Below are 72,089 nucleotides of genomic sequence, written 5' to 3'. Positions count from 1 at the left end.
CTCTCTCTGTTCGATGTTTTCATCAGAGTGGACAATCTGAGCCTTGTCTGTGCCCATTATCCAAACAATATTTGCAATCTTTATTGATTCTAAACTTATGTTGTCCCCATGCTATTTGCAGATTCTAATTTTCTCTTTAATTCCAATTGCCTTGCTGATTCTAGTTGTTTCTCTACTGAATCTGGGCCACGTGTTGTGTTGTTGCACTAGATCAATTGCTACTTATTTGGCTCCTGTTGTTGGTGGGTGAGGTACTTGTTGTGCTGGATTCATTTGAGCATTTGGGTTATACCAGCAAACCTCTGTTTGGTGATTCTTCACAAAAATCCCACACTTTAACTAAGATGCTGACTTAGTTGCTCCTAAATTCTTTAGTTTTTCTTCCAACAAGTTCTCTATCTCATTGGTTTTCTTCTTTGCTCTCTTCTTTTCCTTTTTGGATTTCTTTGACTCCTTTTTGCTTGATTTCTTCTTCTTATTCTTCCTCTTCTTCTTTGGCTTACTATCCTCATCTTCTGAATCACTTTCAAATTCATCACTCTCTAATTCCATGTCATCATCCATGTCACTGCTAGATCCATTTCTGTCTTAATCACTCACTGTCTGATCCATCATCCTTGAATCAGCTTTTAAATTATCCGAACCATCATTTTGCTCTTTCGGTGGCATCCACCAATTCATTTAGTCCATTTGGGCCTCGGATCTCCAAACCACTCATTGCACTATGGATTTCTTTCCATAATCCCTTGCAAAATACTCTGCCAACATCCAAGTTGTGAGTCTTTTGGCCACATCTAATCGGACGTTGAGGTTTCAAAATTTATGTGCATTCTTCTACCATCAGTTTTTTAAATAGAGCTCTCACAACTTCCTATGGATGTCATTCGGTGGTTTTTGCTTACAAAACCTATGTAGGAAAGTTATCTTCAATTTCTCATAGTCTGCAAACTGTGCTAGGCCATATGGGCTAAACCAACTCATGGCCCTACCACTCAAGGTCCTTGAAAACTACTATAACTTTTCCAGATCGTCAAACATGGTGTCAAAGCCACTCGCCTACCCATCGATTTCAAACTACACCACATGGCCATCCAAATCATCCTTCTTTGACCCCTAAACTCCACAAACTTGCACTTTAGGCTTGTTGCATTTGGATTCATTAGGTGGGCTAGTGGAATCAGTGGCACAGGTGGTGCTATGGAACTAGTGGCACAAGTGGTGTTGCTAGAACTAGTGGCACAAGTGGTGTTGTTGGCACTTGTGGCACTTCTAGCACTACTGGCAATATTGGCTCTTGTGGCACTGTTGACACTACTGGCACTGCTGGTTTTACTCCCTTTGAAGTTGATTGCATTACCAAATTTGGCTAAATTCTTGAATTAATTTGTGTGTTTAAATTCAATCGGCTTACCTTATTCCACAGAGCAACCAGATTTCATTGACTTACCAGGATTCTTGGCTCTATCAGATTTAAGAATGTTATTGGATTGAATTGGCTTACTGGATCTTTTTGCTTGTCCAAATTGAATGAAATTGAAATGTTTGATTGTCCAAAGCTAAACTCTCAAAGTGAGTTTAGTCCTATGCTTGGTCCTACTAAATCCTCAGGTACTGAGGACTTTTGAAATTGTGCCACCCTCTTGTTACATATCTGTTTGGCCCGGTCCAACACTTCAAAATGTGTAATGGTTCTGGCTCCTCCTTAATGCGTTACTAGATTTAGGTACCATGGGCTACTATGGGTACTACTAAAATGTTGGTTCTCATCAAATTCTCTTGCTGCTTCTTTGGCTATGGGTTCCAATCCTTCTACTACTAGAATATGATTTTCTCTATCTTCAAGTTCTATGGCTAGATTCTTTTGTCCAATCCCTCTAACTTGAAGCAGGTTGTGTCATAAATGAAGGTTGGTTAGCCACTGAGCCAATGCCATAGTTCCGATTATGGAGAACAGATCACCCTGCACCATTCTCACAACAAAGCCATACCAGTGTCATCTTGAGACACCATTGGGACATTTCCATCCACCCCTAAGGGTTCTTCTACATTTACTACTAGTTCGATGACACACAGATCTGTATCCCACTCCTAGAGGTGCTACTCTCACAATCACATGTGTCACATGCGAAGTGATGGGTCCTTAATGATCCATAAATTTTGACATGCAGACCATTGTTTGTTGCTTTCCATTCCACCCCTACTATCAAATACACTTTGTGGGTGCTTCTCTTGTCACAATCAACGTCAACTTTTCATCAATCCCATAAGTATAATGATCTTATCTTAGAAATGTGCATGTTATCACTCATCTTCTACCCAAAACATCAATCTCCTTTGGTCTCAGAGTTGGTAGGATTACACCAAGATCCCAATGTTTTGGGGTTTGTCTAGAATGTGTTTTGGGGTTTGTCTAGAACCCACAAAAGTGTTCCATAAACAACTTCTACAACTCGCATCACTCATAAAATAGAGAAACTACTGACAGACAACTCATGAGCATCTTGTAATACTACATTCAATCTATAATGATGTGATAGCACTATGGATTACGTAAAACATCACCATTGAAACATAATCCAAAAACTTGAAGAGCTATTAAATTGCAAAAGAATAGATAAATGAACACAGGATCAATAGTAATAGATATCTTCATAATTCAGGAGAATATCCTTGCTTACAACAATAGCCAAATAACTACTATTGCAACAACAACCCCACACATCATCATTTTGTTTTGATACATATCCATGAGTGGACCTGAAGGGATACAATTGACAAGTTCATATTTGTAAGCAATAAATTATACCAAAATATAATAAATACTTATCCATATATTATCTGCCTATCAAGCATGTGTGTATAGAAATTTCTTTAGACCCTCCCTCTAAACAGGCACTTGACCCACACCTAAAAGCTAAGATCCTAAGAGAAGCTAGAAAGGATCGTGTTTCCCACATTTGGTCCCTAAAATAGTGCCGACCTACTTTGTAGAGAACTTTTGACTCTTGCTCTACAACTTATCTAGAATGAAGTATCAATAGTTAACTACAACTACAATAGTTTGGACTATAATCAACTACTCTACTATAAGCGGCATTTTATTTGTAGGCTTGTTTCTTTCTCAACCATAGCTTTAAAAGCTTTGAAAAGAGAAAATTAGACAAACAGGGTAAAATAGGAAAAATTAGGAGGGAATTTAGAGAAAAATTAGGGAAGGGGGGGGACAACCAGGGAGATGTTATAAAAAAATAGAGGAAAAAAGGGGAGAGTTTAGGGGAGGAGGATATAGCGAGAAATAAGAAAATTTAGGAAATTTTTGGAAAATTATGGAAACTTAAGAAAATTCAGTAAGAATTTAGAAAATTAGGAAAAATATGAAGAAATAGGAAAAATAGGGAGACCCGATGGAGTTTCTATCCTTGAATCTATGGATTTCAATGAAGAAGATGAGCCCAAAAGAGTTAGTTTAGTTCCAACAAAAACAAAATTTTCGACTGGATTCAGAGCTACTATATGGTCCAAGTCATCTAGGAAAGGAGGAAAGCATGGGTGAACCGGAATACCAAATTCAATCATTTCAAGGTGGGTGATTTGGTATTAGTGTATAACTCTAGATTGGGAAGATTTCTAAGCAAGTTCAATTTTTGTAAGGTGGGTGATTTGGTGTTAGTGTATAACTCTAGATTGGGAAGATTTTTAGGCAAGCTAAAGTTGAGATATCAGGGTCCCTACCAGATTGTGGAGGAGGACTTGAAACAGGGAACATTTTGGGTTGTAGATTTACATGGTAACGTATTCCCAACAATAGTCAATGGATTTTTCATGAAGCTATTTGCAGGTGTACATGAACCGACAGCCCAACCAGAGAATTTGGAGTCGAAAGTACTAGTTAGGATAGTATCTGGATATAATATGGAGGTGGCAACCCATATTCAATGGACTGAGAGTCTGCACGTGTGGGTCACGTCGAAGAGATGGTTTTAACTTTACACGTTTGAGTCCTATATACATTTCAGCAGTATCTTAGTCCTCAATGTCAATTGTAGAGTGTGTAAAGTCAATTTCATTGATTCAAAACCCAGTATTCAAGACCTTTTATAAACAAGCCGACCATTGATAGTAGCAGACACTACAAGTGCTACCTCGTAAGCTCAAGCAAATTTAGACTTGCCAAGCACAATCAAACAATATGGGAAAATGAAAGGTTTTGTTTGAACCATCCAAGACCCTATATTCAAAAGTGGAGAAGTTGGAGGAGCTTGAGGAGAAGGTGGTTGAATTCAAACTCAAATGGGCAAAGAGAGTGAGTCAATGTGATGTAGCAGAGTCCTTGCCATTTGTTGACTATAAATTCTACTTAGATGATGATGAATCATAAAACTTAGCTTGTCTCCAAAGGATCAAGTTGGAGGGGTACGACAAATGCCACTGGTTGAAGTGGTAGATTAACTTGCATGTAGACAAATAGTTTGCGAGATTATAGGAATCAAGTGGGTACTTAGCAACAGGAATACAGTTGACAAAAGAAGTAGTCTCAAAAGTTTTTCAATTGCCATTGCACCCTGATGCACCCACTTAGGCAGAGGTGAAATGCACAACACTATAGATGGTGGTAGAATTTGGGATGCCACAAATGACACACCTGTATTATATGATCAAGAATTGTAGGAGCTTAGTGAGGCAGAAGCAATTCTTGTGGTTTTTGGAGAGAGTTCTATTCCTCACCATGTATAGTTGACTATATGTCTGAAGCTAATTAATCTTTGATTTTGTCTATTGAAAATGGTTGCAAATATAATTGGGTTGAAATAACTCATTCTAGAATTATGGGTGAAGCTCTAGGAAAAGAAAAAAGGAGTGTAACACAATTTAAATTAAGACAGATGCTTGCAGTTTTATTTGAGTATGCTAGTATAGTTACACAACTAGGAAGGCTCATGAGAGCAGAGGGGGGTTTAGAAAGCCCATGAAAAATACCATTTATAGAAGAAAAAATATTGGAGATGAAAATCAGGTACACATCCAAGACATTGAGCAATCATAAAAAAGAGTCAAAGTGGTTGAAGATATCCTCCCATCTCTACCCTGTCCTATGACTTCAAGTAGAAAATTATGATGCTAAGATTCAAGCAAGGGGAGCCAAGTCGAAAGCAACAAGGGAAAATGACATGAACATCAAGGATTCACTTATTAAGGAGGAGGAAGAACCTGTTGTTGCACAACAAAAACATACAGAAGAGAAATAGGAAGATGAGGAGAAGAATGCCAAGCCAAGGGAAGAAATGCCTGATAGAATAGTTGAGGAGAAGCAAGAAGACAAACCTCAGGAACTCATCATCATACCATCACTTGACAGGACAGATGAGCAGCAAAGCACCCACTTAACACATGAAAGAGTTTTGTATGTAGTTTCAAATTTTGCTATTATGTAGAATAAAACTAGGGTCAAGAAATTCTTTTTGCAGCCCATGTAAGTAGCTATATCTGGAACTAGTTTGAACCTTGGTACTGCACCAAGCTCTTCACTCTATTTTCTAGCATAGTCTTGGATTGAGGAGAGGTCTCCTCATGAAGAGAGCTTACTTGGAGCCCATAAGGAGTTTTTGAGTTAAATATTTTGGTGGGTTTAGGTCCAAATTTTTTTTCCAAATTCCTATCCACCAAGTGTGCCAGTGATCGACGGATAATATTCGAATAAGCATTTAATTATCCGAATTGCTTACAGATATAAAGGGTCACCACTTGCCAGGTGTATCATTTCAGATCCAAGCATAGATATGTATCAGACTCGAAATGAGGATGTCTGGGGTTGTTATTACAATGGTAGTTTTTTTGGATATTGATGTAAGCAAGGATATTCTCCTAAATTATGAAGAGGTCTAATACTGTTGATCCCATGTTCATTGATCTGTTCTTTTGCAATTCTATAGTTCTTCAAGTTTCTAGATTATGTTTCAATGGTGATTTTTAACACAATCCACAATGTTATCATAGCATTATAGATCGTGTGTAGTATTACAAGATGCTCATAAGTTATTTGTCAGTAGTTTTTTTTTTTGGCATGATGAGTGGTAGAAGTTGTATATGAAACACTTTTGCAGGTTCCAGAGGAACTCCAAAACAATGCTGCAATGACTTTTGGTCTAGAAAATGGTGCACCTAATCTATAAAATGGATTTAGCAAGATTTTCCCTCTCTCCTTAACTAATTTTACAAGGGTTATTTTGGATGATTTTGGTGTATTTGACAGAAAGACATATCATATTGAGCATTTGAAGCTCTATTTCAACAAATGTTGAATGGCAACATTAAGTCTAAATCCTAACAAGTGTGCCATTGAAGTCAAAAGACGTGTCCTATTGAGACATATAATTTCATAAAAAGTTATGACAATTGATCCTTAAAAAGTTGAGGCAGTTCAAAAAGCCCCACACCTATAAATCTAAAGCAGTTGGAGGGATTTATTATGCAAATTAAATGGCATAGTAGATTTCGAAGGTATTTGTTTTGTATCTATTAACCTTTGACAATTTTGGCTAGAAAGGATGCTACTTATATATGGACTAAGAAACAATAGAAGGCTTTTACTTCATTAAAGAAAATATTAATAGTAGCTCCAATACTACAATCTCTAAATTGGGAACTACCTTTTCAAATTTTGTGAATGCCTCACAATAGGTGGCTATTGGAACAGTTTTGATGCAAAATAAAATAGAGAATTGGTACAGATCACTTTACTACGCGAGTAGAATGATGAAAAATCTAAATGAAAATATTGAATACGTGAAAGAGAAGCCCTGAGAATTGTTTACTCATCGAAAAAGCTCAAAAATTATTTACTAGGAAATAAAATCATCTTTTATTGTTGACGGTCTTTTTCCCTCACCCCTTGGTTGACTAGTGTACTTGATGCTTGGTGTGTGCAAGGTGCTTGGGCGAGTGATAGACTGCTTGGCATGGAAGATGACCTCTATTGCACTCCGGGGGTATGCTTGGCATACAACAAACTACTCGATGCTTGGATGCAGAGAATAGACCATCATCTAGCATGGGGTTGTGCTATCATGGATGGAATCATGTAAAGATGGGAGATTGAGTGAGCATGAGCTATAAAAAGTTATTGCAAGGAAGCCAACTAAGAGGGAATCCCTCTCCACTTCTTTTCTACATACCATTTTGAAGTCAGTATAGTATTATGGTATGCCTTTTCTAATTTGATGTGTGTGTGTGTGCGCACGCGCGTTTGTGTGTACCCATCATCTGTCCCTCATAACATGATATTTCAATTATTTTAATTGTGTTGACTTACTTCGTAATTGAACCACAATAGGTGTCATTATTGGCTACCTAGTTTGTGGTGGTTAGCTTGATGAGCACCTATTTGCTTACCTAGTATTGATTTTGTTTTCTGTGGATTACATCTTGCCTTGGTATATTTTTTCAATAGTGATTTTTTCACTATTTTTATTAGCCGTGGTACTTGGAAACCATTTGTATGCAATTATTTTATTCATTTACATATTTGTTTTGTTGCATCTCTTTCACCATTGCATATGTATACCAATGGTTGAATTTGTGATATTATGACCTTATATGAATATGAGCTAGGTCTATTCGATTGTTTCCAAATAAATTTTGTTATTTTGAACAGAATACTGTTTCTTTTGTCATTTTTTGTGATGTAATATGTTTTGAAGCAAACTGACATGACAAATAATTCAGTATTTAAGAAAGTTGTTTGAGTTTCAAATATTTTCTTGTGCTCATTTTGGGCAAAGTTTTCTATTTGTAGTTTAATATCCACGAAGTTTGTTGGATATATCTAGAAAGGGTTATCATTGGATAAATTTGCTGACTTGTTTAGGAATGTAAGGCATTTGTTACGTTGATCATACATATATAATCAATGAATCTAAATGAATGTTGTAAAAGATTTATCAGATCCCATCTTCCAAGCCTCATCAATATTTTAAAGAATGATAATTCAAAGTAGAAGAGGTAGACCTTACACCAAATTGGTGAGCATGAGAATCGCATAGGTATTCCTCTTACTTGCTTCCACACTTTATCCTCTAGTCAAATATACATGTTTTCAGTGAGCCAGTTTGTTATATTTATAATGTCATGTTTTTCAAACTTCAAATCCACTCTATCACTTTTGTCTATCCATATCCCATTCGTTGGTTTATCTATGTCATTTGATAAGAGAATGTATTTTTTTCTTTTTTGTTTTGAATGCTAATGTGATTACTTTCTCCATTACTTCTTGCAACCAATTCTTTCCTGTCAATGGAATCGCCTCATAGCATTTTGTTATGTTCCACTGATATGACATTATAATATGCTTGGGTAGATTCAATGTAAAATTATAAGTATTTGTCATCCAATAAATGCAATATCTTGATGCATTGCGTAGAAGATTTCTACTCGTAAATCTTTGCAAGCTTCTTGAAGTGGCATTAGGCATGTTTTTAGAAGTGACACTATTGTAAGTGTTGTTTGAGAGAAGCAATAGCTATTGGCATTCGTTATCCATCTAAAGGATATTTTGTGTGCTTTATATGAAGCAATTATGTATGTAAGAGATTTTAATACCACTTTGTTTTGTGGATATTTTGATTCTTGTACACATATGCTACATTATTTTGAGCCTTATCCATGAAGCATAGATATAAGTCTATTGTCAATTCCTCTATTTGTCCTTTCTTTCTAGTCCGTATGTCTTGAGAGTCAATATGATTTTTGCAAGTAATCAGATTATTGTATAACTAATCTAGTTCATCAATGAGGATTTTAATAAGATCCTCATCCCCTAGCTAGGCTTGGACATACAACTTTTATGAATTGATTCCATGTGGATATCAATTCCTCTTTCACTTCTTGAAAGTTTTTTGGTTTTAATGGGATATGATTCAATCCTTTTTTAATCATGTCTCACAGACTTACACCTTGGATTAGTTCTGAGTCACATGTTGCTACATGACCAAATTCATTCTCTTTGAATGGCCTTAGCCATTCTGATTCGCATCCACATTCTTTTTTCTCATTGATACAAAATTCACAAAATGTTTCGTTTGATTTATGTATCTTTTTTTGTACATTTCATGTAAATTTCCATTTGAAGCCAATATTATCCCATATGTTCATGTCAAATTTCACATTGGATTTTTGTACCACTTTTTCAAACAACTTCCTTATAGAGATGGATTCTAACATTCCATTAACAAATAGTATGTGAAGATATAGTAATTGAGATTTTTCATGATTTTCAACCAATACGACGATGTGGTAAATGAATAATTGAGATTTTATTTGCTCAATCGCAGGATACTGAGGAGATGTCTATTGATCCTACCCAGGGTTACCTGCTGCTCCTACTGGAAATATTTTTTAGGTTACAGTGCTGCTCCCGCTAACCCTGCTATTACAGTTCATACCACTGACTCCAATGAGGAATTCACTGGCTTCTCTTTCCATGTTTGTGAAGCATCTCTTAGTATTTATTGAGGAATCTACTTGTTTTGGTTATTATCACTCTTTTGGTAAAGAGAGTAAGCTCATGTGAGAATAGCTCACCAATTTTGGATGAACTCTGATGATGTACAAAGTTTTCTCAAATTAATATAAATCACTGTTTTTAACTAAAAAAAATAATACCTCTTTCTTTGTCCACATGATTTATCTGAGTTTGCAGTCAATTCTACAAGCATCGCACTGGTAAGTCATCATAAGCTAAATCATACTTCTTTGATGTAACGGAGTGAGATACTACTGCCTTTCCATGCCCCCTCCCCATACCAAAACTAGAGGACTGAAATGGAGAACCTATATTTGTGACATAAGGTCTAGCTAATGATGGTGGTGTGGTTTTCTTAGGCTTGTATTCTCCTCCAATGGCTCCTTGTGCTCTCCCATATCCCATACCATAGTATGTCGGATTTGGACAAAAAGGTGTTTTTTCTTTTCTCATCTGGTCATCCTCATAAAAAGTGATGTGTCTAGCAGGCTTAAGGACCCTTTGTATAAATTGGTTGTCTTTGCCGATTATGCAATGGCGTCCATGTTTTGAGGCATCTCAGGTTCTATTTTCAATAGCGGTCATTACCATGGGACTATGATTTCTTGAGCATACCTTATGCAGATCACTCTGGTTGCAGTTTGAGCAGTGTGCGCTCATTCGTGGTGTGCATTGGGTTGCAGTGGATGATTTATAGGCCATTTGGATGCATTGTGGTCCTTATTGGATGCGTTGATAGGCCCAAATTGCCTTGTGGGATGCTATTTTTTATGGACGCTTTGCACATGGATGCTATTTTATGTTGAGGAACAACTTTGACACATTGCACGTAACCTGTCTCCAAAGTGGGGACAGACTCACAAGAACCTATTGCTGTTTCTACAACACTAACATTTGAGGCACATGACAATGCTCTTACCGAGACAACTAGAAACCAATGGATCCCTCAAGTCTATGCTGAACTCCAAGTGGTGCTCGAGTCAATGGAAGTTAGTACCAGTGAAAGTGCAACACCACTTCTACAAGCTTCACGCACTCTTCACAACGCAATGAGCAAATACGCCACCTAGAGAGATGCTAGGTACCTCCAGACTTAATGCTTCAAGCCCACTGTCTATGCACCAGGTCTAGGTGAAAATGGCAAGTCTAAGTCTTAGGTGAAAATAGAGTAGGGTCAAGTCAATCTTCGTCATGCACAGTTCAATCCACCACCCTGTATTAGTTTAGTCCATCCCAGTTAGGTAACTAGGCTTCATGTGTCCAGTCGCACTTCAATCATTAAGGCAATCACACATCAACACACGGCCAAGGTTATACTCTTCACTTTTCTTTTGCCACATTGTACTTGCATGCACTGAGGTGAAGTCCAATCGGGTTGGTCCAACAGTGAAATCATCACCAGGGTCTTCAAAAGTTGAGTCGCTGCTATAACCTTAACGCTCCATGATTGATAATGCAATGAATGTCTCAGTCATTTTGCTATAGGTAACACAATGACTTCTTGCCTGTTGTGTTAAAAATAACACTACTCGTTGAGCTAAAAATAATGCTAGTCAGTCGCTGCTATAATTAACACTACCCGTTTCTACAATGATAAAGCACCCACCTCTCACGCAATGACACGCTATACCAATGAAGCCAATCGTTGCTTCAATAATTCCTACCTGTTGCTTTATTAACACTGAGTTGCTACTAAAATTCCCTATTAATTCCAGTCTCAGTGCTTTAATAAAGCCAATTGCTGTGCTATTTGCTAGAGCTGACTCGCTACCTTATCAGGTTCCTACATAAGCAACCTAACCCAGCCCTCAAATTTGAAGGCTGCAACACCCTTCAAACGGGTTTTTACCCTTCCCCAGAAAGGAAATAGAGAGATCAACCTTCAAAAGAAGGACCGCTTTGGGAAAAATTACAAAGGATTCCACGTCACCCTTCAAAAGTAACAAGAAGGATAACTCTTAAATTGCCCTTCAAAATGAAATTCTAGGCTACCCTTCAAATTTGAGGACCTCATTTTTACGACCTCGCATTCTGTCGTATCGAAGCTCCGCCAACATTTCTTTCAAATTCTTGCAGCCTCCAGAAGCTTCCCCAAACACCACCCCCATCTCCTTCCATTCAGTATCCGCTCACGATCTATTCTCTGCCGAAGAACTTCCTTCTCCCGTATTGGCTCAGTTCCATTGCCAGGCTAAATGGAATAGGAACGAATCCACGAACCAGAGTCCTCCGCGCAATAATCTACCATGCGCACACTCCGTAAGCGCAGGATCCAAGACACAACCGAAGTACACAACTTCTCAGGGTACGGAATACATGTAACGAGATTTTCACCTCTTGGACAAGACTGGCTCGAGCAGCTGCAAGGAATAGTACTGCACTCTTAGCTCAGGCACAGTGTCAAAGACTACAAGCTGTAGCTACCATAACATAGCGGCCTACATGGCACTCCAAGACCTTGAGGTGATGCCATACATCAAAGCAATTGGATTGCATATTGTGGCAAAGAAGTTCCCCTGCCATCTCAATCTGCGACAGGTGGTCGAGTTTGTGGCAATGAGCAAGATGCATGCAGATGGATAGCCCCACTACTACCATTTTACAGTAGAGACAATTCAGCGGGCATTCAACATGCCCCCAATCTCCTAGCCGTACCAAACATTGAGAGACATGGAGAAGCGATTGGGATCGATGGTCCCATACAACAACAAGATCCATAGGGGAGGGGTACCACTCAATTTGATCAAGGATCAGCAATTGGCGAAGGCAGCTCGAGTCGTCACGCTGCTTACACAAGTGCAAATGACCAAGCATCACTCAATGGTACTCCCCAACTTCTTGCTCCACTTACATAAGCCAGAGCCCACCAATTGGGAAGATTTTTTCTATCGAGAGATAATCAACATCTGCGACCATGGCGAGAAGATCGGCAATCCCATGTTCTTGATGCCCATTATCCATCACCTTTTTGATGAGCCCATTCCAGAAGGTTATGGTGATGCGGATCGAGACGTCATATTATTATCAGCACCATCCGCTAGATCGACACCAACAAAGAAAAGGAAGGAGGAACAAGCATAGAAGGCCCAGGAAGAGGGGGCCGCCAGGAAGCTCTCGGAAGAAGAGACCGCTTGCCAACTCAAGCAGAAGCAGAAGCCCAAAGATAGAGAGGAGACAAAGAAACGGGCACAATAACTCTTAGGAGAACAAGAGGAAAAAGAGAGGCTTCGACAAAGGAGGAGGAAAAAAAGTAGCTGACTCATAGGAACGCAAGGAATGGGAATACATCCGGATGAGCAAGTACAGATTTGACCTATGACACTCGAGAGCCAAACCCCCCACGCCTACTTAGGAGTAAGGAACAACTCAAGACAAATGCATCTCCAAGCCGCCTTCATCCCGAACTTGTACCAACAAGCCATGGAGTATTGTACATCGAATGCGTACACCTTCGTTGAAGGGTACCGCGATTTGATACGCCATGATCGCAACCTCGATATAAAGGAGCTGGCCTTCATGCAGTGAATATCTGCTCTCACCATAGCACATAATGTTCTGCATTGGCGCCAGAGGCTACTACATGAGGAGATACTCCAAGCCTCATGATAGCTTCGACAACCAACGTCCGCGCTACAAAAAGAGCACGCAGATCACCTAGTAGTCAAAGCGTCTAGCCAACAAAGAAGTGGATTTTCGCAATGAAGCCGACTACCGCATCAAGCAAAGCATGCCAACGGTGCGGAGAGACCACACGCGATGCTACGAGTTGCAGCAGCTCATGTGCCAAACGTATGCAGTGTTCCTGGAAGTACTTAACAGACTACGAGTCTGTGAGCACACCGATGCATACCTGCAGTACTTAAACATGAGCTTTAGAAGAGAACCTCCCCACAAGGAACACATCGCACACCTGCTCTATGCAAACGTGGCAAAGGACGCACACAATGCCGAGGTGTTTCGGATCCTCCCGCCACCAAAGCACACAATCAAAGTGTTGGACAGACTACATGGCATGTGCAGCAACAAGGGAATCAAGATACCGCAGGACACTAGGTTAACTGGAGGTTTGCACCAACAGCAGCTCTGCAGCTCAAAGGAGGGTCCCTCGTGGAAATATGCTCTGGCAATTTGGACATCGCACATGGTTTGGTGAACGGGGCAGAAGGACACTTCAGGCACACTGAGATCCTGCGCGGCGTTCCAACGATGTGGGTACAGTTCCGCGACAAAAAAATTAGGCAGCAAACCGGAGCAAACAACATAGGGCTTTACTACGACAACACACCAAGGACCTCGACACCCGTACATCGCATGACATGGAATTCCAAATTGGGAAGAACCACCTAAACACGATCACAAGGGCTCACAATGGACACATTAGCGTTGAACCCATCAAACATAAGAACACACAGACTCGCCTACACAACACTATCCAGGGTGCAAGATCCAAGCAACTTGTACCTGCTTAACGAGCTACAACCAAAACACATCAAAGCCGACCTCGTAGTTTTGCAAGAGATCGCAAGGCTGCGCTCTACAGCAGCCTTAAAAATTGACCAAGTGGACTTCTCATTGCGACAAGCCGGGGAGGTCAACATACAGTCGCTGAACACCAAATCCTTCCACGCCCATAGGGAGGATATTTTGTGCTGCGGGAGCCTTATGGAAGCATCAATTCTATGCCTCCAAGAAAAACACATAGACAACGACCTAGCCATAACCATTCCAGGATTCCAAGGCATGCACAAAAGCAAGGGCGTCGGCATCGGGACATACTTCAAGGACCCCAAGGACACCTTGCAACTACCGCACGAGCAGTACTACTTCCACGGAGGCGCTGAGCTCTTGCTCCCAGCATTCCAAGAAGCAACAAGGAAGCGCCTCAATATGATCAACGTCTACGAACACCCAGCGACAACAATGTCCCCGTTTCTAACCATGTTGCAAGATCGACTATGCTTATTGGTCCGACCCCTCCTCGACATACACTACCACCGCACACACTTAGCACGGCCCCAATGACCGATTGAAAAAGGGTAGGCCACTTGAATGAAATTCACTTATTTGGGTGGTTGTGGTGCCTGTAAATTTTGCATATGTACACGTGTAATGCCCACGTGTTTTCCTTGTTGACGTGGCATTTGATTTCGTTGGTTGGTTGCAGCTTCATCTGCCTTGATTGCGCCTCCCTCCCTTCATGTTCTTCCTATCTCCGTGTGGGATTTGAGCATGTATTGTCACAATTCCTTCTCCTTTGATTTCGGATGGGCAAGGATAATCATATGGGCAATATTCCTTATATAATGGGCATTCGAGGAAGTATAGACTTCATTCAGATACATTACCTGATCAATAAAATCTCTGAAAGGCCTCTTGAACGCTTGGCATCCCTCCGCACCACTACTTCAGGAAATGTAGACACGGGATCACGACGTTTGGCATCATGATGGAGAAAATGGTGTGGAAAAGCTCTGGCAACAGCAGGAGGAGCCATGCCAAGGGTGGAGGGAGGAGGCAAAGGGGAAGGGAGGATTGGAGAGGGAGGATGCCACACAACTTGAGAGAGGTCTCGCGAGCATCCTGAATTCCATGGGAACCTAAACCTAAACCGTTGCTATAGTCTGCCCTCTGCGGGCAGTGCTAATAAATAGAAAGAACGCCATATGCAAATACACATCCATATCTGAATGGCAAGTGTTCCTTATCAACAAAGCCCTCATGCACACGTTGAAAGCTTCTACTCAGGTTTATTTGGCTTCTGTGAAGTCTAAATCTCTTGCATCGATTATTAACATTACCTTTTGCCTATACGATAAAGAAAAATGGAGAGAAGTCGAGAAATTAACCCTTCTCCCGTTACGTCCATTCTTTTTATTCCCAAAATAATAACAATAAGGGGGTACTCTGTTACAAACAAATACATATATCATAACATCAAAAGGGATGAATGAATTTCACGAAAGGAACAATAGCACATGTTTCACCGGAAAATTTTGAGCTCTGCGGCACTTTACGTCAATATCCCAACTTTGGCAGCAATAACTGCACTTGGGCACTTATGGAGATGATGTGGACACAATAATTCCCCCGACATGTTTTATTACGAGAATCCGTCACGTCGTCGTGGTAAGTGGGCTTTTGCAAAGCCCAATATTGCCCACTTCACAGGGCATCTCGTTCACCACCATACACTTCCACTTACCTAAATTTTTGAGCTCCTTGTTAAGGATTGAAAAGGGGCACACTCGCTTACCTCAGAACCTGTGCCATCTGTATGTAATTGCCGTCTAAAGTGTTGCTATGTTAACATGCTCTTGAACTACATCAACAAATGCCTCGCCCCCCTCGCTCTCATTGTTGGGTGGACTAGTACATCTTTTAAAACAGAAGTCGGATTCTAAAAATTGCATCATCAGACTGAAGTATAGACTGGACTGAATGCAGAAGACTACAAAGATTCTGCTTCTCTACAAGGTAGTGTTTGAATATCGATTCCTTGCCTTTGATGAAAAAGCATCTGGCTTCAAGCAAGATATAAGCATCCATAGGTTCACTAGACATTGTCCATCCGTGACTTCATCCAAAAGATAAACAGGCATTGTCCCGCTGTGATGTCCTTGAAAATCAACTTTTAGCCTCCAAATGAGCTATCTCCACAAACAGCTTGTGCAAAGACTGAGGCTTTGAGAAGAAAGGGCAATGATCACTGCCTTTCAGTTTTAAAACTTGCTCTGGGGGATTCAATTCAATCATCCGCTTCTGCATAGGAATCGTCAAGGCCTGATCATCCATAGTCTGGATGAAAAACCGGCGAACACTACCGTAGTTGTTGTCTGTAAGGATGAGTTTTTCTAGAACTGGTGCAAATGGTACAGGACGGAATGATACCATTGCCAAAGCTACATCCTGTAGAGAAATGAGATTGCACTACATCAATGAAGATATCAAAAGCATTGAAACCTTAATGTATTATTCACTTCGATGCAGGAGTGACAGATGCATTATCAATATGCTACAAGATATCACAGACTGCATGCATCATGTCAACATGAAGAAACAATAGATGACTAATTGATTGAAGTAGACGTGCAAAACACAGCAACATAGTTGAGAATATCAGCAGCGGCAAAGGTAGAAATACAGCTTCCCCTTCGCAAACAGTGTATACCCTGGATGACGTCTGGTTTAAGAAAAGATCCTTCATCTGACTCTTGTCAAACTCCAAAGCTGTGGGTGGGCACATGTTCCCATTTGCATAGAGGAAAACTTGTGCATTCTGAAGCGAGTCCTCAGTTGTGACCTAGACAATTTCAAATACGTTGGCAAAAAGTGAAGAAGATGATGTAAAAAAATGAGATAGCATTAGCATTATACTATTAATCCCTCACCTAAATAATCAACAAGTCTTTCAAATGCCCCACAGTAACAAAACACAAGTAAACCTCATTGCCCTCAATGCGAAAGAGACATGAAGATCCCCCAGTCCACTCTTCCCGGTTTCAAGGAAGAATCTCACCTCCCACCTCTATTTTGAAGCAACGATATTAACAGAAAACAGACTTTCTTTGTAGAGAGAGATGTAGCCTAAGCTGTAGAAGTACAGACAAGGGACCTCTTACTTTTCGTAGGTATGTTACATGCATCTTATTGAACTACCACTATATCAAACATATAAGCTTTCATGATCAAGACATGGCCTGTAGCTGCTTAATTGTAATAGACATTGCTGTTAGAAATCAATGCTCCACTCTCATGTAATTATGTGGGTACCGGCTAGCTCTACTTTGTAAGCACCCTTTATGAGGAGAAGGCACCGAGTAGCAGGGATGCCCAGTAGGTCCTAGTAGACATTGGAAGGAGGTTGAGTGTGGCCCGATGGTTAGAGATACGAGTTTTAGCTGGGGTCCGGGGCAACACCCTCATTGGGGGGGTCCCAAGGGGCGGTGGGCTATGTGGTAACCAACCTGAGGCTGGCTACCGACTGAGCACAAACTGACCTCACAATAAGAACTATGAAATGATAGCGCGCATAACCCATCAGAATTCACTTTCTACTGCCCTTGTATTCACCAAGCATACAGCCTTCGTCCTCTACTATTTCTAGCATTCCATCAAAGCTTCTGCTGTTAGAAATGTCACTGCCCCACCTGTGAGCCCCCGATTTGAGGGGACAAGGGGGCAGGAGACTATAGGGGGAGGAGGACTCTTTAGGAGCGCAAGCACGCTTTGAGGAGAGACCTCGTCTCCATAGAGCGGCTCAGGGAGCACGACCCAGGTTCTCAGTGGCTTAGCAACAGGTTCGAGAGTGCTCGCCTTGAGCTTTAGGACACGGAGATTCAGCGGGCTCAGTTCTCCTATCACTCTTCCCGAGCCCAGTGGGTACAACAGGGAGACAAGATGACGAAGCAGTTTTGTCGGACCACTGGGTCCCGATCAGTAGGCGCATAGCTGTAGTGTCTCTGAGATCCATAGGGCATCATGCACACTGACCCGCAGGAGATTTTAGACCTGGCCACAGGTTTTTACAGCCAGGTCTTTCAGACTGAGAGGATGACTCCAGCTGGTCTTGTGGCCCGAGAGGTAGTTTGGGATCATGTTCCGAGAGTAGTCTCGCAGGATTTGTGCAGCAGTCTGGAGGAGCCTTTAATGGATGAGGAGCTCTGGGAAGCCCTCAAGGGTCTCCCGACCCAGAAGTGTCCTGGCGAGGATGGCTTGACTCTGGCCTTCTTCCGAAACTTCTGGGAGATTATCTCCACCCCTTTCTGACTAGCTTGCCAGGAGATATTTGACACGGGCTCCCTCCCTCAGTCCTTGAGCAGGGGGTGGATTTGTTTGATCCCGAAAGGAAGAGATAGGTTAGATATCCGGCAGTGGAGACTGATCACTCTGCTTGATACTGCATATAAGATCCTTGCCAAGGTCTTGAGCTTGCAGCTACAACCCCATCTTACTGACATCATTCACAACACAGACTAGGTTCGTCCAGGAGCGCAACATCCTGGACAACATCTTCATGTTATGGGAGGTAGTAGATTGGTCCAGGGAAGAGTCACAGCCGCTGGCCATCCTCCTCTTGGATTTTGAGAAGGCCTACGACAGGGTGGAGTGGTCCTTCCTGGAGGGTACTATGCGGAGATTGGGTTTCTCAGACAGATGGGTCAGAGGAGTTTCTGCGCTTTATGTGGGGAGCTCTAGCCAGATGCTTATCGAAGGACACATGGGCGAGGCCTTTCCTCTCTCTCGCTCGGTCCACCAGGGCTGTCCACTCGCTCCCTTTCTCTTCTTGTTTGTGGCGGAGGCTTGGGCTATTACTTGAGATCACACGTGGCCGGCCTCACAAGGTTGAGGCTCCCAATCAGGTAGGAGCAGCTGCTAGACTCGAGTTTGCAGATGACACAACCTTGTATGTAGAGGGCACCACAGCGAATTTGGAGAGAGTCAGGGGAGCCCTGGCTATCTACTGCGAGCCCTCAAGTGCGCAGATCAACTGGACAAAGTCCATAGGTTTCTTCACAAGCTATGAGGAGACATAGGAGATTCGTGAGTGGGGAGTGACTTTGGCTTCAGATGGATACCACGGGGCCAGACAGCGAAATACCGTGGATGCCAGGTTGGTATTAACATTACAGCAAAGCAGCAGATCGCCCCGGTCCTTGAGAGTGTTTGATGCAAGCTTCTCTACTGGAGCTCGGCCAAACTCTCCCTAGCAGGTCGTGCCTTAGTGGCAAACCAGGTTCTTCTTGCCACGGCCTGGTATATCGCCTCCTGCTAGTGTTTTCACAAAGGGTGCATTGGGCAGCTTCGACAATTGGTTCAGAACTTCCCTTGGGCAAGTTTGGATGGCACGAGGAATACTAGAGCCCCGGTTTCTTGGCAGATGGTGATCATGCCGCAAGCACTGGGAGGCTTGGGTATCATTGATCCGGAGATGCACAGCAGAGCCCTCCTGGGCAAGTTGGTTGTTCGCGGCCTCACCCCATGTGCAGAGCCTTGGAAGCTCCTCTTACAGCAGCGAGGGCTTCTCAGGAACACCCCACGCACTGAAAGGCAGTGGCAGCTTTCACACAATTGGATCTTCTCAAAGGCCCCCCTTACGGGGAAGGGTTCCCCCTTGATGAGGAGTCTTCATAGGGTCTGGCAGGGCCTCATTCGTGCTTAGCCCAGATGCAGAGAGGAGTTCGAGCGTCAGCCCCTTAATTGGCACCCAGAGATCCGAGATCAGGAGGGGCGTATGCTCGGACAACGAACTCATACTGGTTGGGCATAGTGGGACATTGGACCAGCCGGGTCTTTTGGCAGATGGAGCAGATTACCCATGGAGGCAGAGGCGAGGCTTGTAGCCGTAGCACATCTGCATGGGGCAGGGCAGCAGATGAGAGAGATTGACCTAGCCATCCCTGAGTCCTGGTGGGAGGGACCTCACGTATGGAGGGACAGTAGATGGTTGGGCCAATTTTCTCAGACTGGTGTCCCCTTGAGAAGAAGGATGATGCAGCGAGACAGCATGCACCCCGCTTTTTCCCGTGTAGGACCTGGATGATGATGCAACGAGATAGCACGCACCCCGCTTTTTCCGGTGTAGGACCTGGAGGCCTACTCCAGCCACTCAGTGAGAGAGACCTTGAGATGGATGGGAGTCTTGATGGGATTCACTGGTAGATGATCAGAGTGGTGGGATGTTTGGGGAAGGAGTGGCACATTGATCCTCCCAGTATCTCAGAGCAAGATGCCCCTGGATGGCTCCTCTGGCTTTGGGAGGGTAGACCCTTGAGGGAGGTCCAGTGGGATCCGAGAGAGTGTGGCCCTCCAGGGGCAGCTTGCCGAGCAGGTGGGTGAGGTGCCCTTCTCTTCCTACACCACATGGATTGGCAGGAGGCTTTAGATGGACTCTTCAATGTGGACCCCCTTGCCTAGAGAGTGCCCCGGGATGTCTGGTCTAATTTGCGGCCGAGGAAGATATCCTACTTCTTCTAGCTGGCCGCCCACTGAGGCTTGCCGACCTTGGTTGGAGTAGATGCGGGTGGAGGGGCAATGCCATTGTTGGTCTGCTGGTTTTCTGGAGATGATCCCGCACTGCCTTTGGACTTGTCGTAGCGCAGCGAGGATCTGAATGGGAGTCCTCAGAATCATGACCCATATGCAGAGTCTTCAGAGGGACTACACCTAGGGGATGGTGGCCTGGTTGATTGAGGGAGGACACATGTTCCAGATTGATGAGATCTCCCTAGCTTACCAGATACAGGGTCAGAGCATTCAGAGGATAGAGCTCCATGAGGCAGTCCCTCCTGATAGCCTAGATCATCATCCTCCTCCAAAGGACATCGTTTGGGAGGTGGTAGCCAATATCAATGCGTAGAACATTTGGGTGGCTCACTGCAGTCTCGTGATGGGTGAGCATCTGGTTCCACCCTCGGCTACCTTGGTCACCATCTAGCTGGATATCATCTACACCCTACGCTCCACCTGGGAGAATGGGACCCCAGGCTCTAGGGTGACTGTTGAGAGGCGTGCTCGATTCTACAAGGCTTGGCCTACAGGGGGTTTCTACATTTTCACTCCGCGAGGGATTCACTGGTTCTATAGTCCCCCCACCTAGCTGTTATCCCCAGTACCAGAGATCCCCTAGGCACTGAGCTAGAACAGGCCGGTTTTTTCTTTCAGCTTTTCCGGTTTTTTCCATACTCAGCACCTTCGGAGCTGCTATTGTGTATGAAGTCTTTCAAGCATTAATAGAAGATTCCTTTCTTTGAAAAAAAGAAGAAGACTAGGAGGAGGGGAAGCGGGCTGAGAGGGGGGTTGTAGGATGAGAGGAGAGCAAGGAGAAGAGGTTGGAGAGGGCTGTAGGGTGAGAGGGCTAAGAGGAGAGCGAGAAGAAGATGGTGGAGGCTGGAGCAAAGGTGTGCAAAGAAACGGCGTAGGAAAGTGGTCGCAAGGTTTGGGGCAAAAACTACCCTATCGGAAACGCCGTTTTGGGCTTCGGAAATGGCGCCAAAACGACGAACCATTTCAGGTGCCCAAAAACGGCATTTTTGGGCATTATGCAAGGAAAATGGGGCTCTGCTCCACAAGTGCTAGGGTGGAGTCAGGTGAGCTTAACTAGAGAAGAAAAACTTGTCTCCCATAGATGGTGATCTCTTGGATGTGGTCCCCCTCTAGCGCTAAGCTTGCCTCTAACCAGTTCCGAATGACTTGGGAGGCAGAGTAGCACTACGGAGAGCAGGGAGCTAGCATCGCATCCTCTTTGATCTGGAATTTATGAAATGATGTCATGGTGATCCATACTGCATGGAGAGATGGATCTATAAGTACCATGGTGTCTGAATGAAGTCGTCCTTGCTCTGGTGGAGGAAATTCTCCCTATAGAAGGCCATCTTGGTCCCACCTGGCTACGCAGGAGATGCCCATGTCGTATGGATGTATACTTACCATAGAATGATCTGATAAGTCTTCTACTGTGTTGGATGCAAGAAAGGGGCACCTAGTGGTTGCTGGTATGGCGGTAAATTGTCAATAGACATGTCCTGCAACTGGAACCATTTGATGATGAGAGGCATGGTAGTCTCTGATAGGATGCATCTGTCCAACCAAAATGCCTGACCTGTCCAGATAGGTGATGATATGGAAGGAGGCATTTGTGTAGAGGGTCTTGCCATAAACTCTACCAAATTGATGTCGTGTGGAGTACATATCTTCGTTTGAATCATACGAGATAGCATCATGACCTGTAGCCTCTCAAAAAGCAGTCCACTCACCCTCTCTGAGGTCTACTGGCCACCATGCTCATATGCTGGAAGTGTGCTTGCAAACATTGTTTCTCTAGTCTCAATCATGATCTGTGCCTTAAGTCAAGCGTGCTTGCGCTGTGGTTTCATGCTCTCATAGAAAGCCTACAGTGTTGTCAAATGCGTACCAAGCCCCTCTGTTATGTAAAAAATCAGCAATATCGTCTGAATATAGTGGCACCTATGAGCATAGCATTGGAGCTGCCACGAACTGAGCTGCCACACACCATTGGAGCTGCCACGAGCCATGAGTTGAGTTGCCATTGTTGGTGAGGCTCGGGTGGAGGAGGAGTAGAGCTCAAACATGGAATAGAGAAGGCAGCCCTCCAAGGGGAATGAGGGAGAGAGGCTTCAATGTCCTCAACCTCTTGGAAGTTAGCCTAGCTATGATACCATATGAAGATGCAAGACATGGAATGGAAAGGAAAGTAGAAAAGCTCGACTAGGCAAACATAATGGAAATGAAAGAATCCTGAAAGAAATGTACAACCAAGCAAAGTACTTACATGATCAAGAAAGGCTTGAGGCTTGATGATTTGACATGAGAAAGTACAATGCCTTTTTAGGATAGGCACACACACTCTAAGTGTCAAATGTACATGGGATAAGTCCCATAGTGACACATGGCACTCTAGGATATATAGTATAGTACTACTCTAGAACTCAATAGAAACACACTAAAAGTCACTCAAATTGACTCCATTTCCTAACAGCCCTCTCTCCCCTACCGTGTTTGACCTCTAGATTGATGAGTTGGCCTTCTTTCTAGATACCCTAGGAGGTCGAGGTTCGACTTTAGCACAATCTCTCATATCCCAAGAATTTGAATTACAAGGGTATTCCGTTGAGGGATTTTCAGAATACTAAGTAATTCAAGAATCAGGGTTGATAGAAATTGCAACCCAAAAATTGGCCTCGAGGGGTTCAATTGATGGGGTTGTTTGAACAATGATTCCTCGATCTCAACCTAAGATTTTGAGTTCAAGGATATCTTGGCCTAGTGCTCAGCTCGCAGAAAGCAGCAAACAAATCCCGCCATTCAACTCGCAGCAAGCAGCACAACAGTCCGCTATTCTGCCTGTTTTTCTGCTCAAGAGCCCGCTATTCTGTCCGCTTCTCTGCCTGCTTTTCTGCTCAAGAGCCCGCTATTCTCTCTGCTCTTCTGCTTGCTATTCTGCCTCCTCCTCTGCCCTCTTATCTGCCAGCCATTCTCTGCCATCTTTTCCTCTTTTCTGCCCGCTCAGTTTACCACTGCTCCTAAGCGCCACATCTTTACCTCTATGCCAGGTGCCCGTCAAAGGGACAGCTCTCTCTGCTCACATTCCTAGATCATCCACAATGGGCTCACTATCGACAAGTTCATTGCTTGTGGAAAAATTTACAGGAGAAGGATTCCACACATGGCAAACGAAGGTCCAACTCCTCATGAAGGAGAATGCTTGGGATTCCATTGAAGATGATGAAGATCCTGCTACAATGGAACCTCAAATGCGCAAGATTTGGAAGCAACACAACTTGAGAGCCATCGCAATCATCGGGCTTTGCCTAGATGATTCTTTGATTCATCACATCGACTTCAAGTCAACGGCCAAGGAGATTTGGGCACGCCTTGAGAATATATTTGGTAACACAATCACAAACTCCAAGGTTTTTCTGAAAATGCAATTTTATAAGTTGAAAATGGAAGAGTGTGATACTTTGAGTGCACATATAGCAAAAATTCAGTCTTTAGTTCAACAAGCTCGGTCATACTGAGGACAGGTGCTACCAGAAGCTTGCTCAATAATAATCGAAGGATCATGCCAGTTGGGTGGCATCCGCCACTAGTGATGATGCAGACGAAGATGACCATCCGACACAGAATCATGCTCTTACTGTCTGTCTCCAACATCTAGAGGATGATGGAGATCATGATTTTGCTTTCTAAGCATGATATATTTGGGTACTCTGCCCTGGGGGTGTTTTCAAAAAATGAATGCAATAAATCATGTGTGTGTAGTCAATAAAGGTACTCTGCCTTGGACAGTCCTTCTAAAATGATGTATTTCTTCTCTATTTTTGGTGTTCGGCTCCATGTTTATCATTAGTCTTTGGAGCCAGGAGGGGATGTACTATGGGAGCCATGTGTTTTTGGCTTTAATAGGTCTATTTGTTGGTGCATTGGTCTCCTAGACCTTTGAGTTGATTATGCATCCATGCATGATGAGCCTCTGAGCCATGCTAGATGAGATTTCTATGTTATGCTCACTAGCCTCTGAGCCATGATCACTTGCCTTTGAGATTGTGTGGGAGCCATGTCTAGTTCTAGACCGGCATGCACAGTTTTGATGACCATCATTGTCATGTTCTGTTCTTGGTTCCATTCCAGTAGTCCCTCATCTTTCCTCCATGGGGAGGGTGTTAGGAAATGGAGTCGATTTGAGTGACTTTTAGTGTGTTTCTATTGAGTTCTAGAGTAGTACTATACTACTTTATATCCTAGAGTGCCACGTGTCACTATGGGACTAATCCCATATACATTTGACACTTAGACCTATAAAGGCATTGTACTTTCTCATGTCAAATCATCAAGCCTCAAGCCTTTCTTGATCATGTAAGTACTTTGCTTGGTTGTACATTTCTTTCTAGCATTCTTTCATTTCCATTATGTTTGCCTAGTCTTGCTTTTTTACTTTCCTTTCCATTCCATGTCTTGCATCTTCAAGGGCACCCTTACTTAACACCAATGGTGCTACTCATCACCTCTGACATCCCCTATGTGGTGTGCACTCCACTTGTAACTATCTTGTACAGATCCATGACTGCCCATACAACATCGTTTGCAATGTCCAAGGTTTGGAATCATGCAAGTAGGCGAGCATGCGGTATTGAGTCAAGGACCTTTCGAAAGTGCACGAAGCAGTAGTATACATTCTGTTTCCAGTGAGGGCCTCCTCTATGATGGCACCGAGGGTTAAAATGTGACCCCCTGTGGATCGATGTCGTCCAAAACCCACAAGTCCGGTCGCTCACATGCATGTGCTCTCCATGTGCTCAGTGAGGTACATCTTTAGATCCGACCAATAAACATTGGCCATCAAATGGCCAACCATAATAATCCGGTAGTTACTTGCATCCATGGGACACCCTATCTTGTGAATGGGTATGGTGGTGTCCGAGGTCTAGGAGGTCAAAAAGCCAATGCAGAAGACTCCGTTAAATAGTTTAGCTCGGACTATAGCAAGTATACCCCACCCATGGGTTAGGAGTTCTTCTTGGAGGCCCTCCTGATCCTTGGCTTTGCCATTCTGAAGCTTCTTATAGAAGTGCCAATATTGCCTAAGCACTTTGCACTCCTCATCATACAAACTATTTTGGACCCTTTAGGTGGCTTTCCTGTGTTTTTATTGTACAAGGAAAGGAGTGTTGTGTTGCGATGCAGATGGAATTAGTGAGACACATAGCTTTGGCATCTATGTCAGGTTGTTCACCTGTGTGCTCCAGTAGAGTGGTGAGATAGCTACCATATACGTGGTCTAGGGAGTTATCAAAGTCATACTACTAGTATGTGGATGGTGTGGTCACTCTGTGAATCCTAGATGGGTTGGGGAAGTGTTAATCCAAAGATAAACTGGAACGGGCTGCTCTTGGCACGAGGGGATGAGCTGTGGGGTCAGAAATTTGTGACGTGAAGGTCGGGGATCCCATGACATAGTCCACCGCACTATGACAACCCCGATGTGGGCAACATGTGTCTCTCTTTGATCCTGGCCATCTCTGTAACCAATTGTAGATGAGCATCTCATGAGTGATGCACATTTCCTATAAATATCTTCCATACTATGACAGTGGAACCACTGTGTATATTCTCCGATTTGCATCTGAACCCCCTTTGTGTAGATGGAATTGTGAGTGCACCCTTGTGGAAATATAAGATCTCAGCATGCATGTCCTTGGTCCTAGCATTGACGTCCCCTATGAGTAGGACCTCCTCCAGTTGTGTGTATCTCTGAATGTCCTCAGAAAGTGCCAATAAAGGTGAGACTTGTCCTCTTCAAGATGCAACCCTAGCTAATCAGATGTCTGTGGTGGAAAGTAGCATGCTGGAATGTATACATCTGTGGATGGGGTACTCAACAATCTGATCCACATGTAGTGGGCATGCTCATCTGTGCCTATGATCATGATGTGTGTCTAGAGGAGTGAGCGGAGGAGAACTGCCACTCCTCCCAATCCAGGTACTCCTCCATTGTGCTGGCCTCCAATTCATGTGGACAGTCATGTACTATGGGCAGCCCCCTCTTTGGTCTCTAATGTGTTCAGTGTATACTACAAGATCTTTCCCTCAGAAAACCTCAGCGAAGTTGCTTCTTGAGGACCATAAGGTCCCGTTACCGTTCCATAAAGGAAAGACAGCACACTAGTGGTCCCGCAAGCTGCAAAGCCCTGTTTGGGATTTGGTGGGGGTCACCGTTCTTGAATGATGACTCTGCCATCCCTATACACTGCCCATTTTCGCTTTTCCTATTGCCTCCATCTTGATGCCTTCTTTCTCCTGCTTGCCCTCTTCATGAGAACCTTGTCTTGCCCTAGCATGTTTAAACGTGATGAACAATGGATTTCCCATGTGTCGTCCTTTTCTGCCCTCCATTCATTCTCAATGTGAGTTCGATCAACCCTAAACTCCAGAGGGCTAATTACACTTTATCAAACCCTACCATTTTAAGATTAAGGACTTACTTTGCCCGCCGCTCTCTTCATCTAGAATCTTCTGCATAACTTTCTGGAGCTTGTGTCCTTTCACTGCTTGTGTCCATAATTGAGCATCCTTTGCCTCTATCTTCTTGAAGCCTTCCAAGATCTGTCCATGATTGGTTTTGAGCACTTCTAGGCTCAGTTTCAAGGCTGCATTTTCAGATTTGAAGTCCGCAGCACCCTGTATGAAGAGAAAACCTCCCATTAAAAGCTCCAAAGAAGTCTGAAGAGAATCAATGTACCTTGCTTTTTTAAAAACAGAAATAGGTCAGTGTGTAGTGACGGAAAATGACAGTTCTGTCAACTTCCGTTGTCTTCCATTGACAGGATTCTGTCACCAACTTTTTTGTGCTTTTGATGCGGGCTCTATCTTCCCATGCTGGTAGGAGTGGGATGTAAGAAAATCCCCTTCATTGGATGTATATTTCACCAAGTGCAAGACATTTCTATCCATCAAAGGGTTGAGAAGGGCTCTTTGTGGATGAGGAGAGACAATGTGATGGGAGGGGGCCTTATAGGAGAGGCTAGAGGTGGAGGGGAAGGTTAACATAGAGGTAGGGCTCGGTGTGAGTAATTTTGAGTGAGGGAGGCCTGTCACTAAGCTATGTGGGCTGCCCTGCAGCAGTCCGTTCAAGCTGCATTAGCTTGGTTTGTTTGGACTGCCTTTGCAGGAGCAGCAAGAGCAGCAGCATGGGCATCAGCGGAGCAGCACTGTAGAAATCACCAGCATCAGCACAGAATCATTGTGGTCATCAGCGAGCTGCAGTGTGCAGCATCAGCATAGCCAGGCATGGGCATCAGTGACGAGCAGCAGCATACAGCAGCTTAGCCCAGCGGAGAAGGTGAGATAGGGGAGTGCACAGAGCTGAACAGGAAGAAAGGAGATAGTGTAGAATACGCGCATCAAAACGTGTCCTACAATGGGAGTGAGGTGGACTTATATAGTCCCCTCAACCGTATTCCTTTTTAACCCTTGTACGCCCAAAGAACCCCTAGCAAAATTAGTCCTAACCCCTACCAAATCGGCCCAGTTTTGACCTTCATTACAATACAAAAGGGTACAAAGTTACTGAATGTGCCTATGCACAGCAAGGATAGATAGTGTCTTGTATAATGTTCAACTTTATGCAACATACCTGACATGAATCCAAAACGCTCAACTTCATGCATATTTTCCGCATGAACCCAAAATGCAGATTGTATTGTTAAGCTATTGGATATGATTAACATCCCCCCCAGGAAAAAGAACAGACATGATCTATGCACTCAGAATCGGTGTAGATTTTAAGCTAAATTTAGAATATAGCAATTTGGTGAACAAAATTTTAAAAGTTTTGAAAACCATTGACATACTTAACAGAAGTTGGAATAGTTGCTTGCAAGACTAGCAATACCATAAATGAGAATTTGCAAATCATGTTGTGTTGATGGCTATACCTCTGTTGCAAATATATCAAAGGCACTTTGCTCATTCTTCACCATAGTCGCAGCGACAAAGATAGCCTTTGCTATTTTCGTAGGATAACGTTCCATTGCATAGGATATGCAAGCACCCCCAAAACTATGACCTACTAGATTTACCTACACAAGCCATAATTTAAAACAAGATCAAAGTCAATTGTAGGGGAAAAATACGAGTGATTGGTTAAATTTATAGAAACACCCCCATGCTAAGTTTAGGGCTAGCATTGATCTGCAGCTTTTTTTAAAGCATCATTTTCCATGAGACAAGCAGACCACAAGGGAAGGTCCCAAATATATGTCTTGTTAGGTATCGTCCATGGCACAATGGTTGTACAAGTCTTTAGGTGTGTAGCATTTGAGGCGTGTCAGGTGCGAGCTTTGTAAGAATTATCATTCTTGAAATTTTCATGTGCTAGCTTCGGTCATATTTGAAATTCGGGAAAAAAGGCGAAGGGGAGAGAAAGTATTTGCATGACATGTAGAGAAGCATAGATCATACATAGATGACTTGCAACACAATGTACAAAAATGTTCATCAAGAGCAAAGAGACTATAAGAGAATTATATAATGGGGGTTTGAAAATGAAAGGTGGATGAAGGACACAGAGATTGAGAGAAGGTAGAGAGAGGGCAAGGGGTGAGAGAGGGTTGAAAGAGGGCAAGCAGTTAAGAGATCGTTAAGAGGGCATGGACATTGAGAGAGGGCTGAGAGAAGGCAAGGCAATAAGGCAGGGGTTGGGAGAGGTCTAAGAGGGTCAAGAACAAGGCAAGGCAGTGAGGCAGGGGATGAGAGAGGGTTGAAAAACAGCAAGTGTAAGAAATCCTAGATTTACTATATTTAGAACTGTGCTAAGGAACAGAAAAGAGACTGAGATAGTAGAGAGCAAGGAATAACTGTATTGCTTGAATGTCTGTAGGGTGGATGTGATTGTCATCCATACAATTTGGCCTCTCTTATATAGAGAGTGAAGAGTCACACATGAAAAGGTGTGTACTCCAAAGGGTATGTGCATGAAGAGGTGTGTACCCCTTGTGAAGGGTGTGACCCTTGATGAGAGGGTACATTACAATAGGAATGTCTCTTCATTAGAATGTCTCTTGTGAAGGGTTATGCCTCATTAGGAAGTGTCCCGTCGAAAGGGCAAGTGTCCCGTCGAAAGGTCATACCCTTCCACAAGTGTCCATTCATTAAACCATCCATAAGTCTAGAAAGAGAAAGGAATACGTCACAGATCGTGACATCCCCTCCCACTCAAAAGAAGACCCTGGTGGAGATAATGAACTGATGTAGAAAATATCATGGTAGATGCTGAAAATACTGCTGTAACAGATCAGGGTACTGCTGTAAGTGGACTGCCAAGTAGCGTCGGAGTCGTCCAGATCTCGCCAAAGAACAAGGAATTCCGTGATAAGTCAATGTCGAGTCTCTCGTTGTCGATGGTCCAGAATACGCTCAGGAATAAGGAGAACATAATCGTCTCGATTTCTGGGACATAATCACCTGCAGGAGGAACTGCTTCATCGCCTGGAATGTACGTCTTTAGCCAAGAAATATGAAATGTTGGATGGATTTTACCCCATGATGGTGGTAATTCCAATTTATAACTTAAAGGTGAATTTTTCTTGACGATCCGGAAAGGTCCATAGTATCTTGGTCGCAACTTAGGAAACACAGACTTAACCGTCTTATAGCGATGTGGGGCTACAAATAATAGCACCATGTCACCAGTGTTAAATTCCAGGTGACGTCTATGTTTGTTGGCAGACCGTTGATACCGCTCTTGCGCTTTTCACATATGATCCCTGACTTGCAGTAGAATGTCTTGCATTTCTTGAACCAGTTGATCAGCTAGGGCCACTCGATGTTGAAGTACAAAATTTGTTGGTACAATTGGAGTGTGTCCATAAGCTGCTTGGAATGGAGTCATGTTGATGGCACTATGGAAAGAGTTATTATAAGCAAACTCAAGGAGTGGTAGATACTCTTCCCAGGCTGCTAGGCGTGACTGAACATAATGTCGAAGCATTTCTTCCAGAACTTGGTTGACTCTTTCAGTCTGGCCATCTGATTCTGGGTGGTAAGCTGAACTGAACAGTAGAGTTGTACCCAAAGATTCGAACAGTGAAATCCAAAAGTGACTGGTAAACTTAGGATCTCTATCGGATATGATATTCTTGGGTAATCCATGGTGTCGGAAGATGTGTTGTATAAAGAGTTTGGCTATGTCCGGGGCCTGTGCACTGCTTTTGCAAGCAACAAAGTGTGCCATTTTGGACAATCGATCAACAATTACCATAATCTGAGTGTTACCTCTGGAAGATCGTGGTAGTGTTGTAATGAAATCCATGGAAATACTTTCCCACCTTTCAGTTGGAACTGGAAGAGGCTGAAGAAGTCCTGTTGGAAGTCGTCGACTTGCTTTAATTTGTTGACATGATAAGCAAGATGTAACCATGTTGATGACATCTCTTTTCATCTGAGGCCAGTAGTATGTTGCACTGAGTAACCAATAAGTCTTATTGATGCCTGGATGGGCAGCATAAGGAACTACATGGTGCTCTTTTAACAAAAGACGTCGAACATCCTTGTCATGTGGTACACAGACGCGATCTTGATAATACAGAAGGTCGTCCGTATAGGAATAGGATGAGAAAATCTTTTGTTCGGAAGTCGAAAGTTGATCTTTGGAAAGAACCTGTACTGCGGTGCCGAAGTCTTTATCATTGAAATACTTTCCTTTGAATGAATTCGGAACATCCACAGATAATGTAGAGATTACCATGGCTGATGCTAGAGGTAACCTGCTGAGAGCATCTGCAACTACATTGCGTAGTCCTGGTATGTACTCAATGGTCATGTGAAAGTTGGCCAGAAACTCAACCCAGCGTGCTTGTCGAGCATTCATGACTGGCTGAGTAAAGATGTACTTTAAAGAATGATGGTCTGTTTTGACCACAGAGTCGGCACCCATGAGATAATGTTTCCAAGAGCGATAAGCATGTACAACAGCAAGAAACTCCTTATCATAGACCGGATATCGGGTTTGGATATCAGAATGTTTATGGCTGTCAAAAGCAATAACTCTGCCTTCTTGCATCAAGACTGCTCCTGTAGCGATGTCGGAAGCGTCGGTCATGACCTCAAATGGAAGGTTGGGGTCAGCAATAGCCATAACTGGTGTGGTAGTGAGTGCTTGCTTGAGTTGTTTGGAAACTATACTCTGTTTCGGGAAGCCACTGAAAAATTGCTGTGCTTTTCAATAATTCGGACATAGGAGCTGCGATTTCGGAAAACTGATAGACCTTTGTATGGTAGAAGTTTGCCAATCCGAGAAAAGAGCGGACATCATGAACATTCTTTGGAGTAGGCCAGTTTCGGATCCACAGAGATACCTTGAGCTGAAATAACACGTCCCAAATATTCAAGTTGGGTCTTGAAGAACTCACTCTTCTCAATGTTAATGTAGAGAGAATTTGCACGGAGAACTTCAAAAACTTGGTGAAGATGTTGTTTGTGCTCATGTAGGGATCTGCTGAAAACGAGGATGTCATCGAGGTAAACGATGACGAACTTATCGAGGAAAGGCCTGAAGATGTCGTTCATTAATGTCATGAATGTGGCCGGGGCATTGTTTAACCCAAAAGGCATGACCAAACATTCATAGTGTCCATACTTTGTTCGAAAAGCTGTCTTGTACTCATCACCTTCTCGTATGCGTATTTGATGATAACCGGAACGAAGATCAATCTTGGAGAATTGTGTTGCATGTAGAAGTTGATCGAAGAGGTCATCAATGCGAGGCAATGGATACTTGTTTTTTATAGTGAGCTTGTTGAGGGCTCGGTAGTCGATGCAGAGGCGCATAGACTTGTTCTTTTTTTCCACAAGTAGTACAGGAGATCCGAAAGGGCTGCGACTGGGCCTAATGTGACCTTTGTCGAGTAATTGTTAAAAGGGGTGCGACCCTGCATGAATAGGTATGTCCCTTTGCCCACGATGGGGTATGTCCCATGAGTGAGGAGTCGAGACTCGTCACCAAAAGGTGTGTCCCATGGTGGAAAAGGTGCCTCCCTTGGTTTTGGGACAGCCCAAGCACCTGAAAGGACACGATTTTGGTCGTGTCCATTCACATCAACTTGTGATGTGAGGGAGATGGAGAGGCCAGGATGACTTTAGGCGTCTAAAAATTTTACGCTCATCCTCTCCATCTCTTCCATGCACTATGTGCACGGATGTCCTTCTAGCGGCAAAAATGTATCAGATCAGCGCTAGAAGGTGGGGGGCATTTCCTACAGGCAGGAGCGAATTTTGCTCTAAAACCACTGTAAGAAATCCTAGATTTACTATATTTAGAACTGTGCTAAGGAATAGAAAAGAGACTGAGATAGTAGAGAGCAAGGAATAACTGTATTGCTTGAATGTCTGTAGGGTGGATGTGATTGTCATCCATACAATTTGGCCTCTCTTATATAGAGAGTGAAGAGTCACACATGAAAAGGTGTGTACTCCAAAGGGTATGTGCATGAAGAGGTGTGTACCCCTTGTGAAGGGTGTGACCCTTGATGAGAGGGTACATTACAATAGGAATGTCTCTTCATTAGAATGTCTCTTGTGAAGGGTTATGCCTCATTAGGAAGTGTCCCGTCGAAAGGGCAAGTGTCCCGTCGAAAGGTCATACCCTTCCACAAGTGTCCATTCATTAAACCATCCATAAGTCTAGAAAGAGAAAGGAATACGTCACAGATCGTGACAGCAAGGGGTTAAGAGATCGTTAAGAGGGCATGGACATTGAGAGAGGGCTGAGAGAAGGCAAGGCAGTAAGGCAGGGGCTGAGAGAGGTGTACGAGGGTCAAGAGAGGTTTGAGGCATAGAAGGAAACACCGAAAGCCATCTGGAACGAGTTGTGGCAGAATCAGGCAAGCTTTTAAGGGTTTTTGAAAAGGGTGCCTGATGGAAGCACCTTTGATCGGCACCTTATGAAAAGATGTGAGCTTCGAATCAATCATGCATGGCACCAAAAATTTTTACCTTAAAGACACTGCTTTGCACGCTTGGTCTCTGAAAAAAACAAGGTGGGGATCCCACTATGGCCCTGCCTTTTGGAGTGTCATTATAAGTCCAAGAGTAAGTAGCTCGATAAATATTTCGAATAACTTGTGAAAGGAAACGATACGTGTAAATTGGAAGGAAAGGAAAAGAGAAAAAGCAAGAGAAGGTGAAGGAATATCAAGAAAGGTAGATGAGTGAAAGAGAGGAGAGAAACGAAATGAAAAGGTGTATGTGTGTGTGTGTGTGTGGTGGATGGGCCATTAAATAAAAGTGGGGACATGCCTATTTTGGCAAGAGTAATATAAATGTGGTGTCATACAAGAGACAAAGAGAGTCTCCATCTTTAGAGAGAAATACCTAACAAAAGACAAAAGCTTTAGGATAAAAGACAAAAACATTTAGGACCTCCACAAGCAAACAAAAACCTTAAACCCTAAATACATTAAAAGCCCTTAAAATTCTACTAACCCACCTTTAAGCCTCATACTAACCATAATTTGCAAGGTCAAATTGACCAAATGAACTAACTTCAAAACTATGGCCCTTGATTAGCAACTCACTAACCATCGTCCTTTAGCACCCTTGCAGGGCCAAAAACTGACATAATACCTAGATGTATGAATACATATGATGGTCAGGACTCAGAATCATGAACTACAGTCTGTAGGACCCATAAACTAAGAAAAAAGACAGTATCGCGAAAATTCTAGTCTCTCCAATCTAATCCATGATAATTGATAACCCATCTCGAATAAGCAAGAACTTACCAAAATAGCCTATCATTTTAATCCTTTTCCATGAAGCAGATCCAAATGCGCAAAGTTACAAAACGGTCAAATCTTGCATCAAAACAAAAGTGAAGATCCCAAAGCCAAGTTCAACAGAGAGTTTGATCAAGCAGGACAAATCCTTAGCAAAGGACAAGAAGGATCTGTGAATCAGAATTTCTGATCACTTCGATCCTTTGCCATGAAGCATGTGCAGATGCACAAACTTACCAAATAATCCTTGCATCAAATAAAAAACAAAGGTCCAAAGCTGATCTTAATGGAGCATTTGATTGCCACACCCTCACCACAAAAACAAGTAGAAAAAGTCAAAGAATCTTCTCGAGAGGTTGGGGTTTTTATACCATCTGTTTGCAAACCCGAGGATAATCCATCTAATGGAAGAAGCCACCTAGGAAATAAAGTTCCTGCCTTCTGTTTATAAAAAAAAAAAAAGTGTGTATATATATATGTGTGAATGTGTGTGTGTGTGTGCGCGCGAAATCGGAGCCGGAGACAGTGCGAAATCCGATGAATAAGATCCCTAGAGGTGGAGTACAACCATAATAAATGTGGGATGGTCTCCAATGAAGAAGCACAGCGCTGACATCAAGAAGAAGCAATACCACGACGAGCCAAAGTAGTGCCCACCGGTAGAGCTCCAACCAAACAACGCCAGAGGAAAAGGCGTTGTTTGAGCGGCAAAGAACTTTTCCAAAGAGATTCGAGAGTTCGTTGCCACCAAATCAAAGGCTTTGAAAGATGCCAGAGTCGATTACCATGATCATGAATCCATGGAACCGAACAGAACCCCATGATAGACCCCTCCCCGACTTCGCTCGTTTGCCTTGTTCCTCGCCTGGGTCCGTTTCTGGTCATTATGGAGCATTTGGTTGCAGAGGACTCATCTATCATTTGGCTCTGGTTCCTTTGATCCATTTTATTTCTTTCGAGGATCCCTTCGTCAGTCACTCTATGATTGTATTCAACAGGGAGATCTGGATACTTTGGTCTTGGATGTTTTTTCCCACTGCTTTTGACTTTCAAAGGTTGACTCCATCACGGAGTTCACCTTCTGTATTACATAGTCTTTGATAATTTAAGCTGTGGTTTTACCCAAAAAAAAAAAAAAAAGTGTGTGCGCGCGCGCGCGCTCTTACACCAAATGACTTAGAATAGTGTAAGATTTCTCCACCCAAAGATGGCTGAAGAAAACTTCGGCATTTTACTGTAGCCAGTGAGATATCATGGCTGTCACCTCCCATGGTTGACAAAGACATGAAATATTACACACATATATGCATACATATATCTCTCTATGTATGTATGTATGCACATATGTATGCATGCACCCACGAACACACGCACGCACGCATGCATGCATGCGTATGCATGTGTGTGGCATATATACATACACGCATGCATGCATACATAGATGTATATGTGGGTATTCCCATGCTGTATATACATTGGTGCAGTTCCTCACATGTGGGAGATAAGAACAGGTTCCTCCTCTAGGAGAAGGGAGCTTAGGTCATCAAAGTCTAATTAACGTGGTGTGAACCTCAATGCTCAGGCAACTATGTCGAGGGAGCTTGGTAAGAAGAAAAAGCCAACTGACTCGTAGTTAGGGCAGCACCCATAGTTAGTAACTGATCATAGAGAATCTTGGCCTGCATCATCAGGAAAGGTTGCATAGAACTCCCTTTAGGGAACTTGAGATTGTATAGCTGTCCCTGCACGCATCACCCAGTCCCTAGCATAGAGGTCCTCAAGTGTAGACCAAACCTCAAATGGTATCAGATGTTGGGTAGCCACGGACCAAGGGAGGGAAGCATTCAGGTGCATTTTCTGATGGTGCGTGCTACGTAAATTCCAGGCGCTTTTGAGGGCTATCTTGTTACTTGCTGCTTGCGGGCTATCTTGTTACTTGCAGCCTTTGAAGCGATTTGTAGCAATACTCCTAGGCGGTTTATAGGGGCTGTTTGGTCCAGTTCCAGGTAGGGGATCTAGGCAACAGCTTGGGGCTGTTTTGCCCATGGAGATCTACAAAGTCTGCCCATGCCCAGACCTGTCTTGATTATGCATTTATTGTCCAATGCTTTTCATCATTGGCAGCCTACAAAATGCATAGTTATGTTGAAATGTGTTCCGGAGGCTGTTTATATCGAGAAACGTTTCTCGACAGAAAAGGCGTTTCTGTCGAGAAACGTTTCTCCCCCCAAAAATGGCTTCTGAAACGTCTCAAAGGGACTTGAACCGTTTCAGCCCTCCTGCAATGGGCCGTTTCAGATTGGTAGTGTTTCACGCTTACAAAATTTTTCATTTTAAATTGTAGTATGTACTATGCACAATGTTTAAGCTATAGGTTGTTAACCTGTAGCATTCTAAATGTGTGTGCTCATTGTGCTGAATGTAATCTCAAAACCTCCTTGCTGAGGTGTTTTCCCATTTCAGCCCTCTCAGAAATCCAGAAACGTTTCCGTTTCCATTTTCATTTCTCTTTCCCGTTTCCCCTAACTATGACACAATGGGACTTTCTACTGGGTTACATTGATGGTAAAGTAAAGTGATGCCCTTTTGTCACATGCTTGCTTTTTTATTATTCTGGTTGGAATTACATACATTCCCACCTTGAATGGAATGGCAGAGATACTCTTGCAAGAAATTCATTGCATGTTGATAGCCTTCATTGGTCGAAGGTGTTCACATCCCCATTGGCTTTACAGGAACCTCACTGTTCTTACTTTCTTTGCTCCAAAGGAAATTTCCTCGTGGATGATGTGCTCGATGCTGCTGGTATGGTCATCTTGTGTCCAACAATGGTCAGACAATATGCTGTGGGACAGCATTATAGAACCTTATGGCACTTATTATCACAGATGCTCCATGATTTTCAGCTAGTACCTCGTCTTGAGATTGTTGATTGCCTCAAAGACTGGGTACTCCAATCAAATGATCATGTTTGCCATGCATTACCACTAGGTGACATCACGCTTGCATCTTTGCATAAGGTTTTGTTGCATCCTCCTTGGGTTTCGCTACATGCCATATCGTATTTGGTCTATGATACGCATGTCTTGGTGGTGGCGGAAACTATTGCAACACATTTGGACTTCAAAGCTCCCTCTTCGGTAAAAGTTCTTCTTATGGCGAGTTTTGATTGGGGTTCTTCCTTTTGGACAGATCTTGGCTTGTCATTCATATTGCTCTTGCCACCTAGAGATGATGTATGTTCTTGCAGGAGTCTGTGCCATCTGTTTTGGGATTGCCCAGACTCTCGTGATTTCTTACTTTGTTACAGCTATGGCTTCAGGCACGTTTCCCTAGTGCTTGCTTTGGAAAACAATTTTGGTTGTTTGGTTTTCATCCGGTCAAACAGGGATATGATCTTTTTATTGGGTTCATTATTGGGCAACTATGGACCCTATGGAAGGACCGCGACCATCGGGTCTTTGGTGATCCCTCTCTTGTTGCTAAATATCGGTTCATTCGGGCATCTCTGTGGCAATCGTTCTATGATTGTCTACATGCGCAAGATCTAGACTATCCTGCCTTCTTGTCATTTAATGACATCTTCTGTTGCTTGTAACTAGTTGTCCCTTTGTTTGGGATTGTTTCTTGTAACATCATATAAATGAATTTCACAAAAAAAGCTATGTATACATAATATGTGTATGTTTGCATCTACACACATACATATGTGAGAGTGGTGCAGTGCGAGAGAGAGAGAGAGAGAGAGAGAGGGGGGGGGGGGGCACAATGGCAACTGTATATACAGCAATGGAATACACCAAAGAAGGAGAAGTGAAACACTCCAGAAGATCTATCTAGGAATGGAGAGGGAAGGGCCTTTTATCGGCTTACCTAGTGGTTGACCTAGGGCCAACAAGGTTCGTGGCTTGGCTAGGTGGCCCTACAAGCTTGGCCAAGAAGCCCTAATCCCATAAGCAATACTGCTTTGTACTACCCTGGGCCATACCTATATAAGGGCTCTAGTTGTACTTGGCAAGACATTCATGACTTGTACTTCATTACTGAAATAGAATACACAGCAAGAGTTCAATACTCAGCTGAATTCTAAAACCCTCCCTACAGCCTTGGAAAAGGCCTCTATCCACAAGGAGTCCTAGCCTGAAAAGAGCGGGCACACCCACAAATCAGCCTTCACTCATTGAGATGCACATAAATCCAATACCCTCCTTGCAGCTCAAAGTGAGCATATAATCTGAAGAAACAAGTCGATGATGATGCAGCCATGGACCTTCCAGCACTAGCATAGTGGATTCACCTCGGTGAGAGCACCAAATAACCTAGATCCTCAAACCAAAATGCCACCTCGAACAAAGAAGGAATCTTCCTCAATTGTGATTTCCCAAGCTAGTTGCACTGAGTTTCCAGAGAGGGCATCTGGCTAGAGATTGTTAGTCCAAGAAGAAATCTAAGAACCAAGACTCCGATTGGATTCCTCTTCTCACTCTAGTGGATCCGAGGCAGTTATTGCCAAGACTACCCCAGCCTTCTAGCACTAGTTTTGAGTTTCCCCGTAGGTCACAGCGAGAGACGGATTGTGGGCTGCTTCTAGCCCTAATCAATTGAAATTCAGGCACGCAAGGTAGCAATGTGGAGCAATGGACTAGATGTTTTCGATGTTCACTGCGGTGGTGCAAAGACTACGAATTTGGTGTGTACCGGCGATCAAAATCCTGAGTACTTGCACCTGATGTGTGCATTGGAGGATACAAGTCATGGTGTGTACCACAGATCATTAGACCCCAACACTTGCTCTGCTTCTTCTTGTGCATCCGTGAAAGTGCTTCACGTCCAACTGAAGTGCCACCTTGAGTGAGCCTCAGCTTTTCGTGAGAGATACGAACAGGCTCCTCCTCTAGGAGAGGGGAGCTTAGGTCATCGAAGTCTAATTGACGTGTTGTGACCTGGCACCTCAATGCTCGGGGAATTATGTCATAATCTGAAGGGAGCTTGGTAAGAATGAGCGACACCAACTGACTCGTAGTTGGGGCAGCACACATAGCTAGTAACTGATCATGGAGATTCTTGGCTTGCATCAGGAAAGGTTGCATAGGACTCCCTTTTGGGAAGTCGAGATTGTATAGTTGTCCCTGCAAGGTGACAACACACATCGCCTAGTCCTTGGCATAGAGGTCCTCAAGTGTAGACCAAACCTCAAATACACTCTCCAATGTCTGTATAGTTGGAGAAACCTCCTTGGCAATGGTTCTGACCAAAGCTGAATGAGCCTTTGAATCCCGATCTTGAGCTCCTCCTAAAACTCATCCTCCCGCTCAGAACCCCAGTTGGCAGAGCTCTTAGGACACTCAAGCTTCCATTCATAGCCCTGAACAAGCTCCCATAAACCTTTATGGATAAACCATACCTTCAAGTTGAACCTTAAGTGTGCATAATTCGTACCGTCAAGCTTCCTTGTTCATACCCGAGGGATCCATGAAGCTATTCCAAACCTTGTACTCTTGATGATGATCTTGGCAGAAACAATAAACAGCTCACCTCGATCTATACAATCTTAGACAAGACACATGCGATGGTTTCATCCATGCTCGATGCAGTTCAGGGTGGGTGTGATATGGCCTAGTGGGATATGGGCTGTAGCAATATCCCTTTGTCACATGCACCCTTGCACTTGGGTGCAATGTGACACACTGACTACATCGACAAGTGCGTAATAGTTCCCTAATATGAGATTTTGTCGTATGTTGTGACCCCCTTGTGAGCCCTTGTCCAAGGTCAGTCAGGCACAAGCTACGTAAGTTAGTCTCTAAGCCTTAGGTCAAGTCAGACAGTCAGTCTTGTTCAATGGTACCCACTCGAGAACAGTAGGTAATTAGTGTTTCCATCTTAGGTTAGGTTAGGTCTAGGACATAGCCTAGGATAGGAGCCCCATAGGGATCCCCCAAAGGCTGACCAATGGACTAGAGGGAAGCCAGCAAGGCAGCCTGCAAAGGCTGCCCACAAAACTCCCTGGAAAATGAGCCAGGGAGGGGCTTTTATAGGCCAAGGAGACCAGCAACCAGTCAGCTACAGCCAGGCTGGTTGGCAGGCTCCCCAGCCCCTATAAAATGCCTGCCCTCTCATTCTCCCATTCAGTCCTCCCTCCTTCAGCACTCCTACAGCTCCACTCTAGCCCCTCCTGAACAGCCAGACACCTCCAGAAGCTGGCCTCTAACCAGCCTCAGCTCTTGGCCTCAGTTCAGCCCTCCTAAAAGGTGTTCACGCAGCGCATCACACGGGGAGTCCGATCAGTAAACAGAGCAAGGTTTGGGGTTCTGTTTCAGCAGCTCTTTTCAGTTATCTTCTACAGTTTGCACAGCTCACTTCTCAGCTCTACATTTCAGTCATCTCTCAGCACTCTTTTAGCATCTATCACTCCTAGCTTTCACTCTCTCACTCACACAGTAACCCTGCATTCCAGTGGACAGCACAAGCACCTTCCTTGCCTTGCAGAAGTGCCCTACATTGTTAGTGTGGACAGCATCAAGGTCTCTATATTGATCGGCGTTGCCTCTTAGGTCTTTGGGTGTTGGGTCTGCTATGTGTGTGCAGTGTACTCTTCAGAAGCATGTTTTTGGGCTCTCTCGAAGAGTGTTATTTGTATTTCTCAATTCTCCAAGTATAAAGCAAATTCTCCCGTGCCCTTTAGTGGGAACAGGGACCCAATCGGTTGTCGACTCCATTCTCTCTCTACCCTTACCTCCTTTCTTTCTCTATGGTGCATAATGCTAATTCCTTGCTAAAGGTTTAAAGAAGGTCTTGCTGGGATTACACGATCAGATTACCGTTGCATGTTACACCCTTGCCACCTTGCTATCGATCCCTTTCCTGGCCATGCTGTGAAGCTCTTCCTGGACCCATACTAGACACCTTGCGAGAGCAGCCTTGGACCCCTACTGTAGATCTCCCTTCGGCTCTCCCTTTTCCAAGAAAACAAGCAACAAGTGCACATAGCCATATAGTACCTTCACAATAGAGCAATAGTGGGCCACCTTGTGGGCCTGACGCTCATTCTGTCTTCCATTGGGTGCTTCAGAAGCGTGCTAGAGTCCCCGCCACACTTTTGAATAACACAACCTATGCAATGAATTTCCAATAGGTTGACCTACAATGAAATGGATATTATTGCCATGGAGCTACAAAGGAAATTGAGATTGACACATATGAGACTTCCTCTCTTAGTATCAATATATTTAACAAAAAAAACCAAAAAACAAAAGTCGTGGAATTGCATTGGAATGCCTCGTTGGATTTTGGATATTTCTCTTACGAGTAGAAAATGGATCACAATTACTTTCTTTGAGGACAAGTGGTGACTGCAGTAGAGAATACGATGGCTCTAGCATGAACTCTAGTTTTGTGGTCCGAGAAAACGGAGCCCTTAAGGAAATTGTACATAAAGAAGAAATGAAAGCTCAATGGATTGAATGGGCTAAGTAGATCTGACTTTGAGATCTTAGGATGAGAGAAAGTCAAAGCAAAATGGCAAATGCATAAAGACTATATATATGCAGTGAAATCGTAAAGTCTTCGCCAAAAATCAAATTGTTATCATTCTCAGATTAAACCATGCAAGATTAAGATCAAGGTAATTTGGTCGCATGAATGTATACTTTGGTCATTTATAACAAGACATCCATGTTGGTAGCTGTAAATGACTTTTAAGAATGGTAAGATGAAGTCTAGTTAGTCACGATTGGTCTTTTATAAATGTAGGTTTCCTTTAGTAGATCAAGATGGATTTGAAAATTGAAGATCTTCTATTACATTGAATGTAGCAAGTACACAAATCATCTTACATCTACAAACCTACAAGTTGATGGAAAAGGTGTTTGTCCAGTACTATGTAGTTAAGTGTAGATCAAGTCTATGGTGGAATTGACTTGATATAACCTGTAGAGACTTCCTTGGGAAAGGGAAGAAAAGGAAACTGTCTAGGATTACCCTAGACAAGAAGAGAAAATGAGGATAGGAAACAATTTGGATAAGAGTCAATGGACTTGGTAACTACACATCATAAACCTACTAGTCAACCATTTGAATAGGAGGTACTCGGGGACTTCTAAGAATCTTGTAGAGATAATACCGTAGAAATCATGTATGGATGAGAATGCGTGAAATTCTTTGAACATCTACTCAATGTGACTGCTTTAGTACAAAAAGATACCGCCACTCAATATGGAGATTAACAGCAAGGCCTCTTGAGCTTGAGAAATTGTGAAATTTTCCTAGTGTAGAATGCATATACCTAGAATTCTTTATGGTAACTGATACTATTATAAGATAATGAGAATAAAGTGCATTTTCAGTTTTGAAATAGTATTTCTATGAGTGGCTCTACTAGAGCTTGTTCTTTTTGGAGAAAAAGATATCCTTGAGCAATGGGGGAGGTTTTATTGTTGCTACTTGAGAGTAAGTAGAGTTGCTGACTTCAAATTCAGAATATAAAAAGTTTTAAAGAATGAGAGGAAAAAAGGGCTCAATAAGGAAATGCTCCTCTCCCTTCTTCACATTATTATTGAAATGTAAGTCTTTGAAAATCCCAAACAGAATGAATCTGCATATGATCAAGAAAAGATTTTGGAATTTTAATTATTATTTATGAACTACTTTCCATCCTCCCTATAGCCTTGAGCTTCTTTTAAAAATAAGAAATACACTTTTCCGGAAAAGCTGTAGGCATAGAGAATGCTCTGTAATCTAGCAATCATGTCAAATCCTAGGACAAATTAACTACATCACTGAAGAAAAGAATATATCCTCCTTTTTTCAATGCTCTAAGCATGCTATAATAGTTTTACATTTTCAAGTTTAGTAAAAAGAGAACTGCAAAAGGAAAACAAAAAAAAAAAAGGTGAAACTTCACGATGTGACAACCTTACCCTTAGATTATGACAACCCTTAAAACCAGGTTATCCTCCTATCATAGCATTCATTTAAGGTCCTTGCACAATTCCCATAATAAGAGAACCCAAAACAAATGCTATGGCTTTGCCACAAAGTATTAAAGATACAACACACAAAGTAGTAAAGATACACAAACTTTGACCTTGCCATATTTACAGGCATGGTATGTATTGGTTCTCAGACCAGCAAATCTATATGAAAGCGACTTCTACGAGTTTACTCACAGAATGCATTGCAGACCAGATATGTTTTTGCATTGCAGACTAGACATGTTTTATCAGTATCAATGGCTTAAACGTGCTCCTTCCATTGCAATACTCGTACATTTACACTAACCTTGCAAGAATGACTACATACTCAATACCTAATTGTTCAATAATCTTATACCAACCTTCTCAGAATCTGGAAGTTTCTCCAAAAAATCACAAAGAGGTTTAGCATAATGCTCAAGGCTTGCAATTTCATTGGGATTTGTTGAATCGATCCCTGATCCGGTAAGATCCAATGCTGTGGTCACGAAACCAGCCTCCTCCAACAATGCAATTGATTTGTACCAACACCATGCTCCAAAACCTCCTCCATGTATCAGAACGAAGTTTTTGGTCTCCAAGCTTGCCAACAAAGTTGCATCCTGCACCAAACAAAGAGTGTTCAAATATCAGATGCCTAAAAGGAACACAAATTGTTCAACAATAAAATGATATATTATATTACAGAAAGAATAGATGCATAGAAGAAGGGACTGCAAGTAAAATTCAAAAAGAAATAAACAGCTGGGTGACATATAGTGCCACCTCATACCTAACGTGAGGAGTTTGAAGAAAATGCCACAACCCCACACCATGAGAAGCATAGTGCTGTTCTCTCTCTAGCTGCTATGGAGTCCCCACTGCACCAGTCCTACTAGCTTCCAAGATGCGTCCGATCTTTTAACCAAATCCATAACATGGTCTCGCATTATCTAAGATCAGATTCCCTTGACAATGTAGCTGCAACTACAATAGAAAATCCTCCAAGGGTATACTAGAAATCATTTCCAGCCACAAAGACAGGGGTTGTAGCGTGCAAACATGAATCAGAATCTACAGGATATCAAACATGTCCCATATGGACGGCCAACATCATGTCAAAGTAAAGGTGAAGTTTGCAATTTCTGGTAATATCCCTTTGTAAGTCCAAGCCAATACATATATCTAGATGAATCCAGGAAATGCCCAAACTCATCCTCTGAAACAATTGCAGTTTCAATCTCATGACAGTCACAAGGTTGAAATCCATAATCTCCAGCATGCACAGCAGGGACGAGCTACTATGGCATCCCCACCGACATCATCACCTCCCAATGGTGGGTGCACACCATAGTATAAACATATGCTCTAACAAACACATATCCACACACCCACAAATACTTGAACATCCATTTATACGAAGGTCTTTATATTGAGTTTTTGTCAGCACTTCGGAGGTGAAGGGCAGACTCAGCCATGACAAGGGCCAGCACTAAAGGAGAAGGCTAATAATAAAGTAGTTCACATTTTCTTCATTCAAGCTACAACTACTTGTAAAGACTATGCATGTTCATTTTAGTCTCTCCCAAACGAGCATTTCCAAGCCAATATATCTCTATAGCAAGCAATAGGGCATTTAATTCTGCTTCCTCTTCAGAGAAGAGTTGCTCACCACTATAAACTAGTTTCTTCTCCTCTCCTTCATAGGCTGGATCTAGCGTCCTAGATTTGGCTGTGGTCTCTCACTCACTTGCTCACCTTCGATACATATTTGTCTCCTACTTGTTCTTACCACTGTTGCTTGGTCTCTTTAATAGTCCTTAACATAGTCTGGGTCTATGTTTGAGATTATCCATTGGTCAGTAGTCTTAAAGCTCCCACTTTAATTTCTTTCATCAATGTCTTTGATAGGATCAGTCTTTCCTTCACTTGTTACTGTACCACCAGGTTCTTTTTATGGCTCCTTTTGTTTCCTTGGAATTCGATACTTAACTAAAACTCCACAGCTTGGCATAGCATGCTCATTATGTCTTTATCCCACTTAAGGCTTTTCTAGTATTATAGGCTTAACCTTATACAATTCTTCCTTTCAAAGGATTATGGAGAATTTCCATTTCTCCCGTATCTTGCTCTCCATTTCTACTATCATCATCTCAGCCTTTGGATTCCATAGAGATTCTTGAGAGATTTTGACAACTTGGGCCCTCACTTTTGATATCAATAGTTCTAGGGTCCATGGAGATGGTTGGCATGTCTAGCCCTTCTACCTGCACCATCTAAGGGTGGATTGCAATTGTTGCTTGATCTTCAAGGGATGTTTTCCTGACTGTTTCACAGCAGTCTATAATGGCAAAGAGTTGGATCCAATTGTTGATTCCAACCTCATACAAAAACAAAGCATGCTTTGTCCCCAAGACGTCCCGACGCTTAAGAGCATATGGGTTTTCCACCTCCATGATAGCAATCCCAACCTTTTCTTCCATTTTTTCAACCACTTACTAGGCCAATCTAACTTTTTTTTGAGGTCGGTATTTCATACCTTGGCCTTTGACCAAGTGCAAGAGAATCACAAACATGCTTTCCAATATTTATGGCGAGTGTTTTATCAAATCTAGGATCCCATCATCCCTTTTTCATAACAGTCATAATGTTCAACAATTATCCATACAATTCATACCAAGCAAAACAAGTTTATATGAACACACGACCTTCTTTTCTCATGAAAAGAGAATGCACGACAGATAGTCATGTCACCACATCTATTGGGACATTTCCTTGTCACCATGCGGAAACTGTCCCAGTGTCTCTTAGTGACATATTCACTTGACTGATGAGGAATCCTCTAGAAAGATAAACATGCAAACCAAGAAAGAGAAAAGTCGATAATCTGCTCGAAGATCACATCATGCATGGTCTAAGAGTGGAGAATAGGCCTTTGCCATTATGCTAGCGATGAGCTATGTAGCTGTTGGAAAATCTAATCATGTACATCTAGCTCAGATCCTATGAAACACCAACTCCAGCACAGAGGGCTCTCTGCTTGAATTCCACCCAGCCACGAGATCATGAGAGAAGGCTTCATGAGAGAGAGGTTTTTTTATCTTCTTCCATCTTGGAGTTCTCTCTAGAACTCTCCCCCTAGCCCAGTGCTTGACAAGTGGCCTCATCTCTTGGTGCCATGTGTCCCATAGGGAACCCCTTCCTTTAAGCCCTCTCTTAGGCTACCCAATGCACCTCCTGATCAATGCCTAGGCCTAGGTGTGACCCTTGACCTCAACCATCTAGGCCCCATAATATGCCAAGCACTGTCGAGCCCTCTTGGTTTTCCCACCTCGCTATAACCAAGCCTTTGACTTCCATGATTATGGTTGACGTAACATTCTAGTCCCCTTAAGAATGGTTTGCGTCCTTGAAAATAAAATTGACCTCCTCTGGATATTGCTTACCTTTTTCCCATGTTAGGTCTATCTTTCCACTTAACTAGACATTCTTGCCATATTGTATGTTACGTTCTTTTTTCTTCTCTGTCTAAAATTATTTACGATTCATGTGGTAAAGTAGCAAGTTCAATGAATTTAACTAGGACTTCATTTCCAATGAGATTATCATCATCTCCTAACTATCTTTTTAGCCTACTCACATGAAAAACTGGATGTACTCTACATCCCTCTGGTGAGGCTAACTTGTAAGTTTAATTGAATGGTCCACAATACCTAGGAGACAACTTTGTACATTTACCTGTCTTTAGGGATTTTGAAGATTCGAGTACCGTGAGATAGACTTTCTCATTTTCTTCAAACTCCAACCTTCTATGGTGGGGATGTGACAACTTCTTGCTCTATCCTAAGTCCTTCTGATGCTATCTTTAGCTAACTTAAGCATTTGATTTATATCCTTAAGAAAGTCTTTGACCGCTTGAAATCCATACATCATTATGAATGGACCAAGTTTGGCACTGTTATATGCAAATTCTAATATGGGCAAAAATTGTTTTCAATTAGTTTGCCGTTTACTTACATATGTCAAAGCATATCCTCAAAGACCTAATTAACCCTTTAGGTTTGACCATCACTCTGTAGATGATCTAGTGGTACTCATATTCAAAGAAGTTTCCAACCTCATAAACACAGCCCTCCAAAAATGGTTATTAAATTTGCTATCTTGGTCACCAACAATACCGGCTAGTAGCCCATACAATTTATAAATATGCTCCACAAATAGGCTAGCTAATTCTGGAGTTTTAACCTCTTCATTGGTTGGAATAAAGTGATCCATCTTCGTCAATCGATCCACGATTACCCACACAGAGTCGTGCCCCCTCTTTGTCGTAGATAATCTAACAATCCATTGAGATACTTTCCTATTTGCCAGATGGAATCTCCAATGGATGTAGGAGATCTCCTACCTTAAGGCATTAAACCTTATTGACTTGGCATTTTTAGCACCTCAACACATAATCTTGAACGTCCTTATCTATCCCAGGTCAAAAAATTACCTCTTTAGAAGCGCATACGTCTTCTGGATTCCCGAATGTCCAACACTTAGACTATCATGACATTCGAAAAGAATTTGGCACCTAATGCCAAAATTATCCAAGACACATATTCTACCCTCTAGAGCAAGTAGCCATCTTAAATACTAAATTGAGTCTTTTGTCACCAAGCTATGGTGTGTCACCATTTCCATGTGACTCCTCAGTGAAAGCTCATCGATTGGTTGTATCCCTCCTCATTATCGTGATTGAGAGAGTGAAAGCTAGGAGTAAAAGAGAGCTGAGAGATGACTGAAATGTAGAGCTGAGAAATGAGCTGTGCAAAACTATAAATAGAACTGTAAAGAGCTGCTGAACAGTCCCCAAACCTTACTCTGTTTGCTGATCTGAGTCCTGACTGATGTGCTGCGTAGACAGCTTCTAGGAGGGCTGAGCTGAGGTCAAGAGCTGAGGCTGGTTAGAGGCCAACTTCTGGAAGTGTCAGGCTGCTCAAGAGGGGCTGGAAGGGAGCTGTAGGAGTGCTGAAGGCAGGAGGAGCTGAGTGAGGAATGAAGGCCAGGGAACCCCCTTTATATAGTGCTGGAAATGAGCCAACCAGCCCCAAAATTGGCCAACTTTTGGGTCGGCTGTTTTGGGCTGCTGGTTGGGCTCATTGCCCCATTAAAGGCAGCCTCAGGCCCCATAAAAGGTGACCTAAGGAGGGGTGCAAGGTAGCCTATAAAGGCAGCCCTTCCCCTGCCATTCTCCTTCACTTGTTCCAGCCCTTAGGGGGCCCAAAAGGGCTCCTATCTTAGGCTGGACCTAAACCTATCTCTAAACCTAAGACGGAAACACTACCCTACTATTCTCTAGTGGGTGCTAGTGAACAAGGATTGATCTGTCTAACTTGACCTAAGGCTGAAAGATTGACTTACGCAGCTTGTGCCTCACTGTCCTTGGACAAGGGCTCACAAAGGAGTCACAGCATACAACAAAATCTCCTATTAGGGAACTATTACGCACTTGTCGATGTAGCCAGTGTGTCACATTGCACCCAAGTGCAGGGGTGCATGTGATATTCCCTGCTTAACTTGGCGCTTGGCGGTAGGTTCAATGCTTCCAAGTAGTCCACCAAAATTTGTTGGAACTCTTGGAAAAAGTCTTCGTCTAACCACACTACTTTATGGGTACCTTGATCACTTCGTCTAACCACACTACTTCATGGGTACCTCGATCACGGAACTTAGTGTTAAACTCCCGAATCCTATGTCCTAACCCATGCTTGAATGTATGAAGAAGGATTTGCTTTGGCTACAAACTTCGGCTTACTTCACGTTGCTGCTTGTCGGAAATCTCGTCGAGATAAGGTCTAAAATACGGCTTCAACGAAGCTACATGGAACACATTCTCCAATGTCCATAGTCCAACTTTCTAGAAGGCATAACTTCATTGAGACATCACTGATCTTTTAAGTGATACGGAATGCTCTGAAGCTTCCGAAGGACAGCTTAGGGCATCACTTGCCCACCTGCTTCAATCTTTGCTTGATAATTCGTAAATACACCCATTGATCCTCTTTATATTGGACATCTCATTTGGATATGTTAGCCTCGCGCGTGTACGATGCTTAAGCTTTGGCGATGCGGGTTTTCATGGACTCCGTAATCTTTGCCATCGATTTGGTGGTTTTGTTGGCTTCAAGAGATGGAGGCACCATCCAGGTTAGGAGTGATGTAAACCGCCGTCCAAATGCCGCTTCATAAGGTGTGCAACCAATGCTTAAAGAATAGGTATCATTCAAAATGGCCTGCACAAGCAGAAGAAATTGCTCCCACTTTTCCTGAGCATCATGACAATATGATTTTAAAATATCAAATGCCATACCATTATACTTTTCTGTCTCTCTGTTCGATTGTGGATGGAAGGCATTGGACATCTGCAGCTTAGTACCAAAATTATCAAACAAGGCTTGCCAAAAATTTGGTTTGAATTTAGAGTTGTTGTCGGATGTGATGGTCCTTGGCAACCCTTCAATGGGATACCAATACTTTATGAACAAACGAGCTACATCTTCAGTGCTGGCCATCTGGAATAAGCATACAATCTTTACTAAAGCAACAAACAACAGTAAGACATTGAGTGTTACACGTACCATGGGATGCTGGAAGTGGTTCCACGAAGTCCATACCTATGTCCTAGAAAGGACCGTTGGGTATTGGCAATGGCGTAAGCAAGCCGGCTGCTTCCTTGTGGGAAGCCTTGACCTTTTGACATATCTGATAATTCTGAACATAGCCGTATACGTCCTTTCGCATCTTTGGCCAATAGAAATAGCGCTCTAACTTCTCCAAAGTACCATTGATAGCCTGATGACCACCGGTGAGGGCGTCATGGGCATCATGAAGAAGTAACTGCCGTTGTCTTTGAGTACACATAATCTTTTCTTATAGAGAAGCTAGCCGTCCTCTACTGATAATGGCCTAAAGTAATAGGCGAGGCTAACTGGAACTGTGTGCCAAACTCTGCTAAATCCGCGTACTGTGCCTTCATACTATCAAGATCCTTTCCTTGGATTTCAAGCATAGTGGCCTTCTCAATGGTCTGGATTGAGCCTTTCCGACTAAGAGCATCGGCAACGGGGTTGTTTTTGTCAGGGACGTACTTGATCTTTCCCCTAGGCTACTGGAATATCTAGCTCCACCGTTGCTGCCGATCACTCCATTGTGAACCAGGCATTGTCTGAAGCCACTTAAGGGCTTGGTGATCTGTCTTGACCCTGAAAGTCCATCTGTAGAGAAAAGGCTTCCAATGTTTTAATGCCTGGACGACACCGAGTATCTCTCTATCGTAAACTGAATAGTTCTTTTCACAATTGTTGAGCTTTCTGCTGTAATATGCCATGGGCCTATCCTCTTGCTGTAAAACTGCCCTGATGGCGACATTGCTAATGTCTGTGATTATCAGAAATGGATCATCCTAGGAGGCGATCTTCATAACTGGTGTTGTTGTGGCCAACCGCAGCAAGTCATAGAAGGCCTGCAAAGCTTTGCCTATAACTTGAATTTTCTGCCTGCGTGTCTTTACCCCCCTTCAAGAGGGGCTGTGTGTGTCGAGAATCCATCCATATGCGAGTTCTAGGCTTGACACAAACCCACAAAGGATTGGATCTCTTGAGCCGTCGTGGGGACAACTCAACTGGTGATAGCTTGAATCTTCTCTGGATCTAAACAATCCCTTGAGCACTAATGATGTATCCCAGATATTGAATTTCAGCAACCCAAACTCACCTTTCTTTGCGTTGAGGTACAGCTGGTTCTCGCACAATAACTGTAAAAGAGTGAAAGCTAGGAGTAAAAGAGAGCTGAAAGATGACTGAAATATAGACCTGAGAAATGAGCTGTGCAAAACTGTTAAAGAGCTGCTGAAACAGTACCCCAAACCTTACTTCATTTGCTGATCTGAGTTCTTGACTGATGTGCTGCATAGACAGCTTCCAGGAGGGCTGAACTGAGGCCAAGAGCTGAGGCTGGTCAGAGGCCAACTTCTGGAAGTGTCAGGCTGCTCAAGAGGGGCTGGAGGGGAGCTGTAGGAGTGCTGAAGGCAGGAGGAGCTGAGTGAGGAATGAAGGCCAAGGGACCCCCTTTATGTAGGACTGGAAATGAGCCAACCAGCCCCAAAATTGGCCAACTTTTGGGTCGGCTGTTTTGGGCTGCTGGTTGGGCTCATTGCCCCATAAAAGGCAGCCCTAGGCCCCATAAAAGGTGTATTCCATCTCTAGAACTCTCCCCCTAGCCCAGTGCTTGACAAGTGGCCTCATCTCTTGGTGCCATGTGTCCCACAGGGGACCCCTTCCTTTAAGCCCTCTCTTGGGCTACCCAATGCACCTCCTGATTAATGCCTAGTCCTAGGTGTGACCCTATACCTCAACCCTCTAGGACCCATAATATGCCAAGCACTTTCGAGCCCTCTTGGTTTCCCGCCTAGCCATAACCAAGCTTTTGACTTCAGTGATTATGGTTGACGTAACATCCTAGCTTCTGGTACATGTTAGAATACGCAGCAGATAATCGTCCAAAAGGTCACATCTGAGAACACTAGAACCTATTTAGGATATGTATCTGTGAGCCACGCTTAGATCTAGAACAAACGGCAAGTATGGCAACTAATAACTGAATAAGAATGTCCCGAGAGAAGACCCAAAATGTCACTCCCAAACCACACTACGTGGACGGGTGCTGCCCACTAGTGCTCAAACTGAGGGCCCACACTGTTGCTCAGTCTATTGCTCACCTCTCAACGGAGGCCTTCAATGGCTTGGGGAGGAGCTTCAAAACTATTTATGTCAATGTGCTTTTTGCCTTACTGATCTACTCACTGGTCCTCTTTACAATGGCTAAGGGTTGCTGGTCTCGTTGGTGCCTTTGCGGCGCCCTGTTGGAACCTCTCTCCACGTTCTCTAGTGCACAGATGCAGTTCTGGAGGCTGAAAAGATCTTGGATTCTCTGCCCTTCAATGCTTTCTCTAGTGCCCTGGCATGCACATCTGAAGACATCTCCTGATCTATTATATGTATCATATGAGAGAGGGCTTCTTTGTGGGTGTGCCCACCCTATGTGAGGCTAGTTTAGGAGGGGGATGAATATTGCCAGAGCCAGGTATTCCAGGGCAAATCAGGGACTACGTCATGGCACAGTAGGGGGTACGAGCAGATTCGGCGGCTAGTACGTCTCAGTCCAGGGGCATTTCAAGGCTGTTATGGCCTGCCTTGGCAGTCGCTTTTGGCCGCCCTGAAGGCGCCTAAATTAGGCCAGGCTGGGGTCAATCATCCGGTTGGGTAACCTGACGAACCTGGTCGGGTAACCCTGGTTATACCCAACCTGAAGGTCGGGTCAGATTCCGAGCCTTCACATAGGTTGAGTCGGTTGTCAGAGCAGGCGGACTGTAGGGTGTGAGGGGGGCTATATAGGCCCCCCCTCTACCCTCTTTTATCATCTTGTATTGGAGGTTTTGCCCAGCAGTAGAGGGCATTTTCCTGAGTCTTTTGAATTTTCCCAGTTTGTTGTGTGCGCTTCCCATTGCTGTCCGCATTCCACTACACTCACATAGTACTAGAGGTGCAAGGCTCGTGGATCTGCGACCTAGAGGGCAATTGGAGGCTAGCAAATTGTGTGAAGTATTTGCTGCTGTTCAGAGCTGTTTGAAGAGAGTCGTATAGCGGTGTGGACTATCAAGGTGTGCAGTAGCAAGGGGTGACCAGTTTTTAAGCTCGAGCTTGGACAGCAAGGACTGAAGGCATTGTAGGGCAGCAAAGCAGAACGAACCCTTCCTCGAATTTTCCAAGTCCTTCCCTCTCTCTTCTTCCCTCAGTCCCCTTCTCTACTTTTTTTACCACCCACCTTCCCTTTTCAGATCTAATTCTTCTTTCCTAATGGCAACCTTGACTGAGATGGCTGAGAAAGCATACTTGCAATCACTACGTCCAAAAAGGCACTATAGGAGGAAGTACCCTCAAAGGACAACGAGCAAGGCCCCTGATTCCTCTTCCGCAACTATTACTCTGACTTTTGTTCACCTTCAGATTTTAGACTCGTTAACATCTCCCCTTGGAAAGAAGCTTGCCCCTTCAGGCAGCAAATTCCAAGATCTAGATTTTGGATAGTGGAGCCTCCCGAAACATGTGCCCAACCCCAGAACGATTCCAAAATTCGTGATCACTAGGGGTGACATTTGCATAGGTGACAGTTCGACTATCAAGATTCGTGGTGACGGTAGCCTCGAGATTTTTCCTGATGGCAGAGGGGGGAAGCACTCCACTCAGGTATTGTTCATCCGTCTCTTGAGTTTTATTTGTTGTCAGTTCATGAGACATGCAAACTTGGCACAACTGTCTTGTTCGATGTGGGGTATGTCAAGGTCAGGGATAAGCAACCGGCCAGGTGGTGTGCACTGTTCGGTGTGCAATGGCCTTTACAAGTTGATGTGCTCTCTTCTATCACTGGAGCCCCTCGAGGTGACCTGTGGCACTTGAGGTTTGGTCACTTGAACATAGATGTGCTACGGTGAGCTGCTCAGGAGCAGATGGTTCTTGGGTTACCAAATGCGGCAACAAGCACAGTCACCACAACTCATGTTTATGAGGGCTTGCGATTGTTCATACGGATCTCTGTGGACCCATGACAAGTCCAAGCCTTGGTTTGTGTATTCCCAGTTTCGAGAGTGGTATGCTCTCATGGAGAATGAATCCGGGCTGGCAGTGAAAGCCAATTTCGAGAGTGGTACGCTCTATACTTCATGTTGTTGGTCGATGATTTCAACAAGTTCATGTGGATCTACTTCCTAGCTGAGAAGGCCTTGGCATATTACCAGTTTCGAGAGTGGTGCGCTCTCATGGAGAATGAATCTGGGTTGACTGTGAAAGCCCTTAGGGCTGATAAGGGCGGTGAGTTTTGTTCAGAAGTATTTGAAGAGTTTTGTGCGGAGAAGGGCATCCGGCGAGAGTTTGCAAACACATGTACTGCCTCTGAAGCAAGGGTAGATGAGAGGAAGAACGGGACAGTAGTGGAGGTGTCCCGGTTTATACTGGCGCATCAAGAAGTTCCCCATTTTCTTTGGGCAGAAGCTACAACAATGGCAATCCACATCCTCAACCATTCTCCAACGACTGTTGTTCCTAAGGTAGCTCTTTTTGAAGCCTGCTTTGGAAGGAACCCTGACGTCTCTGACTTCATAGTGTTTCGTTGTTGTGATGCCTACGTCCATATTCCCAAGAAGGAAATTGGATGTTAAAACCACCAAGATTATCTTTGTTGGGTATAACTCTCAGTCGACAGGGTAGCGGTTGTATGATCCTACGAGGAGAGAGATTATACTTGGCAGGGTTGTCGTCTTCGATGAACAAATACCATCCTCAATGGTTGATGAGCCACCTATTCTTGGTGAGCGAGCTGATGACGATGACAATGCCATTGTTCCTGTGCCTGAGCCAGCGCAGTTGCCAGCAGATGATCCAGACAGTGGACCAGATGATGATATATCCCCGGAGGGTTCACGCTCAAGGGTACCCAAGTGGCCCTTCGAGACTTTGGAGTGACTAATTTTCCTTCTTCATGGCTCAAGACGGTCCACGCAGGTCACAGCGTGGCAAGCAGAGATCTGGAGCTACCCCTCTTCAGGTAAATTATTCTTTGATGTCTCAGATTATTAGAGACAAGGAACCATCTTCTGTGCAGGAAGCGCTCTCTCAGAGGCAATGGAAGAGAGCTATGGAGCCGGAGATCGAAGTCATTGAGAAGACCAGGGAAGTTGGTTCGAAGACCCAAGCGGCGGTCTGTCATTGGTGTCAGGTGGATCCACAAGACCAAGTATACTTCGGATGGAGCCGTGGACAAGCACAAGGCCAGATTTTTGGCCAAAGGGTACACACAGTGACCAGGGATTGATTATGAGGACACCTTGCCTCCACCGCCCGGAAGTCTACTCTCAGGATAGTTTTGGCAGTTGCTGCTCATTAGCAATGGCCAATCTATTAGATGGCTGTGAAGTTGTCTTTTCTTAATGGTGACCTGCATGAGATCTATGTGGAACAGCCCCCAAGATTTGCCAAATCAGAGGGCATGGTCTAGGCTGAAGAAGGCCCTGTGGTACCTTACTCAATTTATTCTAGCTTTCCTCTTCTGAAAGGAAGGGAGGGAGTATATGGTCTCAAGCAGGCCCCACGTGCAGGGAACTAGAAGATCGACACGTTTTTTCTACAGAAGGGTTTTTGGATGTCTTCCGGAAGGACAGCCTACCTACCCTGATCATCATGTATGCCGATGACCTCTTCAATACAGGCAGTGATGTGTCACATATTGCCGAGACAAGGCTGCTTTGTCACAAGCATTTGAGATGACGGATTTGGGACTATTTCATTTCTTCCTGGGCTTGGAGATTTGGTAGGATAAGGAAGGCTTCTTTGTTTCTCAGAAGCGGTATGTGCAGGAGCTTCTGGCAGCCTTCAAGATGGAGTGTAAGTCTATTTCTTGCCCCATGGATCACAATACAAAGCTGTCCAAATATGATCCCATTGAGCCGGTGGATGCAGGTTGTACTGCAAGCTGATTGGATCCTTGATCTGGCTTCTCAACACCAGAATGGATCTCAGCTTCTCCGTGGGACTGTTGAGCTCCTTCATGCAGACGCCTTTGAAGACCCATTGGGATGCAGGGATGAGGATCCTCAGGTATCTACAGGGTACAGGTGATCAAGGATTGTGAACTATCAGGCAGGTGGAGGGAGTGATTCCGATTGGGAGGTGACAGACACACGGATCTACAACAGAGGCTACGCACCGGGCCGCCTGTTCAGCTACGTGTGAGGCAGTACAGCTTTGCAGATTGCTTGGTGAGATAGGTTTTCCACAAGCGTCTCTGACCGTCATCCATAGTGATAATCAAAGCTATATAGCACTTGCTCGCAATCCAGTGTTTCATGCTTGGACGAAGCACATTGAGATACAATACCATTATGTTCGGGAGAAGGTGCTAGATGAATTGATCTTGCTCATCTTCTGAAAGACTGAAGACAACAAGGCAGACTTGTTTACCAAGCCACTTCTACAGCAGCTGTTTGGTGCTTGTTCCAGCTTCCTGGGGCTAATTCAACATCCAAGCGCTGAGAGGGGTTGTTAGAGTTAGGCATCTCCTGATGTATCATATGTATCATATGAGAGAAGGCTTCTTTGTGGGTGTGCCCACCCTATGTGAGGTTAGTTTAGGAGGGGGAGGGACGGGGCGGATTCGGCATGCCAGGGACTGCGACATGGTACAGCAGGAGGTATGGGCAGATTCGAGGGCTGGTATGGCCCAGTCCAGGAGCATTTTGAGGCCCTTATGGCCTGCCTGGCAGCCGCTTCTGGCCACCCTGAAGGTGCCTAGATCAGGGCCAGGCTGGGGGCCAAACAGGCCACCCATCTGGTCGGGTATCCCGACCAACCTGGTCAGGTAACCCTGGTTAGATCCGACTCCAGATTCTGACCCTGCAGGTCAGTCCAGGTCGGCTGCCTAAGCAGGTCAACTATAGGGGGTGAGGGGCTATCTGTAGGCCCCCCCTTCTACCCTCTTTTATCATCTTGATTGGAGGTTTTGCCCAGCAGTAGAGGGCGTTTTCATGAGTCTTGGTGCAGCATCTCTCTCTCTTTTCTTTCGCATTTTTCCAATTTGTTAAGTGTGCTCTCCATTGCTGTCCGCTGCACTCTCACAACTACTGTAACATAGACACATAACAAACAAGGAGCACCACTCCACTTGCAACTCCAAATTCATTTATTTTAAAAAACATAACGTAAGTAGGAAAGCTTGGGTTCATAATTATTTCCAGCCAAATGCACACTGAATTACCACAGACGTATATTTCTAAACAAGCAACAGCATACCACTTGTACTAGCCGAGTAGGAAGCAGTGCCCCACCTGAAAACCAAACTGAAGGTTGCAACATGAGTCATGACGCTGTTCAGGAAAAAGGGCTAGGTCACAAATGCAGTTAAGGACCCCTAGCCCTACATCTCTTTAAATGTACTACATTAGAAAAGCAGTCAAGGGCCGAAAGGCTAAGGAAATCGAGATTAAGGTTAAAACGAACTACAAAATCTGCCTTCCGGTAGTTGTAAGAAAGACAGTTTACAACAGACTGCTCTGTTGCACCTCTCATTGTCAATTGTATTCCCTCCATCTAAGAACTGAAGTCCCGACTACCAGTACAGATTAACTTATAAACGCGAATGCTATGGGGCCAGCAGCAAGCAGGGCGCAAGTGGTTTTGTGAACAGATCATTTCTCACTGGGACCAGTGCAGGGAGCTTCAGACATCCCAAATGCACACCTTCTCGGGCATTTTAAATTACCTCCACTAGGAGTAGAAGCTGCTACTGGCGGTCCCAAACGCCTTGAAAACCGTTGCTGGAGTTTGAGAGCATAATGTCATTCATATTCCAGGCTGGAAGACGTTAAAACCACCTTTACGATTTCCTCCTACAGAGACATACCGACTCATGTCTCCCTCTCAGATCCTTATAGGCCCAAAATATTTGCTTGTACATACATGATCACAGGGTGCAGATATAAGTTGTCATCTAAGAAGAGCCTGCTAAGACGCCAACGTAAACAAGCAGGAATAATGATAAGTACAACGAGGACAAATCCCAACACATATGCTCACAATCTTCTTTGTATCTTGCGAATTCGTTTTTGTGTTTCATCACTTTGGCGTGGTTTTCATTCAAAACAAAGACATCACTACAATCTACCTTGTTTCCGTTGAGCAATTGCTGAGGTTGCACCACGGTATCCGTGATCGAACGAGGCCTAGCACTGGCACTCCGCGGAAGGGTTTGCTTGGAAGATGATGGGCCAGGGACACGTTGCGAAGTAGAGCGATCATAACGTTGAGCTTGGGCTCTCGGTTGATGGTGAAGAAGTAGAGCGATGGCTTGCTGGTGCAGAAACTCTTCCTCTACTCCAGAGTTTCTTCTCGACTTAGATTTGAGCTTGGTCTTCTTGGTGGTTTTCCGCCCTAGTCCACCAAAGCATGCAAAGCTATTCCCCATCGCGAAAACTTAGCGTGGCGGACTCTTCACCGGACCTGGCCGAGGCCACCAACCATCGATGAGCAAGACTTGCTGTGTCCGGCAAAGACCGATAAATCACAGAGTTTCGTGCAAAGCAAATGCTCGATGACGAAGACGGAACACTGTGGACAAAGGGCATCCGGATCCAGAAAAGCAGATTCAACGGTGAGGAATTGGAAAAGCGTTGGTCTTCCTGAATTTGCCAACAGCAAGGTGGGACGGATTGTCCGGAGAATGATCGGGTCCCGCGGCAACAACCGACTGAATCACACCTAAATCAACCACCGCCACCAAACAGACGATGACCATGAAAGGTTGGGATCAACGACGAAAACTTAATCGTCTCCACTCTATTACTTCCTCCGCACCAATCGCGTGATCATCGTCGTCAAAATCGTTCGATTTGATAGCTAATCCTACGCGGAGCGCAACCTTTTTCACGGTCTCCCTCTATTCTTCTTCAAGATCCTTGGTTTCTTGCTCATCAATCCTACCGCTTGTCATTGACTCATGCCCATCTACACAGCCAGCTTCAGACACACCTGTGGTCGTCAGCTGCAAAGTCTCCACCAATTTATGATCGTGTTTACCGCTTTGACGAGGACGGCACTTGTTTACGTGCTCTTTGACTTCTTCTATATCCTTTGCTACTGTACATCGAGCTCCCGAGTCCCAAATTCCACCATATCCCACGTAGTCCGACAGAGTTGTTGTGTCCTCACCAAAAATATACTTACTGAATGATCCTGTTTCAGTCCTGTCTTTTCATCGGTTTTTTGTTGATCTGAATTTGACTGCTTGCGCATCATTTCTATCGTGTGCATTGCAAGCTTTGGACGTGCTTGGCAGAGCGCACTCGCTGAATTGTTTGGCTGCGCTGTCAAATATGGTTCGCATCGCTCTCTCCAAACCCCGATCTTGAACTGCTCACCACGCACTCGCGTCCCTCCGAATTAATCGAAGCTATAAGTCTGGAATCTGTTACCAATTCTTGGAGCTGCCTTCCGTTTGCAAAGCTCTCTTATACTCGTAGCGGCATTTTCCTGTACCAGATTCCTGTCACGTGGACGCACACCTACAATATCACCGTTTTCGAAAGTTCTATTTTTTCGCTGTCGTCTCTTCCTCATCACAAGCTCGGCTGCTGCCCCTCCATAGCTTTCTGCTCTGCTTTTCCATAGCGATTGCTGCTAACCAGGCTTCTGCTGCTCTGCTTCTCCATAGTTGTTGCTTCTCACAAGCTCGGGCTTGCCACTCCGCTCTCTCCATAGCTATTGCTGCTGACTCTCAACGTTTCTCCTTTCATCAAGGGCCTTCATAGCTCTCTGCTCTGCTCTGCTACTGCATAGCGCTTGCTGCTAAGCAAGCCGCTGCGTCTGCATAGCGCTTTCAGCTGCCGTAGATGGACAATCAACAAATGGAACGATCGATGTTGCATCCCATCGTGTTCTGAAAGCTGACCCTTGGCCAGCGACTCAGGAGGTTGGCTGGTGCATTGCAAATTTACGGGGATCTTAAAATGTGTTTGATTTCAATAAATAAAACTAGATTTGCTGAACCACTAACTCTAAATTAGTATTTTATTAATTTTTAAAGGTAAAAAGAGAATGAGTGAAATGGTGGACATGAGAGGCAATATGGGGACTAGATCCTCCTGCAAATGTCACAGGTGGTGATTTATTATTCATCTCGGATGTCCATATTTTGGAACCTGAAGTTCAACAAATACATGAATAAGGCAATACAATAACTGATCCTTGTTGAAGTCTATACAATATTATCACATGAACTACAACCATATGAATAAAGGTGTTTTCATCCTTCGAACTTGCATCCATCTTGGATTTCCTTACTCTCTTGCATTGATAACATGCATTCAAATAGAGGAATGTTGTAAGAATTCAGATGAAAACGAGCAATTTTGAATGGAAGAGCAATTGAAACTATTTCTATGATAATATATAATATATAATTTTATAACCACACAGTGTGGGCAGGGAGGCGGCGCGCTTTCTTCCCCAAAGAGTTACGGGTCCTTCCTTGGGTGCCGAGAGTATAAACGCTGAGAATATTAGCACCGAGATAAGTCTTGCACATGGATAAGATACTGGCATATTACCTGAATGCTAATAGTCATAATCGTAGTCGAATGTCGATTAAATCACTACAAGCAGCATGCTAGGTGAAATTCACATTCTCATCGTTATTTGGCGATAAGAGACAATATCCCGAAAACTTGCTAATATGAGCCTAAGAGGATCTATGTGTATACTTGAGCGGGATGATTCCAACATTTATAGATCGTTGAGTAGACGAGTAGACTATGGATAGCACAAGACTAGCACAAAACGATAACTATCATTAGAGAAAGTCCAAAGTAGAGCACACAACATTCTTATTTGCCACTTAGCCAGCATTACTATCTTGTCTTCTTGAGAAGGGTTCCATCTGATGTTCAAGACACCACTGATTCCAAAGGAGGGAAGGAAGCAACACTTTCCTAAGTACATGAAAGAATCAAAGAAGTATTATGATTTGAGAGTGGTATCGTGCCATGTTGTGCCTTCCTACATATGACAAGTCTCTCCTTCCTTCTTTTGGAGACCATTCTCTTTATTAAAAAATGAGGAGGCTTTTTAAAAAGCAATCCTATAAAGTAAGCATAGGATGGCTTAATAAGCTTTGATAATTATTTTGGGAGCCAAGATGGACATGGTTGTAGATGGTACATCCTCGTAATTCCTGGCAAGGACATTGACCAGTGGAAATAGTGCCCAGGAGGACTAGCAGAGCCTGCATCCTGACAGGCATAAAGTGCATTGAGCATCTACTATTCCAAAAATAAACACAAAATAGACCAAATTGTATCGGTGGGCAAGCTTTGAGGATTGACAAATAGGTTATTGGGATCCACTAAACCTTTCATCTTCACTAGCCGCTCAAAATTATGTAGGAAGTAAAGCTTGCTTGTCGTGGCTCCATAGCAGAGGTCTAGATCGATGTTGTTCACGTATGCATCCCCTGGAGCCTGTAATACATACGTCCCCATGTAGTTGTACAATCCTCACTCATGATGTCAATATGGAGGCATCTGGCGAGCCTGTATCGTCTTCCCAAACGGCCTGGTATTGGATGATGAACAGATTACTTGCCTTGTGAGGGAACACAATTGTATCCAATGTTATGCTATTCATCACTCCTCCATAAGGCTCGAAGATCATCCAACCCTTGCACTTTGGCACTTGTTTTTCCATAGCTAAGGCAATCTCTCCTCGATTTACATTCATGCAAAGCCAGGATTCTAGTTCCCATCCAAGTCCTTTTTCCACTATAGGGAGATCCCAAGCAAACCGAGAGCAAATCCGTCAGTCGATTCTCCTTCAATGTCATCGATGCAATGAGAAGGTTGCTCACCCACTCATTGCTAGACACCACCATGAGGAATGAATGGTTTGTCTTCGTCTATAGAGCATTGATCTCGGTTCGCAGCTTCCCTTACGTTTATGAATATCTGATGAACTCGAATTTGAGCTTTGTATCGTCATTCAAGCTGCCACCCATCTATTTCTCCGAGAACACGATGCCCAAATTCCCATGGAAGAAGTTCTTAAGAAGGGCTCACCATTTGCATTCTCCAAGAAATACATCTCCAAGCCATTAATTCACAAAATCCATAACTACACTCAACATTTGCCTGGATCAATTGCCATTCTACCTATTCAAATCTGTCTACCATATACAACACTTTTGCCACGATCAATCCGGGCACTGTGTGCTTCTTGTTTGCCCGCAAGTTCCCTAGAGATTCCACCTCCCTTCTCGCAAAGTTGCCTCTGGAGGTGCTCAGTTTTTGCTGATTAGCGGTGGGTTTCACGGTCTATTTGTTGCCTGCACCACTTCATGCCATAGATAACGATCGATGGCAGCTATAAATTAATAGATTCTTCCCTATGACTTTCTTTTAATTCATGTCAAAGAAAGTGCCTCGTCATTACTGGCCAACCGTTCATAGCTTCACTGCTTACTAGGGAGTTTTGCTCCAGAAACAAAAATGCTCCCACAAGCGCTCGCTTGGACATCATAGTCCTGGCATAGTTTGATTTTGCTTTGAAGTAGTCCCTGCTTGCTTTCTGTCTGTTGGGATTGGTCAGGTTTGACAAGCGGACATTGTTTGCGATGGATTGTATCCAACTGCCCTCCTTGCAATCTACTAACTATGATGCCAAGCTCTGAATAAATCTTGTTGAAAAGGGCTACCATTTCACTGATGCTTCCCAAATGCTGTTTGTAAAACAAGGTCCCCATGTCCGAGCCTCCTGACGTGTTGATCCCCTCTGTGATAAAAAACTCTTCCCAGATGCTGTCCGTAAAATGAGGCCTCAACGTACAAGCCTCTCGACGTGCTGATCCCCACCATGTAAATAGCAACGAAAAGCTCTTCTGGAGTTGTCGAGCAATCACAAGTTATGCCCCAAGGACACTATTTGCAGTGACACCATATTTTTGCAACAACATGCCATAGCCACTGTCGCTGAGATGACCACCCACACCGATGGTCGGACCGGCAATGGAAGACATGCCTTCAAAGCTGTGGCAACTGCTATGCATGGGGAGGGCCCAATTTTTGCGCATGCAAGATAAAACATCTTGCACTTGCTATGTCAACTGAGGAAGGACGATGGTGACGGAGGATTCCATGAAGTGAAGGTTTTGCAGGGAGAAGTCGAGGAGGCTGGTGAAGGCAACGGGGTTGGAAGCAGGGTGAAATTGAGGACATTCTTATGGGTTAAGCAGGTGCTCAAGGTGGCTACACTAGGAGCTGCTCCTTGGGTTTGCAAGGTGGAAAAGACGAGGGATAGAATAGAAAAAAGGAGGTGAGAAGAGACAGCGGCTTGCATTGAAGTTTAAGGAGAGTCTCATGCTCTCATAAACATGATCTATTAGACCTCAATAATTCTTTGTTGCCATCTTTGTCCCTTTCCTTGCTTTTTCACTTAAATCCCTATCCTTGCTTTTTCACTTAAATCAAAAGCTAAAAAAATTAATACATTCACACCTTTAGATTTGCATGAAATCAATGCCCACAGTTGTGACAAGTGGCTGAAGGAGAGTTGAAAAAACTTAAACTTCCCGCTAGGCTACCTGCCATAACTAGTTGCATCACCCGTCTACCATTGGTTAGAGACCAGTTGGGTTGGGTCCGCATATGTTTGCATTAGTATTAGTTGAGGAAAGTTGGGTAGCGAAACTAGCCTAAGCTTTTAGGAAAAATTAATCTAATGGATCGATTAAGCTAAGCCAAAACATCACGATCAAGAAAGTTCATAGGTTGTCGACATGGAGTTCTAGAATGCCCAGTTCTAGAAACTTCTGTAGCTGCCGACCTAAGGTAGTATAAGATAGGGGGCGAGGTTGAGAGAGGGAGAGTTGGGGTGCAGCTGAGTGGAGGGGAGTGGCTGAGTGGAGGAGCAAGCAGGAAGAGGAGGCGGAGAAGATGAGGAGGGAGAAGAGGCGAAGGGCAAGGAGAGAAGCGAAGAAGAGTAGGGATGGAGCTTGCAAATAGTACATGTTTGAGAGACATAAACAGCTCTCGATTTAGAAAATGAGACATAAAGATTTCAATGGAGCTCCAAGCATTCTTTCCATCGAGACGCTACAATTTGCGAGCTTGAATCCTCTCATGGATGGAAGAGTGGATGGATATAAGCTAGGGTAGAGGGAGTGGACAGGTAGGGCGATGAGGCAAGAGGTGAGGGCAGTGAAGGCAAAGGCCAAGGGGAGAGAGAGGTTGTGATGCAGACGGCGAACACAGAGGGAGGGGGAGACAGATACATTAATCTAAGCTTAGTTTGATTTAGATTAACTAGGTTAATAACCTGATAGCATAAGTTAATTGACATTAAGGGGGAGGGCACTCAGGCTAATTAATAGAATTTATTTAGGGAGAGTGGGATCTTAAAATGTCAATAAACAAAAATTCAAATTTCATATAACCCAATTTACTCAACAAATGCAATTCAATTTATTAGGGGAGCTCTATATTTGAATTTGTTGACTTTGCGTTATACTCAACAAACACTAGGTCGGCGAGGTTTAAAAATTTATAACTTTGAGCAACGACTCCAATCGACCTTGTTTGGAAAGAACACTTAATTTCTAAAACAAAATTTGTGTATCATATTACTCGTAAAAGATTCACGATAGCATGTACAAAATTCAGGGGCAGTTTACAAAATTTTGCGATTAAAGATTCAGGCATAGCCGCATCCTGTACAAAATTGAAGTGCAGATTACAAAATTCATCCTGTCCAACTCAAAGATTTCATCCGATATGTATTCCATTCCTTGCTGTGGAAATTAGCGAAATGAACTCTGGAACCCGAGGCATCATCTTCTAGTCGATTCTGACAGACTGTCAATCACCATCGGCTCTTTTCAAGCCCTTTGCTCTGTCCCAGCTTGGCCTTCCACAGGCACGCCGATTGGACTTGCACTTCGTTTGCATGGAGGGGTCTTCTCCTCTTTAAATCAAAGTACTACGGTGCCTCCCTGAGCGACCCTTTGATTTGATTATCAGAGCGTGACTGGGTCAACCTACTATCTTGCATGAAAATAACACGAACCACATCATTCGTAGTCATGGAATAGGGAGCGACCATGCACTTCCACAGGCATTGCGCCCTTGCCATATCCATTCCATGCTCATGATATAGAATCACCCACCACGATGCACACAGGTAATAGTTGCCACTTTGCAACATCTTGAGCAAGCACTTAGTAAAAGGCACCCCAAAATGCCTACTCAATTTGTACTTCCAAACACCTGTCAAAGATGTTGGAGCTATTTAGGTGCACACGGTTTTTCACCTTGTCACATCCATACTGCACATAGAGCTCCACGCCACCTGCTTGCAAGTCTTTCGTAGTAATGTTCTTTGACACTGTGAAAGTGTGGCTGCCCAACATCTTTCATGTAGTAGCCAAGCATACCATGAAAGGTATGCAAGTTATTTTGCCTAAGAGATCTACACATGATCATCCCCCCTATCAGCCTCTTCTTATCCCACACAATAAACCTCGCGATGGCCTTGTTTATAGACTGCACACTACTAGCAATGATTCTACACATCATTTGAAGATGTAGGTGAAACAAAGAGCCTCCCCTCTCGACCGAACATAGCCCAATGATACAACACGAATGGAGGAACTATACTATATGTGCGATAAGGGAAACATCCACATCCCCCCTCCGACACTAATGATCACACTTACTTCGAGCACTTTTCCACCTGCTATTCCTACCTTATTGCCCATCGTTGGCCTCCCTCTACCCCTCTTCACAACTTCCACCTCACTCTTCACAACTTCCATCTTAGACTTGCATGGAGACTCCCCTCCATCACCTCTTACAAACCATTGTAGCTTCATCACTAGTCTCCATCTCCCCTCTCACCACCCTACCTCGCTCTATAAACCTACATCACAATGTGCACATGCAATTCGTAGAACGCTTAAATGCCTACGGACTGACAATGGTGGAGAGTCTCTCTCTCATGACTTTCAACATTTCTGTGATACACATGGGATTAAGAGGGAGCTCACATCCCCTCATACTCCAGAGCAAAATCCAATTGCAGAAAAGATGAATCATACCATTCAAGAAAGGTTGCAATGCATGCTTTCCAATGCAAGTCTTTCTGGTGGTTTTTGGGCTAAGGCAATGAAGACTGTAGTGCATGTGATCAATAGATCACCTAGTAAGAGTTTGGATGGTGGTATTCCTAAAGAGGCATGGAATGGCAAGAGGCCATCTTCTCTCATTTGCATATATTTGGGTGTGAGGCATATGCACATGTGCCAAAAGAGCTTTGAAAGAAGCTAGATCCTAAGTCTAGGAAATGCATCTTTCTGGGTTATGGTGAAAGTGGAGAGATGGGCTATCATCTTTGGGATCCAGAAGCAAAGAAGATCATACGCAGCCATGATGTAGTCTTCAATGAGAAGAAAGATGCATAAGGCACCCATGAGGGATGTTGAAATGAGGAGAATCACTTTCCAGGATGTGAATCCACCTGTATATGTTGACAGACAGCAAGCTATGCATGCACCAAATGTGCAAGAAATAGTACCACCAAGTACTCCCACAGGTATACAATCAAGGGTAGATGATGGATCATCTATTAGTGGAAATGATGAGCCAAATGTTGCTGATATGCAGGTGAAACAGCAAGCTGAAATGCCCTTGAGAAGATCATCTAGAGCATCTAGACCACCTGATAGGTTTGTTCCAGGGGTAGACTATGTGATGCTTACTGATTGCGGGGAGCCTTCTTGCTATAGAGAGGCTATGATGCGCGAGGATCAATGCAAGTGGGAGTATGCTATGCAATCAGAGATGAGTTCACTTATGAAGAATAAGCCTTGGGACTTGGTTTCTTTCCCACATGGAAAGAAAGCATGCCATGTAAATGGGTCTACAAAATGAAGGTCACAGGTGATGATGTGCCTAGGTACAAGGCCCGTTTGGTTGCTAAAGGGTTCAAGCAAGAGAAGGGTGTGGACTTTGATGAGATATTCTCTTCGGTTGTGAAGATAACCACACTTAGATGCATGCTTGGACTAGTGGCATCAGAATATATGGAGCTTATGCAGATGGATGTCAAGACAGCTTTCTTGCATGGGGATTTGCATGAGGAAATTTACATGGTGCAGCCGGAAGGCTTTGAAGAAAAGGGCAAAGAACATTTAGATTGCAAATTGTAGAAGAGTCTCTATGGTCTTAAGCAAGCGCCTAGAAAATGGTATAAAAAATTTGATGCTTTCATTCGGTCCCAGGGTTTTAGAAGGAGTGAAATTGATCACTGCCTCTAGACTAAAAGGGCTAAGGATAATAGCCTGATAATCTTGGCACTATATGTAGATGATATGCTATTGGCTAGCAAGAATACTTATGAGCTAGATGCATTAAAGGCCAAGTTGCATGAGGCCTTTGATATGAAGAATTTGGGACTTGTAGGTCATATTCTTGGTATGTGCATCACGCGTGATCAGAGTAGGAAACTCCTTTGGCTTTCACAGAAGGAGTATGTTACAAAAGTATTGTAGCGTTTCAATTTGGAGGGGGGGAAGGCAGTTAGTACTCCATTGCCTCTATATGTGAAACTGAGTCATACAGATAGTCCCAAATCAGATGAGGAGAGTGCCATGATGGCCAAGGTTCCTTATGCATCAGCAGTTGGGAGTCTTATGTATGCTATGATAGCTACTAGACCAGACATTGCATTTGCAGTGGGAATTGTTAGCCGGTATATGCCTAATCCAAGAAAGAGGCATTGGGAGGCAGTTAAGTGCATCATGAGGTACATGAAGGGTACCAAGGAGATGTGCATCTACTTTGGTAGAGGAGACATGTGTGTACTTGGGTACATAGATTCAGACTATGCAAGACATGTGGATAGTAGGAGATCCACTTCTGGTTATGTGTTCACCTTTGTAGGTGGTGCAGTGTCGTGGATGTCTCGCACATAGAAGTGCATTGCTTTGTCTACCATAGAGGCTGAGTATGTTGCAGCCATAGAGGGTTGCAAGGAGGCTATATGGCTTGATCGGCCAGTGGGAGATTTGGGGATTCATACAAGTGTACTGACATTGCATAGCAATTCCATGAGTGCTATTCAGCTAGCACGGAATTTGGTCTTTCATGCAAAGACCAAACACATTGAGGTCAGGTACCATTTCATTAGGGAGGTACTTGAGGACAAGTGCATAGACCTTGTCAAGATTCATACAGATGATAACCCTGCAGATATGCTGACGAAGAGTCTACCTAGTCAGCGGTTTGAGTATTGTCGTGCATTGATGAGGGGCATTGGATAGTATGCTCACTAGTTGTTCTCCCTTAAAGGCACATTGTCCTTTAAGTGGGAGGTTGTGGGGGTTAAAGGTCACTGTGCCTTGACCCCGATTATGTACAATACTCAAACACATATATAAATGAATGAAAAGAAGATTAGGGTGGTTCTGCACCCACCAAAACTTGTGTGGCTCTCTATTTCTCTCTCTCCCTCTTCCGTTCTTGATTCTGTTGAGAGCAATCTCATTTGGGTAGAAATAAAAGCCCTTACTGAGGCCTACTAGAAGCACAAAGGATGGGTGAAATAGTGCACATAATAATCCTACATTACATCAGGAAAGTCAACAAAATAAACAATGATATCTCCCTCGTCTATGGTTGGACTGAGCTCAAATTTTGGCAACAACTAGCCCTAAGTATTTTCCAAGTGCAGCTAATAGGGTAGGTCGAAATTGTGATTGTAGAGGCAGAAATTTGAGGAAGTTTGGTGACCAAAGAATAGGGTGGCACGGTAGCTCAGAGTACAATTCTATCGATACCAATGGTGGAAAAGTGCAACCTAGTGTGTGAAAGTTGGAGCTAGAAGGATTTTGAAAGTTAACAGTTGGATATGGAGAAAGTGATGTTGCAAGATTCAGGAAGAATTGGGGAAACTGGGATAGACATGGAAGAGGTGGAAGAAGGTTGAAGAAGATGAGGAGGTGGCACTAGGACGTGGTGGAGGCTCAAGGAGGGTGGAAAGGCTCTCATACCATGTTAAAATGGAGCACAATGGAAGCAATGGATCATAAATAGAACACTTTATTCATGGAGAATGCCCAATATATAGGCAAGAGAGTATACATCTTTGACATCATCAATGATCTCAGGATAGAATCCTTAGATCCTATAATTCAATCACACCTACTCTAGCACACCTACTCTCACACACTCCTAGCCCTTAGGCACACACCCATACATACATCAATTTGACTCTACATTGTTCTCCCTCCTATTTGGAGAGACATTCTTTCTTTTGGGTGGTTCCACTAAGTCCCAAACTTTATTTTTTAGAATTCCATTATACTCTTCTTCCATTGCATCAACCCATTCCTTGTATTTAATTACCTGAAGTTTGGATTGTTTGGCTTTTATATACAATAACTTATGTAGCAAATCATATGAGTCTTTGATAGGTATCACTGCCAAAGTTTTTACAAGTTTTGTGCATTTTTAAAATGGTAGGTGAGTCATTTATGAATGTGTCAGTAATTATGAGAGAGAAGCTTGGGAAAAATAACTACCTAGCATGACATTTTTGCATTATAATTGGCAAGGATTTGTGGAAATTTGTTGATGGGAGGCTGATGATGTAAATGCAGATGTCAAATCTTGAAAGAAGAAATCACATCAAGCTATTCACTATGTCTTGATCACTATTGCGGATATTATTCAGGATAAGACAACCACAAAGGATGCTGGGGATGAGAATCACAAAGTTGTTTGAAACAAGTACTAAGGCTCAACAATTGTAGCTCAAGCAAGAATTGCATGATGTAGAGTGCAAGAATGCCAACATTCAAGACTATGTCTTGAAGATTCGAGGCATTGTTGATAAACTTGGTAGTATTGGTGTTCAAGTTGATGATGATGACATTGTAGTCACATGCTTACATGGGAGTGGGAAGATAGTATCAGCCTTTTGTCATCACTAACATATCCATAAGAGAGAATATTCTATTTTTCAATGATCTCATCCCACTACTCATATAGTGAGAAGACACATTTGTCAAAAGAAGGTGTGATTTATAACACTAATGGCTTGGCATTTAGCAAGTCAGAGCATGCCTTAGTGACTGGTAGTGGTCAAGTTAGAGGAAGAGGAAATGCATGAGGCCATGGTCGAGGCCAAGGATGTGGTGGATAGCCACAATAAGGCTAGCAAAGTCGATAGTTTGAGCAAGGGCTAACCCCTAAAACAACCCTAACAAAGGTAGATATGCAAGATGAGGTAGGGGAAGCAACGAAGGTGCTTGGTGGTACTAAAAAAGGAAGGAGCCTAGGCTCATGCACTTATTGTGGCATTGCGAGTCACTATACTTAAGAGTATAGAAAGAAGCAGGTAGATATACACTTGGATAAGATCCCATAGGGTAGCTATGCATCAAGTGATTAGTCTCATGCTAGAGATCTATTGTCTATACAACATGCATTTAGTGCTATGCAAAAGATAGGTGAGGACTTCTATGTGGATTCGGGAGCATCTAACTACATGACTCTTCAAGCAAATTGGTTTAAGAGCATGCAACTTGTTGTGTAGACATCTTATATGTACGATGATAGTAAGCATCATATTACACACACTGGGAACACATCCATAGAGTTAGAAGGTGGAGCTAAGAAGACACATATGTGAAAAGTATCATGAAGGACCTTTGCTAGTTGGGCAAATGACCAAAATAGAATTGAAAGTTGGTTCAATAAACATGGATGCAAAGTCTTGGATACATGGCATAACATGCATGTAGTCACTTGCAAAAAGAAAGTTCGATGCGTGTTTAGTTAAAGTTAAATGCCACTATGCACATGGGACAAAAGGATCGTTTAGCCATGTTACATGCTAAAATTTCAGATCTTGAAATATGAAACATGTGCCTTTGTCACATGAACTACCAATAATTGTAAGGTCTCCCAAGTTCAGGAGTTGTTACAGAGTACCACAGTTCAAGGTGGTTGGGCGTTCATGTGTATGTAGTGCTTGCCACAATTTGCTAAGAAAGCAAGGAATCCATTTCCAACTTAGGGAAAGAGATCTAGGAAGGTGCTTGAATATATTCATTCAAATGTATGAACAGCCTCCCAACCCAGCATAAGTGGGCTAAAATATTATGTCTCATTCATTGATGATTACTCACAAAAGACCTTGGTTTATTTAATGCATGAGAAGTTTGAGGTATTTAAAAAGCTTTAATAGTTTAGAGCCATGTTTGAGTGTGAAAACCGAATGCAAATCATAACATCCATTCAAATGGAGGAGATAATATATGTTGAAAGAGTTTATTGCATATCCAATGACAAGTTTCATGTGCATATACATCAAAGCAGAATGGTGTGGCAAAAAGGAAAAGTCATAGAGGTAGGACGTGCATTGTTGAATGAAAGGAACATAACTAGCTATTATTGGGTAGAGGTAGTACAATGTGCACCTTACATTATGAACAAAATGCCTATAATGGCAATATACAATAAGACACTGAAGGAAGTTTATTTAGTAAAGAAGCCAGATATATCCCATCTTAAAGTATTGGGGTGTATTTGTTGCTATGTACATGTGCCAAATGAAAAGAGAAAGAAGGTAGACCCAAAGGATAACAAACTTTGTTGGTTATGCAGAGTTTAAGGGGTACAAATGTTATAATGCAATCACACATGAGCTATGGATGAGTAGAGATGTTATTTTTAATGAGCTTAGTAATTGGTATAAGCTAGTCATTGCTATATCAGATCCATTCATGGATGTGGTTGGAAGTCAAGTGCAAGGATAGCCACATGAAAAGGTTGCATCTAGGCTAGGAAGTGGAGTCACTACCATAGAAATAGTAAGCTCATGGTTAGGCCACCTAAGGGAAAATGCAAGAAGCACAAGCATGCTTCAAAATCTCAGAAAGAAAGGCTAATATTCCAACAGTAAATCACCCCCAAAACCATGATTGTATTGGCTCTAGGCTAGCACTGAGCAACCAACATTCCCATGCTCAAGGAAACACTAATGTTCAACCACATAAAGTTGAGTTTTTTGGCCCAAATGTGACATCATAGGCTGCTATTTTTAAGTAGCAAATCATCCTAAAACCTCATGGTAATGGTACATCGAAAAGCACTTTACCTCGCATGTCCACTTGGGTGAGATACCCTGTGTGAAG

General features: G+C 43.4%; 1 protein-coding gene across 2 annotated transcripts; it reads right to left on the bottom strand.

Moving 5' to 3' along the window:
• Positions 1-15,422: 15,422 nt before the first annotated feature.
• Positions 15,423-58,863, bottom strand: LOC147892411 (putative methylesterase 11, chloroplastic). Of its 2 annotated transcripts, XM_087387112.1 has the most exons (5): positions 58,014-58,857; positions 43,643-43,882; positions 28,471-28,614; positions 16,686-16,817; positions 15,428-16,423 (listed from the first exon to the last, which is right to left on the bottom strand). In XM_087387112.1, exons 1-5 carry the CDS (start codon positions 58,311-58,313, stop codon positions 16,142-16,144), a joined length of 1,098 nt encoding a protein of 365 aa, XP_087243238.1. In that variant the 5' UTR covers positions 58,314-58,857; the 3' UTR covers positions 15,428-16,141. The 2 variants fall into 2 exon arrangements, with proteins under 2 accessions (XP_087243239.1, XP_087243238.1); XM_087387113.1 differs by lacking the exon at positions 28,471-28,614 and having other exon boundaries at positions 15,423-16,423; positions 58,014-58,863.
• Positions 58,864-72,089: the final 13,226 nt, after the last annotated feature.

Source organism: Dipteris shenzhenensis, chromosome 16 (assembly GCF_047967505.1).
Source record: "Dipteris shenzhenensis isolate YYH24624 ecotype China chromosome 16, Dip_SZ_1.0, whole genome shotgun sequence".
NCBI lineage: Eukaryota > Viridiplantae > Streptophyta > Polypodiopsida > Gleicheniales > Dipteridaceae > Dipteris > Dipteris shenzhenensis.
The sequence above is the reverse complement of the archived record's forward strand: the minus strand, read 5'-3'. Positions and strand labels throughout refer to the sequence as shown.

Excerpts from the sequence above, each read along its gene's own strand:
- LOC147892411 (XM_087387112.1), bottom strand. The coding sequence starts at position 58,313 with ATGGGGAATAGCTTTGCATGCTTTGGTGGACTAGGGCGGAAAACCACC. Across the intron at positions 43,883-58,013 it reads AATTGCTCAACGGAAACAAG|GATGCAACTTTGTTGGCAAG; the intron begins GTAGATTGTAGT and ends TGTTTGGTGCAG. Across the intron at positions 28,615-43,642 it reads AACTTCCAGATTCTGAGAAG|GTAAATCTAGTAGGTCATAG; the intron begins GTTGGTATAAGA and ends TGGCTTGTGTAG.